The sequence below is a fragment of the Bacillus rossius genome, chromosome 3 (assembly GCF_032445375.1).
Source record: "Bacillus rossius redtenbacheri isolate Brsri chromosome 3, Brsri_v3, whole genome shotgun sequence".
Taxonomy (NCBI): Eukaryota; Metazoa; Arthropoda; class Insecta; order Phasmatodea; family Bacillidae; genus Bacillus; species Bacillus rossius.
The window spans coordinates 12,075,622-12,136,569 of record NC_086332.1 but is presented as its reverse complement, the minus strand read 5'-3'; the positions used below and the strand labels follow the sequence as shown (position 1 = coordinate 12,136,569).

At 39.2% G+C, this 60,948-nt stretch overlaps 2 protein-coding genes across 2 annotated transcripts; one reads left to right on the top strand and one right to left on the bottom strand.

Moving 5' to 3' along the window:
* Positions 1–1,414: 1,414 nt before the first annotated feature.
* Positions 1,415–28,439, top strand: LOC134530227 (tubulin beta chain-like). The gene is made up of 9 exons (XM_063364904.1): positions 1,415–1,588; positions 9,692–9,800; positions 13,055–13,180; positions 15,655–15,884; positions 18,994–19,161; positions 20,746–20,931; positions 24,208–24,347; positions 26,699–26,960; positions 28,307–28,439. Exons 1-9 carry the CDS (start codon positions 1,532–1,534, stop codon positions 28,373–28,375), a joined length of 1,347 nt encoding a protein of 448 aa, XP_063220974.1. The 5' UTR covers positions 1,415–1,531; the 3' UTR covers positions 28,376–28,439.
* A 5,152-nt stretch (positions 28,440–33,591) lies between these two features.
* Positions 33,592–41,590, bottom strand: LOC134530014 (UDP-glycosyltransferase UGT5-like). Its single transcript, XM_063364541.1, has 4 exons — positions 40,787–41,590; positions 39,767–39,989; positions 37,702–37,921; positions 33,592–34,265 (listed from the first exon to the last, which is right to left on the bottom strand). The coding sequence occupies exons 1-4, from the start codon at positions 41,588–41,590 to the stop codon at positions 34,013–34,015; spliced, it is 1,500 nt and encodes a 499-aa protein (XP_063220611.1). The 3' UTR covers positions 33,592–34,012.
* Positions 41,591–60,948: the final 19,358 nt, after the last annotated feature.

Here is a 60,948-nt window from a genome sequence, read left to right as displayed (position 1 = left end):
ATACCAGCTAGGTAACTGCTACCCTGAAGATGTATACTGCATTGTCGACCGAAAACGTCAGTGTAAAGTTCGCATTCGACGCGGCTGGAATCCAGAAGACAAGCAACTTCAGACAATGGCCACGAAAACCTGCTTCTCTTGGAGTGCGCAATGCAGGTCTCTCAAGAGTGAATGAAAATCGACATGTATTTTACCGCCTGAGGCAGGGTCTGCATGGATGGAATGGGACTGATACTCACAGGAGTCGGCTGCACCTACCGTCGGGGACTGACATGTTCCAGCCATCATCCTCGAGAGTGCGTGAAGTGAGATGATATGGCGTGAGGAGCAGCGACGGAATGATTTGATGGCGGAGACGGGAGCACCCCGAGAAAACCCACAGTCTACGGCAACGTCCGCAACGTTTCCTGCCGAGAATCGAACTCCGGTCGCCTGGGGAGTAGGCAAGTGTTCTAACCTCACGACCACCGCGCCTCTTCTCTCAAGAGTGCACTAAGTAAATGTATCATAATCTGACGTGTAAAAAAATTGATTTAGAAGAAATCACCGAGTAGAATCTGACAACCGCTCCGCTTCGACCACGCAAGTGTGACGCCAGCATGCGTTTGTGGGGAAGCCGGTTTCCACTAAGCCATCCAATAAAACCACTTATGTAAGTAGGTGGTAGCAAGAATTGACATGATAGTCACCTTTTTATATTTCTAGCAGTCCCTATTTTAAAACTTGATCAGCACATGATTGCAAGTTGAAAGTCTGACAACAATTTAAATTCGGCATTCAGCGGTAAGATACATAAATTCGAAGAAAAAATTTTTGAGTATGGTTTTCAAAACGGTTGGTAAGGGGGAGGGGGAATAAAGTGAATAATGCAGTAGTTAGTTAAATAAAACACAATATAATTTTTTTTTAGATCAAAGTATTTATTTTGTGATTCAGTGTAGATTATGTCATGCCGTAAACAAATATAAAAAAATAGCTGAAATATAAATTATATAAGCTATGTTTTGAGGAAATTTAAATTTGTTATGGAAAGTCTACTCTTTTTCATATACGTACATAAAGAGCTGGTTCAGGAGAGAGAGAAAACAATTGTATGCATTGATGTTTAAACTGAATCAGCATAATTTTTCTAGAAAAAAAAACAAGCATCAATCTACTATACGTTTTCTAAAACTTTTTCATGAAAATATATCGGATGAAATTTCAGAATGATCTTACCTAAGATTAATTATTTGAAGAATATAAATTAATTAAGATTATATTATTTTACAAATAACAATAAAATAGTCGAAAGTATTTTTTTTTTGTTGGTTAAATTTCAAATTTCAAGCACGACATTCGAACAGGTAATCTTGAAGAGTTGGCAACCCTGCATGAGTCACGCTGCGGCACATTACAATGCCACGCACACCCTCGACCGAAGGGGGGAAAAAAACTGTTGACTTGTCGATTACTCTGTTCAAGATAAAGTCGTTATCAGCAGGGCGGCCGTGCGCTGCGCGCCCGAACAGCTCAGGTCACAAGACGCAACATGAGGGAGATCGTGCATCTGCAGGCCGGGCAATGCGGCAACCAAATCGGCTCCAAGGTGAGTGGAAAGGATTTTCCGAACTCCCAAAGAATCGCCCACAGACCATTTTTCATATGTTAAAATGGGGGACGCGCCACAACGCCGAAATACCACAACGCCGAACGTACAATAACGCCGGAAACCATAACGCCGAATGCCAAATTGACAACGCCGACAGCTAGAAAACTGCTGTGTACCACAACGCCGAATTACCACAACGCCGAAATACGTTAACGCCGAAAAATGTCATTGCAGGACTGCCACAAAGGTTAGGTTAGGTATGGTTAGGTTAGGTTAGGCTAGGTTAGGCTAGCCTAGGTTAGGTTAGGTTGTGGTAGTTCGGCGTTAAGATATATTTAAGAAACACACACAAATTCATTCATTTGTTTTTCATTTTGCTCCTGTGCCCCCCCCCCCCCTACCCCCAGCAACATTTTTCGGCGTTACTGTATTTCGGCGTTGTGGTACACAGCAGTTTTCTAGCTGTTGGCGTTGCGGTCAATTTGGCATTCGGCGTTATGGTATCCGGCGTTATTGTAAGTTCGGCGTTGTGGTATTTCGGCGTTGTGGTAACGACCCGTTAAAATGAAACATGATCCGTAGAGGTCTGAATATTTAATAAATCGCTATACATATAGTATTTATTTCTTAACTTACACCTTAAATGCTATTTTTTTGCTCGTTTCCGACATAAATACCTCTCTTTCTAGGTGTGACTTCCGGAATTTTTTTCTTTTATAGATTTTCGTTTAATGGTCCATAGGCACGAAAACCATCGTATCACATTTTTATGGTTACGATAACTGCCGTAAATGTTCACAAATCACTTCCAAACCGATACATAAAATTAAGCAATGTAAAATCTCAGACGAGTTCGATAATGGGCAAAATCCGTCTAAAGGGGTAGATTTGGGGAAGGAATTAAGAAACAGAAAAATCGTAATAACTCCCTTATTATGACAAATGTCGCTCAGTTTGAACGCATTAAAACTCGTAGTGTAATACCAACAAATTTTGTCTAAATATATTTTTAATTCAACCAAACTTAACTGAAAAGGGTGGAAAAAATAAGAACCGGAGATCAAAAAATTCATAAATACCTTATTAGAGACACAATCGAATTCATTTAAATTTGTTGTAAATCTCATAATTTGTATCCAAACGTTTGTGTGAAACAAATTTTGATAAGACGAACCATTGCTTAAATGGGTACAAAAAATAGGGGTAGAATTAAAAAAAATTCAAATCCGTACCATGTATACTATTAAATCCGTTCTTATTTATTGTAAAACCTTAAAATAACTTCTAAAACTTTCGTGTGGAAGAAATTTTTATACAGCCAACCATTACTGCAATGGGTGGAAAATAACAGGGTTTGAAAGTCAAAAAAAATTTAATGACTCCTTTAGTAAGTACACTATGTATCAAATCCGTTAAATATGATTGTAGACCTTATAAATATGATGTAAAACTTTTGTCTGAACCAATTTTTGATAAAACCAATCATTGCTGCTAAGGGTGAAATAAACAGGGGTTAAAGGTCAAAAAAAAAGTTTCTAGCTTCCTTAAATCGGTAACCGATTTAATATATAATAATTAATGATAAATCTTATAATAATTATATAAAATTTTGGTCTTAAACAATGTTTGATAAGACGAACTATTACTATAAGTGGTTGACAAAACAGCTGTGGGAATAAAAAAAAACGCCGTGTCATGTATACTATCAAATCCGTTTTTATTTATTTTAAACTTTCTAGATATTGGATAAAATGTTTGTCTTAAGTAAATTTTTTTGTAAGCAACCATTACTGCAAGAGGTATAAATAACAATGGTTAATAGACAAATAATCTTAATTAGTTTATTAGGTATACTATTAATCCGTTATAATTTATTATAAATTGCGAAACATTATCTAAAGCCTTTAGCTGAAACAATTTGTGATGAAACGAAGTATTATCGTAAAAAAAGGGGGGGGGGGAGGGGGAAATAAGAAAATAGTCTATCTGACAATACTATTAAATTCATTCGAATATATTTTAAATCATCTAAATATTATTTAAACATTGTTCCAAAGCAAATTTTTATACGACTACGTATTAGTGCAAAGGATGGAAAACAGTAATGAAAGGCCAAAAAAAAAATTATAACACCTTCGCAGGCATAATATGAAATCCGTTCTAAGCTAATTTATGGTCTGTTTTGGTCGATGCATTAAGTTAAAATATTCGAAACATTTTCGCTTTGTGGAATATGGCTGAGGGGGGAGAGAGTAGCGACGACCCTTGTAATCCGGCCAGGCACTAATAGCGTGCCTTACGTCAGCGGACGGCATGTGACACGAGGCCTGACGTCAGTGGCAGTGCAGGGCCGCCAGCCAGCACCGAACCTGGCGCGTGTCGCGGTCCTGCCTGCGTTCGTAACAATATGTTCTTTGCAAGAATTTACATTATTTTTCTTACGAGACAAAATCTCTGCGATTTTCCTGCTCAAAAACAATAGAAACAGATGAGCGGGAAGATTTATTTTATTTACTTATTTATTGCATTTTACATTATGTTAAATCTGTCACGTTGGTGACTACGATGGTCTAGTGTTTGCATCAATCGTCTGTGATCAAGGAGACACCATTCCCAGAGGACAAAAACATCTGTTTACGTACTGTAAAAAACGTGGCGGACGTTTCCGTAGCTATGCAAGGGTCTCTGTGTGTTCACGTTTATTTCCATCTCAGCAACCCGTCATGTTCTCTTATGGGGGAAGATAGCAACTTAAAGACGCCATCTTGGTCTCAATAGTTTACAAGCCATAACAATTTTCCATCGTTTAATTTTTTAAAAGTTTTTTTTGTTTAGAATATAATTTAACAGTGTACACAACGTTAATAGTGACTGGAAACCAAAAATAGTTCCCTCCCCTGAGAAGTTATTGGTATTTAGTGTTGAATTTATTTTTGGAAATGACCACAACAAAAAAAAGTAGGTACACTGTGAATGAACACTTTCTTTAAATGAATAATGCAAGGGGAAATTTTGATTAAATAAAAATTTTTGGACATACGCCATTGCAGTTTTGCATTGTTTGACATGGAACAAATTCAAGAATACAAAGTAAGTATTGAAAGTATTGAATAAAAAATTATATTGATACATACCTTTAATTAAAAAGGAAACCAATCTACCATACTGACCGCAAAACTCAGTTGTAAACCGACAACCCTTACAGCAATACACCAGCCAATAAAATCAGCCCTTAGCCGCGCGGCCAATCAGGGGAGCCCTCGCCTGCCATTGGCTGTGCTAGGAGAGGAGGTCGAAGATACGCTTTGCCTTCTTGATTTTTTCCATGAAAAACAGTGAAGAACTGCAATGGCGTATGTCCAAAATAAATTCTACTAAATGGACACTGTGTTATGGTCTTTGAAAATCTTTCATCTCAGCCTAGAAGAAGGAAAAATTTCAAAATCAAATGTTATAAAATTGTATGGAACAGAAACTGTCGACACCAAAATGAAGTCTTTAGTTTTCTATTTCTCCCACTGGTTGGAAAGGGGGGAATTTGAATCCTCCCCCTCAAAAGCCAGTAGCTCCATAAATGCTACATCTGCCCTAAGCTGGTACTCCCCTTGCGATAAACATAAATTGATGTATAATTTGCAGCTTTCTACCCCAGACGCACCCTGCAAAAAGATGGTGTTTTGATGTCAAGTTTATTTAGCATGTGGAAAAAGAATAATGGATAAAATATGCAAATAAACAAACTCTTCGGGGCAAAGATGTCACTATTTTGCATAAATTTCGTAAAAAAAAGTCTACAGGAAACGTCTATTTACTTTATATAGGACACAAATTCATAGCTATTTTGAATCATTATCAATATTTTGTGTTTTTTGGTTGGTTACACATCTTAGTGTCAACCGGTAAAGGGGGGTAAGTGAAGGTCCCCGCCTCCACCGGTAAGTAAACGTAATCCCACTAGGAGCATTATTCGAAGATATCACGATTTATTCACCTTCCCCCCCCCCCCTTTTTTTTTCTCTCGGTAAATCAGAATAGTCGGCATGTCTCTGAATTATAAATAATCAAAAAATTTCTAATTTTGAAATAAAAAATATTAAAAATTAACTACTGAAAGGATTTCGAGGATGTAGTTTTGTTAGTAAGCAGAAAAGAGATTGAATATGGTTTTATAAAATAAAAACAATTCGAAGCTAATCATATTCTACATTAAAAATAAAGAATCATCCGTTTAAACACTTTTTCATAATTCGCTCTTTAATGGAATAGATATGAGGTGTGATTTTATGCAGGGCAAACAACTGTCGCACATATTTATCAAAAATTAATATGCTTACCTAATACCCCTATCAATATTCCTATCCCTAATGGGATTTTTTTGTAAATCAAATCTTAAATACAACTGGCATTTTGTTTTATCAATTGTTTTACTTCCGGATGTTTGAAATTGTTTAGGTAAGAAACCACACAATATTGACACTATCCTGAAATTGGTGCAAGCAGAGACACGGGTGGTTAGCTAGTACAGATATTAACAAATTAAATACATTTAAAATTGGGTGGAATGTGAAAATGAATGAGTTAATTCAATTGTTTGTTCCCTCCCATAAACAGGTTATTGATTTTGGTGGTAAATTCTGCTGCATTTAATATTTTTAACAAAATTAATTGCTGAACATAGTACAATAAACACACATGAAATATCATTCAGTATACATAAAATATGTAATAAGAATTTTTGACGAGTAATTTATTTGATGGAACTGAATCTTGGGACTGTTTCGTGTAAACAAGGTGCTGCCATCTGTCTGCAGTATCAGAAATCTCGAAAAGATGGCGGACCTTCGTTAAAGCTTTCGTGAACATCTTAGAATTTACACCACAAATAGGTATTAAAAATAACTTTAAAAATACATTTTAATACTGGAATTACAATTAATTAACATTGAAATGTAGAGATACCGCATCGTTCATCATAATGTAGACACACAACAATTTTTTTTGCTTTTTAAAATATTTCAAGTTAACTTCTAACGTGTACCTAAGAACACACTACTTTCGTTCTTTATTTTAAATTTAGTAATTTACAAAGTGTAACCTCTTAGCTCTCGGTTTACGGCATATGGTATGAGTAATTTCTTGAATGCGACGCAAGTCAAGGAACGGAATTGCGTAACAACCATGGTGCTGCCATCTGTAACGTATGGCGCTAACCAATGTTCACAAATACAAAGTGAATCCAAAATCTTTTTCGCTTTAATTGGAGCTCTGCTAATCGAATGATTCGATAGTCAACAACGTAACTGCTCCGGCTACAAATCATAGCGGTGGGTGCGGAAACTAATTAGAAATGTAGGTAGTTGAAAAGGCATTTTGCGTACATCTATCACGCTGAGAATTATTTTTAATAATTCATCGTTAAATTTCGTGTCAAAGTTCCGTATTATAAGTGTATTTGCAACGTGATAACATATGAATTTGATCTTTACCGAAAGATTATTAATCTCGTGTTTTATTTAATATCCCAAATAGGCACATGATTCTTCCCAAATAAACTGCCAGATGTTAGCACGTTTTAATGATTAACAACACTGCAGCAAACTCGTGGAATAACATCTTATCAGTGTTAATAAGACTGCACATCGCCGCTCTACCACTCTGACTCAGGGGTAGAGCGCCTGCCTTGTGACTTGTAGGACCCGGGTTCGCGTCCCGGCTCCTCCAAGGCGGATTGCGTCAGGCAAATGGTGGCATTAGTCTGATGGAATACAATCCCTTGCAACAAGTCAGGCTACCAAAGAGACGGTGGGTGGAAACAAAAAGACCTTCCAGGGTGGCTTCCAAATGCGGAGCCCGTTTCTTTTCCAGGGCTCCCCATGCGGGGGTCATCGGTAGGTTTGTCCGGGGTCGAGGAGTTTTGCAAAAATATTTATTAGTTTTTTTGTATAAGATAATTATTGTCATGTCATAAATAAAGCTTAATCAAACGAGAAAAATAATGTAAAAAATACGTGAATTTATATATTATTAGATTCGTTTCACTTTTGTGGAATTTTAGAATGCAACGGTGTGCACCATTCCTCGACTCGGAAGTTGACAGGTTGAAGTATAATGCTTTTGTGAACATCGGGGAACGTACCAATCGTGTTGGTGAGCTAAATAAAAATTTTTGGCCAGTACAAGAATACTGGGCTCGATTGCCACAATCGGATCTTAAAAAGTACACATCATGATCTAAATCATATTAAGTATCTGGTGTTTAAGAATTTTTTTATTCCGACCTTCTGCGTACTTGACCTACAAAACGTGAGGAATGCCTCTGTCTACATTAGATTACGAGCCTCGTTCCCCACCCATTAAAACTGACTTTTAAAATAAGAGGAACATCTGACTACTGTCAATATGTGATTTCTAAAAAGCACCCAAGTATCATGTAAAAAAAAATATTCAAAATTACTGGTTTCTAAAACGAAATACTTTAATCCCCCATCCACCAGCTGACTATTATCTTCACTTGTAACTAACTGTGTAATATAAATTGAGCACTTTTTCTTCGTATTTAGAAAAACTACTTTTTCCTTGTATTTCGTAGAAGAGTTCTTGTGATAAACATTCTTTATCAATAAGACTAATACCTAGAAAATATCTTATCTTTACTAATAACACGTAAGATAAAATTTATTTAGTTCAGATAGTGGACTGCATTTCCAATAACTCTTGCGGGGTGTTCCAAATAACATAATTTCACAAGCAAGTGTTTTCCCAGAAATTTAAGCAATATAGCTTAAAGATTATTTTTACTTTCATCACCATTTTCTTCGAACGAATTAGGATGTAATAATCGAAACGCCAGCGCAAATGCGTTTCCAAAATACTTTCTATTTAACTTCGATTTTTTAATAGAACTACTTTACAGACCATTGCAAGTCTCGTTTATATATCTCAAATTCTACCTCTGCTAATGGTATGGAATATTCACCAGCTAAACTTGGATGCACAACGATATGGCTTCAAGCACCAGATTTACAGCTTATTCACGTAGAGAATATAGTTAGTATTTCGGGTGCTATTGCATTGAATTATGTCTCAGCCGCCATAATGCATGTGTGACTGCATGTTCACCATCTCGGACCTACATTATTGGATTTAATAAAAAATTTCATGTATGTAATTCAAATTATTTAAAATTAGGGTTACTGGTCGGAACCACTGGCTGAAATTATTAAAAATTCATAGAGTAACCTTCCTCCACCCAATATCCACGGCAGACTACTACCAAGATATGTTTATACTATTTCCACCAATATAAACTCATGGCAGCCATGCTGACCGCCATCTTCATCAGATCGTCACACCTTATCGTCGGCCATCTTGGCCGCCACGATATATTTACAAAATAATTCAGTAGTACATATACTATGTGTCTTAGGTTTTTTGATTTAATATTATCTGCTACTATTTTGAAAATTAACAGATTTTTATTTATTGGAAGAATGTGATTAATTTATCAATTTGGGTCAAGGTTCAATACCTCGTCAGTATAAATGTAACAAAAGTAAATTAAATTTTTATTTAATGCATTACTCCAATATCATTTTGACAAACGACTCTATATAGACCCTTACACGGCGTGGACCAAGCTTCTCCAAATCACGAGGTCTTACTCACAAATAGGAAGTATTCACACCACACATTTATAACGGTAAAGTGAAAAAAAAATATTGCTTTGCTAAGTCTTTTAACAATAATAAAATTTTCTTTACGAAACCAAAAAGGAAATTATTGAAATGAGAAAAAATACTAAAACTACTTCAAAAACACGTTAACTCAAGATAAATTTTACAAAATAAAGTTCTAATGTGTGGACAAATTGAACTATGGCTGTTATTTATTGCTTTCTAAACAAAACAAAACAAATTTTCTTAAATGAAAAATAACTACGCAAAACTTTCTTTTATATTTTGAAAAATTTAATGAGTTGTTTTATGTGTCCTGTGCATTACTGTGTACGTCAAAGCGTCTTGTTTACCAACAATGTAAATTTCTAAATATGTATGTGGTATATTGTCATTTTATTTTTTGCTGCTTTATATCTTGTTTCAGTTTTGGGAGATAATATCGGACGAACATGGAATCGACGCAAATGGCTTGTACATTGGCGACAGTGATCTCCAGTTAGAGAGGATAGAAGTATACTACAATGAGGCAGCAAGTAAGATATTTAACAGTTATTTATATAATAGTTCATAAACTGACTTTTTTATTGTATTATGTTAATAATATGTATACAAGAAAGCTCACAGTAATTAGAATGTATACAGACATGAAGGAATTGTTTATGGGATAAAGTCAAATTTATGTTTTAACTTTATATTGTTTTCTTAAGCAAACAAAGTTTTCTTCCTGGTACAGGATGTCCATAAAATAATGTCACAGTTTCAATGGTACATCAAATCATACATCAAATTGAAGATTAACTAACCTAGTTTTTCTCACAAATATTCAATGTGTTCACCTTTAGTTATGCATCCAACCTAAAGTACAATTCTTCATACACTTTGGTTAACACGTCTGGAATAATGGAAACAATAGCTTCATCAATTCTGTGTCTCAACTCTGGCAAATCATTAGGTAATGGCGAAACGTAGGCACAGACCCAAAGGAAAAAAAATCGCATGGCGTTATATCAGGTGAACGTGGAGGTCAGCGAAAAATAGGTCTGTCGTCTCGACCATTACGACCAATTCAACGGTCAACCACTCTCGTACAAATAGATCCCATTGAGGAACGCACGTTGAACTGCACGTTGAACAGATTCTCTCTTAGCAAATTGCTGAACACAAAACTCTTTACGCTCAGGAGTCACCAGGTACTCACGCATGCTCTTATCAGAAACTGTCTGAATTACTATTTAATTGTGACTTTGAACCAAAACTTTACAACACTTACAGTTAATAGTATAAAAATTTATAACTGAGACATTATTTTATGTACAACCTGTATTTACTAAGGAATAAATGACTTGAGGCAATGGCATATAAACCAAAAAAAAACTGTTCCATATATTTTTGTGACATTAATCGATCAGGACACTTCGTTTGAGGCTGAACTAGGTGGCATGACTAATTTTGTTGAAAATTTTGTAGATCTGGCTGGCTAAAATTAAAGAATATTTATTTTTAAAAAATGAGTGGCCACAAGCAGGAACGTTTGAGTGTGTCTCTTTAGATGGTAAATCCTTTGTGATCACATCTGTATTCGTAAAATATAAACACGAAACTTGCGTGTACTCCATCTAAGACAGCATTAGTATGGGTGTACCTTAATCTCGGAAGTGGCCAAGAAAGTGCATACTGCATGCAACATCTAGCAAAGTTCTGCTATGTAGTTAGCTCTACCAGCAGTACCGAAGGTTTTTCATTTTAATTTAACCTGGCTTCCTGCTAATTGTACTGATATCTTTGAGAATAACTTTCTTTCTTGCTGTATAGTCGGGTGATACTGTGTGCAACTCGGAAAAAGTTTTTATCAACTTGTGTCTAAGTAACTGCTGAGAATTTGGGTTAGCAAATAAATCATTGTAAAACCACTTATAGGACCTCATAAAGTTCTGTTATTCCTCAAGTTACTATGGAATTTTATTAAACATAGATATGCAGTCAGAAAAGTGCCACTACAGTATGTCGGATCGTACCAGATTTGAACACTAATCTGTCCATTAAACCATTGCAGCTTCTTAGAGAACCCAGTATTTCCTATTTCTAGGATTTCAACAAGACAAACACAGTGAATACTTGTAAATGAATTATTTTCCAAAAAAAACTACACGGGCTGTGGATATTTTTTCTGATTTTTATAACCAAGTTAAAACATGTGAATTCCTATCATAATTCTTCCCAATGGTGGTTCTTGGTGCCCCACAAGAACTTACAAATTTTCATTAATGCTTGCCGAACAAGACAAACTATTAAACTTATCAGAAAAATTGTCTGAGATTACAGTGGACTTTCTTATCCTAGAATCACACATGTGCGTCGGGCGCGATGCGACAGACGCGTCGAGAATAAAAATATTATTTCTGCGACGTCATAGCGACCAAATTAGTGGACGGGACAAACTTATTTCAATCCCGTCGCAAGTGCCATGTAAATAAAAAAACTGGGTTTTAGAATTATGGTTTACAATTAGCTATATTTATTGTTTTATTTACAGAACTAGTTTGAATGATCTTTTTGAACATATATTTTTCTTAATAAATAATAAATTTGTATTAACCTGAATTTTATCAAACAGGTCAATTTTAAAAAAAAAAAAACTTGTAAACGTTGATGGCTATCGTAAATGTAATGTTAAGACAATGGTGAAAAAATATTCATGTAATAACATTTTATTGTTTAGGTTTGTTGCGCTTTTTAAAACCGCGTGTTCTCAATAGCGCGATATAATGCATGTCGCGTCGCGTCTGTCACGCGGTTGTTGAGTCCAGCATTGCGATAACCTACCGCACGTTGCGGACAAGGGATCAACCTAAATCATAACTTGCTTTCTGCAGATTCATCACACGCCAGATAATAACGTCCCTTGCGGGACCGCCATGTACCGCCCGTGTGGCGATAGAGCGTCTTTGGTGCGGCCCGACCGTGGTGAGGGATCAGTTGCTTATGCTGACGACACAGTCTGCGGCACGTGCGTCGGGAACTGACGCCTGGTCCGCTTGTCATGGCCTTGTCGTGCCCTTGTCGTGCCCTTGTCGTGCCGTGGCAAGCGAACCAGGTGCCCGCGTGGAGTCCCAGGCTGCGGATCGCCGCCCAGCACTCCTAGTTGTCGTCGAGGTGTTTGCGGTTTTGAGTGCGGTGGGGAAAATGAGGTCCGTTTGGGCATCTTTTGAGGCCGGGTCGCCGGGGTACCACGACGAGGGGAGGGTATACGCCACTTGAACGCGGTCCAACAAGGAAGTCTTCTTTTCACAGACGAGAGAGCCAAACGCCCGATCGTGCATCTTCGGTTTTTTTTTTTTGTTCATTGTAACTCATGAAAACTAATGGTCAATTAGGTTAGGTTAGCTACATGATAAATACTTTAAAACATCGTGGACGGTTGATTTGGTTAGGATAGCTACATTAAAGATACTGTGAAATCATGTGAAAGGTTTCCTAGCCCTGGATAGCTACATATTAAAAAGTTATTTGCTAAGCAACCATAAAATAATTTTACAGTATTTTTTTAATGTAGCTGTACTAACCTAATATAACCAACCATCCACTATGTTTTAAAGTATTTATAATGTAGCTGACCTATCCTAATCGACCGCAAAATTTAATGCCACACCGGTTTATACAATGAGATAGAACGGATCAAAAAAGCGAGCATGAACTTCGGGGAACTTCGGGTGTGGCTCTCTCGTCCGTGAAATGAAGGCTTCCCGGTCCAACGAGGGTTGAACAAGGGTTCGACTGGCCATTCCAGAGAAGAAGTACGTTCCGAGGGCCATCCTAGTGGACCTGGAGCCTGGCACGATGGACGCGGTGCGCTCGGGACCTTTCGGCTCGCTCTTCCGGCCCGACAACTTCGTCTTCGGACAAAATGGTGCCGGTGAGTAAAAGAAAACAGACTCGTTATGTTTCGCGCGTGTTATCAGTTATTGCATGCAACTGAACATTTCCACCATTTAAAAAGATTCCAATCGTTTATCTCACAAAGTTATAGCCTTTTTATTTTTAGGTGTCTTTCACCGTAATCGAGGTGGTTTTTATAACTTCTAATGACCCACAGGATTGTTTTTCTCGCCTATGTGATGTTTATAGTTACAACTTCGAAACTACTAGCCTAATCTGATTCAAATATAGTAGCATATTAAAAAACATAAGGTTAAAAAATGTTTTTAAAAATTAATTAGTAACAAACACTAATCACGTAAAAATTCAAATGTGTATAAATAAATACAAAGCGTATATCCGTTAATAAACAAGTGTTAATGTTGTTTAGGACAGTCAGGGTGTATATTTGACGAAACAACCAAACATCAAATTTATTCCTCCTCTAAAAGTAGCGCCAAATAACGAGCTTGTAATACAGAATAACGAAATGTGGAGCTGAGCACATTAATATGTTTTTGCTACGAAACGGACAACAACGGGTATTATTAGGTAACGTTAGTAATCAAGATTAGTCAGAATCTGACTGATAAACCTCAGTTGCAAGCTCACCACAAAAAGTACGTTGAAGACATATCCGAATTATGGTCTAAGAGTGGTTCTTGCATACGCTTTAGAGGTAGGAGACGAAGAAAATATTTTATTGCAAATAATAGTGAAAGAATTTAAAATAGAACACTAAGCGTCTGCAAAATGCTACATATACAGTAAATTATGTCGGTGCCACACAATTATTTGTTTAAGTAACTGGCGATAACAACACTTCAGAGAAAGTATGCAAATTAATGACGTCACCCCCAAGCACTTTAGCAATGTTATCAGTTTTTTTATTGCGTGTTGACCATGCAACCGAGGTTTGTCGATCGGATTCTGACTCACGCTGTATAAACACAAAGTTGCACTGCAGCAGTGTCGGGATATGTGGCAAAGGAGACGCGAGCACGCATAGAAGGGAGACTGCATGGTGTGTGTCCCTGAAGCTGGAATCACAATAATGACCCGTCGCGTCCGTCAGTTGGACATGCGACATCATGCCGATCAGAAAATTACGTCCGTCCATCCGTCAAAAGCTTCCCCATCTGTGTAACCTCCAAAGTATTGTCGAAAACCTTTAATATCTTGGGCCTGCCTAGTAATGGGTGTACTTTGTTAGTGAGGCGAGATGACAAGGTCGACTCTCGCTGGTGCTTCTAGCCCAGTATCGCCTCTAGGCCCGAGGCTGTGGACTGGCACGCAGTCTTCTCGTCGTGCGTAGGAGAAAAAAATTATATTTGATCGGTAACCACAACATCATATGGTGAAAAAAGGAAGATAAAGGTGTAACGCAAGTCCGTTGAGTGCCTTAAGAACATGTACTGGATGTTTCATGCCTAAAAATTGCCCTCAAAACACGCGTTTTAATCAATTACACTATTTCTATAAATACAATTTAAAAAGAAAATACAGAAATAGTGTTTTTCTTACATACTTTTCGTAAACAGACACTACTCTGTGGTTTTTTTTTCCTGAAGCTCTGTATATCACAAAGTGTGCCTAATTAGGCGGGCACTTAAAAGGTTTTAAAGTTGGTTTATTTGTTTAACTGCATCCCCTGAATATTTTTACCTAAGTTTGAAAACATTTTGAAGTGTAATGTTTGATTGAAAGATTTACTGAGACATAGTAGTGTAATTAATTACGTATGGTAAAACTTGAAATTACATTAACAAATATCAGAGAGATAGGATAATATAGTTTAAATATTTATAAGAGCTTAACTTTCGTGATCCTCAGCCTAATCTACTCAAACAAAAGAAATGTTCACCACTATTTAAGTCTTCTAGTCTGTGGTCGGCGTCTAGACGGGATAGTATTTGGACGAACTCTCGCCCGGCTACGTGCACGGACGGACAGACGGACGGACTGACGGACGGGTGCTTCCAGGCAACAACTGGGCCAAGGGCCACTACACGGAGGGCGCGGAGCTGGTGGACGCCGTGCTGGACGTGGTGCGCAAGGAGGCGGAGGGCTGCGACTGCCTGCAGGGCTTCCAGCTGACGGACACTGGCCCGGCTACGTGCACGGACGGACGTACGGGTGCTTGCAGGCAACAACTGGGCCAAGGGCCACTACACGGAGGGCGCGGAGCTGGTGGACGCCGTGCTGGACGTGGTGCGCAAGGAGGCGGAGGGCTGCGACTGCCTGCAGGGCTTCCAGCTGACGGACACTGGCCCGGCTACGTGCACGGACGGACGTACGGGTGCTTGCAGGCAACAACTGGGCCAAGGGCCACTACACGGAGGGCGCGGAGCTGGTGGACGCCGTGCTGGACGTGGTGCGCAAGGAGGCGGAGGGCTGCGACTGCCTGCAGGGCTTCCAGCTGACGGACACTGGCCCGGCTACGTGCACGGACGGACGTACGGGTGCTTGCAGGCAACAACTGGGCCAAGGGCCACTACACGGAGGGCGCGGAGCTGGTGGACGCCGTGCTGGACGTGGTGCGCAAGGAGGCGGAGGGCTGCGACTGCCTGCAGGGCTTCCAGCTGACGCACTCCCTGGGCGGCGGCACGGGCTCCGGCATGGGCACGCTGCTCATCTCCAAGATCCGCGAGGAGTACCCGGACCGCATCATGGGCACCTTCAGCGTCGTGCCTTCGCCCAAGGTACCGGCGAGGCCGTCTACCTGCAGGGCCCGTTCCTTTAACTTTGTGCAACACATGGCTATGGTTATCTTTCGCGCATAGCACCGGGTATTTCTTACGAAAATCTCCGCGTAATTTTATATCCAAATTGATTTTTCATTCAATGATTGGTAGAGACCTGCAAAATTCGCGGTTTCGATCGCCTTGACGATAGACTGCACATACCCCTGTACACTCGGGCAAATAACGCAAGTTCATTTGCTGCCGACTTGTAAGTCGTCTCAACTGGTTTTGTCTGTGATTCGATCCTTCTTTGGTTGAGGGTTTATAGCTGGTTGAGATTCGTCCAGATGAACAGTAAGCCAATAGCCAAATTATCTAAGAGGTATATGAGTTTGTGTTCTAGCCTATCACCGAATGAATCCGCGAATTTTGCAGGTCTCTAATGATTGGGCTTTATTTCATTTTATTATGCTCAATGTGCGCGCCTAATACTGGAAAGCTATTCAGGGAACGGTTCACAGATAAATTTTAAACGTTGGAGGTACTGGGGCAACACAAAGCATGAATTTTCGGGTTAAGAATCCGGACACAGTATTAATACGAACACTTGTTTGTAGTGATGGTAGTTGTTTTTCGTGTGAATGTACCAATTTACAAATGTCTGTTATTTTTACGTGAATATTTATGTTCCACTTAAAAAAATAAATTACAGTGTAGGCAAGGCTATAGCTCTGGTGATGAAGTGGACCTTTCCCAACAGCAACATGTCTACCCATGGATTTACTAAACGAAAAACAAAAACCATGTTCGCACCGTTTTCTTTTCCGTTGCGAATACTTGATAATAATTAGACAACGGCGTGTCGTAAGACGCGGGAGTTTCTGGCCAAGAAAATTCACAACTGCGCAGCCTCATCCCTACACTCTACTTCTGCACACTTAAAAATGTTCACCTTCATTTTGCGAACAATTCTGGTTATAAATTATTCGGGATCATTCGTAAATTTACCATACGCTTAGTAAATTTGTGGGGTACTAAGTGCTCAGAGCATGAATCCACAAGAATAATCTTGGTACATCAGCAAAACAACAAAAAAAAACTTGTCAAGACTTACTGCAAGTACACGTTTATTTCTTCCACGTGGTTACTAACCCTGTTTGTAAAAACAGAACTCTGAAGATTAAGTAAGGCGTGGTTTACACGAAGACAGGTTATCTGTAATTACGAAAAAAATTATTCGTTTATTTGAAGCGGATTCTTCGTTGAAAAGATATCAAACTTACTGTAATTTCTAACAGTGTCCTCACTCTGGGGGGGTTGTAAACCGCAGGAGAGCAGAATAGTGTCACCTGTGAGAGCCGTGCTTTCCAACCAAGAAAGCACCTGAAATAAACTTTAAAAAATAGATATTTTCATGAATCAAGTTACCTGGAGCTTAGTATGAACCACGCGGGGTTCTGACTTCTGAGTTCTATTGTGAACAAAGCAACGTAAACACGCATGGGAGAGGAAGAATATTGCTTTCTGCCGTTTTCTAAACAAGCTTTTGAAGGTTTTATGAATACTCCCAGATAAATCACGTGAGTTCAGTTAACACAGTGTCGGTAAATTTACAAAAAATAATAGTAAATTTTTTAACATCCCTGGATAATCTGTAACGATTCTTCTTCGTGTATTGAAGGTGGAAATTTTTAACAGTGATTCTCGGTAATCTGTCGCCTCCGGCTCCTCTATACGTAAATCTGTAACGTGAAAACTGCATTGAGGTTTGACCCTCGGCCGAAATTGTGGGATATTTTCTTTTTTACTTAAGAAGTCCTGCCATCTTGGACTTTTTCATGTTTTTGTTATGATTTTGATTTTGAACTATTCATCCCAATTTTTTGACATGTCAAGCCATTAATCATATCTCCCCGACCTTCTGTACCTTGTTGCGGCCGCATATTCACTAACAGGTTCTAGTCTGTAAGCGCCGTATGGAAATATACTTATTATTTAACGCCGGCGACTACAACTATCATTATAGTCACACCAGTTCACAAGTGTTGACTTCAACAAGTAGCCAAAGCTAAGTCCTATGCCATGTCGACTAAAACTATTTATCACGGAAGCTTTATTCCAAGCAGTATGAAAATATTTGTAATCGCAAGATGGCACTGGCCTAATACCCTTAGTGAGAAAATATTTAGAACCATTGACTGTAGAAGTTTGGTTGCACATTTGTTTCTCGACAGTGAAAACACAGAAAACTAATATGTAGTGAGTGACCATGAAGAACATAGTCAAAAGAAATGATTCATGTTTAAATATTTGTCAGAATGATTGCAAAGAGGCAGTCACTTGCAGCGTATGTTTGGTGTCCATGCTTTTAAAATGAGACACCGGTATGAACTACCCCTAGTACAAAAAATAATGCCATAGAAGTGTAATAACTGTCACGGTATGTAAGGCCTAACACCTCCAATATCATAATTGAAAGATTCGTGCAATGGGAGTGCATGACTTGATGTAAGCTTTTGGACATACGCCATTGCTAAACACATGTAGTAGATGTATGTCGCACCTGTGTTTTCGTACCATGTGCGTCTCTGCCTGAGGACGGGAGCAGATAGCAGTTCCCGAAACGTCGCGCTTGGTTCTGTTTTGGAAAACTATTGTGTTTGTTTCGTCTTTTCGTTTTGTTGTGTTTTTGTCTCGTTTCAACTGTTGTGCTGAATTTTTTTGGGGGTTCAATTCATCATTTGTGGGGGGGGGGGGGGGGGGTTCGTTTGTTTTTTTCGTTCTCTTAGTCCAATTTTCTTTGTTTTACTTTGTTTGTTGACCATATTCCTGTTATGGAATATTACGTGGTGTATATATCCTGTTGACAACAGCGATTATTTTTTTGCTTATTTTGTGTTTTTGTCGTTTGGTTATTTTGTAGTTTTCTTCTACAGACATACATGTGCTTAGCAATGGCGTGTGTCCAAAAGCTTACATCAGGTGGCCTCCAATGTCGCAAGCTAGCGTCGCCGAGGTCGCAGGGACACCTCGGCACACCCGCGCCAGTGCCGGCGCGCCGGGCGGGTGTAGCCTCACGCCGCGCCGCCGACGGCCAGGGTGAACAGCTCTGGCGGCCGTGCTGCAGGTGTCGGACGCCGTCGTGGAGCCGTACAACGCCACGCTGTCCGTGCACCAGCTGGTGGAGAACACGGACGAGACCTTCTGCATCGACAACGAGGCGCTCTACGACATCTGCTTCCGCACGCTGAAGCTCGCCTCGCCCCACTACAGCGACCTCAACCACCTGGTGTCGGTGAGCGAGCCGCCCCTCCCCCCTGGATCTGCGCGGGTGCCCGTGCCTTCCGCGACGGCGGACACGGGTTCGAATCCCAGGGGCCGTCCGTCCTCACACTCCGATTCCCCGGGCTTTTTTCTGGGAATCACACTAGCGGGCAAACGCAGGAGACGATGGCCGGAATCCTCCTCTCCGACGCACCTGCCCTGCGCGGTGTTGTGTGGTCGACGTGAGTTGGTTGACTTCTGGGTTCCGGCCGCGTCGCAGGCGAAGATTCGCCGACGTTTCTGTTGGCCTTGCAGCCACCATGTTCGTGGTTGGAAGATGGGCAAAGGGCGGCCATAACCCAGAAGCCGGGCGACTCCAGAGACAACGGCCGCGATAGCCTGCGATCCTAATTATCGTGCATTATCGTCCCTGATGTCCTTGCTGTCGACACAACTTTATGTTAAATTTTAAGAATAAAAATTAACTAATGCTCGGCAGGCGTTGCTATGCGTCTTTCAATTTTTTTGTCGTTTGTTTGAAGTAGGTATGCAATACAAAGCATCTCTCTCTATCTTTCTATAAAAGTCCATCTATAAATTTCAATATATTTCTTTATATGTATAAAAAATATCGTTATATATCCATATCACTTTATAAATATGTTTCTACCTACATCTATATCTCTCTACATCTCAACATATATATACCTCGCTCTATATCTATAACTGTATATCTCCCTCTCTATATACTTCTCTCTATATTTATCTCTCTATGTCTATATATTCTTATCTATAGTTTTCTCTTTACAAAACAGAAGTATTTCAGTACTCGCCAGCGATGTGTAACATCTAAACTCGCTGACGAGTAAATTCGTGTGTTCTCGTGTTGCAAATACACTTTATAATGTGAAACTTGGAGACGAAAATTAACTTCGGATTTTTTTTTTAAGATAATGCTGAGCGTAACAAATATATGCAAATTAGTGTTTTTTCAACTACACTTCTTCTTGACGCGATTCACGAATAGTTACGCACTCGCCGCTAGAATTCGCTGCCGGAGCAGCTGCGGTTTGAAAAAAAAAATTCTAAATCGTAAATAAGGCCCATAATGTTCAAAGTTCATGAAACGGTTGATGATATAAAGTTTCCCTTCGGCTTTAAGAAGTTTTGCTCACGCACGCGTGACCAAAAACCAACCAACCCCCCTCTCCCCCCCCCCCCCCCCGGGCAGAACGTCGCGCGGGAAGCCACGCTATCGCTCAGACGTGCCCCCCATCCCTTCCCAGCTTGTGGTATTGGCGCGGGAAGCCTTCTTTTCACAGACGAGAGAGCCAAAACCCGAAGTTCCCCGAAGTTTATGCTTTTTTTTTTTTGTATCTTAAATGTAGCTATCCTAACCAAATCAGCCGTCCACAATGTTTTAAAGTATATTAATAATGTAGCTAACCTAACCTAATTGACCATTAGTATCCTTCTTTCAACACCGCCATATTTATTTACAATGAAGTAAAAGAAAGCCCGAAGATGCACGATCGGGTGTCCATGGAAAGCAGGCTTGTGGTCTCGGCGCCGGCGGCAGAGAACGCGGCGAGTGGACTGGTGATGTTGCCGGCAGCTCACCATGTCCGGCGTGACGACGTGCCTGCGCTTCCCGGGCCAGCTGAACGCCGACCTGCGCAAGCTGGCCGTCAACATGGTGCCCTTCCCGCGGCTGCACTTCTTCATGCCGGGCTTCGCGCCGCTGACGGCGCGCCGCAGCCAGCAGTACATGGCGCTGTCCGTGCCCGAGCTCGCCCAGCAGGTGCGCGTGGGGCGACTGAATTGTTGCCCATTGGAAGGGCAGCCCTTCAGGATTTTTCTGACAGTGGTTTATTTGTACAGAGACTGGAAGGGCAGCCCATCCAATTTCTGAAAACACGCTCCTTTAAGAGTTTAAATAATCCTGAAAACTTGCCCCTTGGATGGGCAGCCCATTAGGATTTTTCTGACAGTGGTGATTTTGAAAGCTTGTCTGAATTGTTGCCCCTTGGATGGGCAGCCCTTCAGGATTTTTCTGACAGTGGTTAGTTTGTAAAGTGATCTAACCTAACCTAAACTAACCACTGTCAGAAAAATCCTGAAGGGCTGCCCATCCAAGGGGCAACAATTCATCTCCCCCGTGCGCGTTGCCACCTTCAGCTCGACGCGGGTCCTCACTGACTCACGCGGTTATCCTCGTAGGTTTGCGAGTTTATTTCTTCATCCACTTCGGACATGAATCAACAATAATAATATTATTATAGTAACAAAATATTCGAAAACTTTTGACGTGACAACGTCTAATAAATCGATGAACGCCGGCTGCACGCACATTGTCCCGTTACGCTGTGTCCCGTTACGCTCGTTGTACGCTTGAGCCGCATCTATCTCTCTTCCACTCGATTGGAACAACCATCGATTTGACTTTTTTCGAGGCACATTAAACTTGAAACACTCCCATTCGTTTCCTTCTTTTCCTATCATCGTCCTATCCTTAACAGAATAACACAGATTGGAAGAAGTTAAATAGCAAATATGTATAAAAGTTATAGTTAAAATAATCTCTTCGTTAAAGTAATAAACATATTTGAATTAATGAGTGCAAATTAAAGTACATTTATCAATTAAATTGTAGATTTCATTTCACTTCTTCTTTGTGTCTATACAAAATAGTGATAATTAAAAAAAATGATTCAATTTTATTCATAAAAGTATGCAATGATTTCATCAATGTTTTTTTATGACTTTGTCACGTTAAACTATCGTCCATAAACCGACTTTACAGACACCCATTTTTTTATTTACTTGAATATCATAGTTTAAAAAAAAAAAAAAAATATATAAGTTGGAGGCAGATATCATCAAATATTTAAATCTTTTATTTTTCACTTATTATCCAACTTGCAATGGATTAGTAATGAAATGACTACAAATAAATATATTTATTTACCATCTTAGTTAAATAAAAAAAATATTCCGAATAGTAGTGGTGATATGCGGTGTTGTCGGGAAAGTTTGGAATAAAAAAGGAGGGTTGTGTGCCAATTATGTGAGGTGTGTTTTCGTGAAATTATTTGAGACTAGTTGCATTTATACACTGTAAAATATTCTGTGTTTCTTGATTCGTTATATTATACATAGGCCTATCTGCAGTCAGCACACCAATAGCATTCTATCTGTGAGAAAACATACTCCTTCTGAATGATATGGCAACGGAAAAAAACATTAGTTTATTTTACTGACAATCACCAATTTATAATCGATATACCTGCCGGCACGTACACAACATAATGAAGTCTAGTGAGCGTAAAATTGTTTTTTTCGCCAGAGATACGTCAATTTTATATTCGTATATTCCCACATATGTCACCAATGGTCTGCCACCCGAAATTTTTACTGATTCATGATCACTTCCATTAGACCACACTTGGTTTTTAACATGCCCGAGGTTGTTCAAACCAATAACAAATCAACAGAAACCGAGCAATAGAATCACCTCCAGATAGTTTACAGCTAATTATGTCTTCTCTTAATTACGGCAGTCAATGGAAATAAAAAAAATGTCATAGGTCGGTGAACCCGAAAAACATCCCTGTCTCTGGCAAACAATATCTCATGCTGGGGCGTAGCCAGGGGGGGGGTTAGGGGGTCTAACCCCCCCCCCCCCTAGCAACCATTATTTTTCTTATCTGAAACAGGTTAGCTAAAAGCCTGGGTGTCTTACTGATATCACCGGCCACTGCACTGGAGGGGAAGAGTAAGCGAGCCCTACCGATTCCCGATTCTCATTCTCTTCCCCTACCCTTGTCGCGAGCAGAAGCTATAAGGTTGTGACGCCGTGACGGGTCCCAAGCTTTCAAATATCTTACACCTATTGTATTTAACCAGCGCGGTAATTATAAGCAGGTGGTAACTGGGCTTCCTAAAGTGTAATGATCGCTGTGTGTGTATATAATTGAGACGACATGGTGTCATGTAACTCTTCAAGCTAAAACTAATTGTTTCCAGGAATAGATCAGTTCTGCCGAAACCCAACCCTTTTATTCATTTTTTTTTTGTATTGTCGAGCTTCGAGCATGATTTATGATTTTGAGTGGACGTGGACAAGGCACTTGGATTGATTAAAATATCTTTGATTAATTTCTTACTTCATCACTCAGACAATTTTTTTATTAAAAAATTAATAATATTTTTACCATTACAATATTTAAAGTTAAGTGCCGAAAACTGCTCAAATAGCACTATTTTACACCTTAAAATCCAATTTTTTTTCGGACCCCCCGCTATAATAGAGGGGGGGGGGGGAAACCATGCTTCTAACCCCCCCCCCCTCCCATACACAAATCCTAGCTACGCTACTGATCCCATGTATGTAAATTTTCTTGGTTTAGCAATTTATCATCTTTAAAATATAATGTATCATAATTAACTAATGAAACATTGATGATGTAATTTACGTAGGCTTTTCTACACGAGCATCAAGGCTTGAAAGATGAAGGAGGGGTAGTGAAATTCCCCTGAAATCCTAGCTACGCTACTGATCCCATGTGTGTAAATTTTCTTGGTTTAGCAATTTATCATCTTAAAAATATAATGTATCATAATTAACTAATGAAACATTGATGATGTAATTTACGTAGGCTTTTCTACACGAGCATCAAGGCTTGAAAGATGAAGGAGGGGTAATGAAATTCCCCTGTGGTCCACCACCGATTTACACTCGCACCTCTTGCTTTCGTATTGCACCCAAGCATTGGTGAACCTCAGTGACAACATACACAAATTGTTCAGAACATCGAAATAAAACACATAGGGAAATACAGATAACTTTGGTGTTCATGCCGGGGTATTTTTTAATATGCACTCGAGGGCAATATCGCCAGAGTTGCGAAATTTCCAAATTTGTTTACTTATAATCCTCTTTTTATTTATTTCCAAAATCTCAGGAAGAGGCAATGGCCTAACCTTAAAACTAAGATTCTGCCATGAGCAAGTGTTGTCAAAGTGTTGTTAATGATATTACTTGCTTACAATGGTAATGCGATCACTGTTGCTGCAGATGTTCGACTCGAAGAACATGATGACCGCCTGCGACCCCAGGCACGGACGCTATCTCACGGCCTCGGCCATGTTCAGGGGCAAGATGTCCATGAAAGAGGTGGATGAGCAGATGCTGAATGTCCAGAACAAGAATTCCAGGTACGTCTTGCGTCGTCTTTGAGAAACCTTATAGATAGGCACACCTGTATTTCGCGATTTCATTTCATGTCAAGGTATTTCACAAAACACTGTAGCTTTTTCTAAGAGTCATGGCTAGAGACCCGTGAATTACGCGGATTCAATGACCTCCAGGATAGACTCCAATATCCTCTACACACTCGGGCAAATGCCAACTGTTCATTGGCTGTTGACTTGTGAGTCGTATCGACTGGGTGGCCTGTGATTCGACATTTCTATGAGTGAGGGTCTCTAATTGGCCCTCAGTCCTCCAGATCAACAGAGAACCAATGACAGAAGCAGCACTAAGGTATAATTATTTGACTTTTAGCATAACACGAAATGAATCCGCGAAATTCACGGGTCTCTAGTCATGGCAAATTGTGAGGGTGCAGCAGTACGGTGACCACATTCTCATTGGCCCCGTCAAGAGCGGGACGACACCTCTCCCCGACCTCAGCCAATAACCACAGGAGAAAAGCTACAGTATTTTGTGAAATACCTTGACAATATATTTATTCGCGAAATACAGGTGTCCCTACTTATAGACAATATCCCCTGGATTTAAAAGTGCATCTTTGTCAATTAAAGGAGTGGTTATATTCAATACTCATTAAGATAATTTGTTAATATCTAGATTTTTTACATGTGTATCAGTAACTGTATGTAGGGATGTGTTTCACGTACCTCCAGAATTTCATTCTGTAAATTATAATTCAGAAAGTGTTTACTTTCTCTTACTAGTGTGACTTTTTAAGTTTTATAAAATGGTTTGGCTTATATTCCTTCATGGGGCAGGTTATATTATTATTCTAATCGGTTTGACATAATTTAATTTAAAGTTAATTGGTTTGCTTTGAGGCTGTACCTTAAGGCAACTCGCAAAGAATTGGATTCAGCACGGGCACAGCGGCGCACAGAAAGTTGATACCCTTCTAACTTTTATCTGTGCTGTCCACCGATATCTGTTCGCGGCCAAACACCGTACACTAACATCAGCGGCGTAGATTTAACTACAGTTGTTTTGATATGTGAGTTCCAAAGTTAAAGAGTGAAACTTATTCGAACATGTATTTATTTGCGAGGAAATTCTTGGCAGATTATTATTTCTAAGCGTTAAATACTAAACGGTAATATCAACTGCTTGGATTTAGGTAAACAACCGCTTCTGTAAATCATTGCAGACAAAATTCAAACATTTGGAAGTGAAAATTTCGACCAAAGTGAATGAAGGAAAAATCAGATGCAATGATTTGAAGTACTGTGTTGTGTGCGAATGTAGCTTCGACTAGTGTGCTGTAAGTGTGTGCGCAGATCTGCTATTTATATGCTGTTTGCGTGCGCTATCGCGAGTGAAGGCTAGGCTTTAGTCTGTGGTGGGAGTAGCCATTTCGTGGGGAAGCCTAGAGTTCACATGTATGAGAGCCACATCCGAACAGTTCCTAAGTTTGGCGATCGCTCGTCAAAAAAGAAAACCGCCATATCGGAAGAATTTCTGTATTCTACGGTTATAGGGTATTTTTAAAAATAAAGTTTACTAACTAAAATAAACCTGTAATTTTAGTTACAATAACCTTACCTGACATACCTTCCCGGAAAATATAAAGAACTATTAATTTTTTAAATGGCCGAACATAACCTTTTACTTCGGTAAACTTCGGAACTGTCCGAGTTGTGGGTGAGGCTGTCATCCGTGTGAGGCTGGGAGTCGTGGCGTACTCCTGTCATCCAGCTTCTTGGAGGCCAGAGTTGGTGGATGATTAGAGGTTAGGAGTGCTGCAGATGTTCCCTTAAGGGGCCCGCCTCGTCAGGGTGTATGTGTGTTAGTGAGGAAGCGCGACGCTCGCTGGTATTTATAGCACGGTATAGCCTCTAAGCGCAAGGCTCTGAACTGCCGCGCAGTCTTCTCGTCGTCACAGGATAACTGTGGAATTTTAGCGGTGACCGTAACATTTTACAGCTGAGAAATGAAGATAAAGGTGTAATGCAAGTCCCTTAAGTGCTTTCAAGAATCTGTTCCGATTGTTTTACGCCTTAAAATTACTCTGAAAACATGCGTTTTAGCCATTTTAACCTTTCTAAAAATACATTTTAAAAACTTAATCCGAAATTGAAAGTACTTTTCGACCCTCAGCGAACTCTTGAATGCTTTTCGTAAGCAGACCCCACTCGGATGTCTTGAGTGGTTTTGAAATCGCGTTGTTTTTCCTGAAGCTCTGCGCACCGTGTGTGTGCCCGGGTAGGCGGAGCCCTTAAAGCACTCTCGTTCAAAACCAAGTCCTACGTTGATGAATCCAAAAATCGTCCCCGCGAGCTGTGTGCTGTGCCCGCAGCTACTTCGTGGAGTGGATCCCGAACAACGTGACGGTGGCGGTGTGCGACATCCCCCCGCGCGGGCTGCGCATGTCGGCCACCTTCGTGGGCAACACCACGGCCATCCAGGAGATCTTCAAGCGCATCTCGGAGCAGTTCACGGCCATGTTCCGGCGCAAGGCCTTCCTGCACTGGTACACCGGCGAGGGCATGGACGAGATGGAGTTCACCGAGGCCGAGTCCAACATGAACGACTTGGTGTCCGAGTACCAGCAGTATCAGGTAACCACTTGTCCGAGTACCAGTAGCACCAGGTAACTTGGTGCTCGAGTACCAGCAGTACCAGGTAACTTGGTGTCCGAGTACTAGCAGTACCAGATAACAACTTGGTGTCCAAGTACCAGCAGTATCAGGTAACCACTTGTCCGAGTACCAATAGTATGAGGAAACTTGGTGAACGAGTACCAGCACTACCAGGTAACTACTTGGTTGAACGAGTACCAGTTATATCAGGTAACGACTTGGTAACCGAGTACCAGCAGTACCAGGTGACGACTTGTCTGAGTACCAGTTGTATAACGACTTGGTGACCGAGTACCAGTAGTATCCGGAAACTTTGTGTCCGAGTACCAGTAGTACCAAGTCAGCTGCGACTCGGAAGTCCGTTCATTATAAGTCAAGGTAGGGACACAAATGGAATTTTAGTCTTGCAGTAACGATATAGTTCTATTGAAAATTATATTACAGTAAAATATATCAATTAATATTACATTCAAAACATATAACAGTCTCGCTTATGTAACGATTAAAGAGCTACCAATCCCTAGGTAGGTGTCTTAGTTTGTGGTTATAAAGTAGAAAACTTTTTAAATATAAATATATATATGTAATTACTAATCTGCCATATAGCAAAAATAAATATTTGAAATCCGAGTGTCATTTTTAACTAAAACTGTAAAAGAAATGAACTAAAACATTGTCTATGTGCGCCTGAGATAGGATAATCTTATTTTTATGTTTTTTTTAAATATGAAATCATTTAGTAAAAATACGAATGTTGTCGCATTAGTTGAAACGCATGTGTTAAAGATGTGTATATAGCCCCCAGAGTACCACAAAATTAATCTATATGTGTGCTCAAAGTTATTTTTAATAAATAGCTTACAAAGAGTTCAAACATTGTGTGATGTCCAGTGACGAAACCTTTCCATCAGTCTTAATGACAACAGAACACTGTATTAATAGCTGTAGTTAGTCCTTCTGATCCCCAATTTCTCATGAGACAACTATACAATGTCGTTTATAAATTTAAAGTATAACAGGAATGACATGCCATAAATTTATACAACCGCGCCTTGTTTATATGTTTCATAATTGAATATAGCATTGTATTTTATTTTGCTTATCAAAGAAGCTTTTGTTTTAATCAGCTGTAAACCTTGGTGTGTCTAGACATGCACTTACCGATTTAAATATATTTTTTTTATGTTCTTCAACTTGTCTTTTTTTTAGGTAAAATTAGCATTTGAAGTTTTTAATTTTGTATTTTAATTTGGATTATCCAACAATTAATCACAAAAATATTTACGTATGGAGAAATAACAAACAATTGTATGTTTATTTCATAGGAAGCCACTGCTGATGACGATGCTGACTTTGACAACGAAGAAGAATCCATGGTTGAAGAAACAGAGTAAATGTTAGAACATAACTTGTATTTGTATTTGTTTTTTTAGTAATTACATTTTTTTCACTCTTTGACCTGAGGAGTTTTTTTCATGCCTACTATAATAATCGTTTTATTGTAATGGACAATTAATATATTTCAATAAATTCACTGAAGGGTGCACGATGGCTATATTACTCCCACTTATGTAAAAAAAAAGTTATTGAGATGTTCTTTATGGTTGAGTTTCATTGAGTTAGCAAATATGTGTTTGTAAAATATTTTTATTGTTCACGTCCAAAACAGCAAAGATTAAATGTACACAAAATTCGAGAGCTTTTATTGTTCGTTTTATATAATTTATAAAGAAATTATGCAAATAAATTTACTAATTGCAGTAGGTTTTGTATAAAATGTTTGTAGGAAAATTCTGCAGATTGTTTCTGAACCACATCTAAAACGCTCGGTGGATAATTCAACGAAGTAAATTAAAGAAGATATTTTTACCACCTTTTCCAAAAATTGTTACTAAGCATGAAAAGTGGCCTAAAACTTGCTGCTAAGTCATAAATCACCGAATGATGTTCACAGTAATGTAATATTTAATTTGTAAACCTTCTTAACAAAAATATTCGTTGTCAAGAATTTGTAACACCCCTCGTGCCTCAAAATAGAATTATTGGGAATTAATTAAAAGAGCCTTGGAAACAAGCTGGAAAAAAAATACGTTAAAATGAAATGATTTACCAGAGGCGACACGAGGTGGGAACAAACACAATTTAGGAACTTCCAGTAACAAGCAAAGGGGAAGTTGTAGGATCGTTATAATCAATAAAATAAAAAGTACACGATTAACTTGATCTATAGTTTCCCTGTTTTATTTGCCCTGATTCATTATCATGTTTCCATTATTTTAACATACACACAAAAAGTTTTAACAATTTTCAAAGATTAACAAAAGGAAAACGAAAATAGGCCGGCCTATGCTTATTGAGAACAGTTTACATTCGTAGTTTGACATATAAACATTTGCATTATGACTTTCACACCCAAAGTTGGATGGATTCGATTATTACATTGATAATTAGTTCTATTAGTTTTACAATTTCTTGAGAAAAACACTGGTCGCTGGTGAGTTGGTCATCCGGCTGAGATAGTACGTCGCTAGGTAAAGGGGAAATGTTGAAATTACATTACCACCCGGGGTCTTCAAACAATCACGTCGGGTGGTAGAAAAGTTTCTTCTAATGTTTCTTCCCACGGAACAGGGAAGGGGGGGGGGGGAGGCCACGAGATGAGAGTATCAATCTCTCCCGGTCATCGAACCCTGTCTGCAACAGTCCAAATCAAAACTGATTAGAACTGGTATACAGGCAGTCTATGGGGCAGAAAATGCCCGGAAAACAAATTTAAAGGGAAAAAGGAGGGTTCGCGAATTATCACTCACCAAAACAGGGGAGTTGCCCAGCACGCTGCCATCGTGGAGTCAGCCCGGGGTCTGGAGCTCGCGAATTGCGCGGCAGGACGCGGATGATTTCTTCATAATAATAAATTTCAAAAAAAATTAAAAGCTAAAAAAAAATAACTATTACATTGCAGACGGACTAAACTACTTGAAAAGATTTTAGGGATAGCATCCCTCAATTAGGCGACTACATAGTCGGTTGCGGCCGGATGGAAGTTTTGCAAAGTCTCGTCGACTCGCCGATAATCAAACGATCCGTCTGCAGTCGCGGCGCGAAGTGTCCCGCGGAGAAACGCGTCTCGTAATTAAAAGTAAAACTTGAATCAAAAGTGGAGGGGAGGACTGGGAGTCCGGACCGAAAGGTCCCGAAGTTCCCCGAGTGAGGGCCATAAAAAAAACTCTGATTGAAGTCTCGAAGCTGGTAGCATTGCGTCGACCTTAGCGCTACCTGTTGGGGGCTGTCTGAAATAAAAAAGAATCGACTCGCCGACGGCGTCCATATAACTCAAGGCAAAGCAGGTGCTGCTCCCTGGCGCCCTAGCGGGCAGGCAAGCGGAGAAGTTCGCGAATTGGCCGCTAGGAAGCGCTTGTGATCAGTTTTGGCGCACTCGTTTTGCGAAGAGACCTTGGAAACGGTCACCGGTGTCCAGGGGGTTACGACCGGTCATTGGTCTTACTTGGAACAGAGAAGGGGGGGGGGGTGAAATGCAACGTTGGTGGGAAACTACGCCCCGTCGTGGCTACCGAGGGGCGAATATAACACTACGACGTGATGAAAAAGGCGGATCTCAGCTCGTCTCTGCGAACTGGTCGCCTGCAAGCTACAGCCTTGCCTATGCAGTTAGAGTCACGAAGGGAAATAATATAACTGGCTTGAGGCGTGACTGAAGGCGGGGGAAATGGTAAGCGGGCTGCCAGTCAGTGATTAGACCAGCAGAATATCCGATACGCCGATGGGAAAGGGGCTCCAGAGCACTGAGACAAAGTTTAACTCAGAGGAGTACACCGGACTAACAAATTAAAATTACACTATAGTAGGGCAAATAAAATTTCTACACAAAAATTTAAAATCATAATAAAAATTTAAAATATATCGTGTCGAATTTACTAATTAACGGCACAAATTTCTTATTGGAATTTCGTAAAAAAAAAAAAAAGCAGGTTTTTTTTCCCCCTAGGAATACTATTTATCAGTGCATCAAAGTTAATCAAATTATTTTTTGTCGGAACACTTGAGCAAACTGTTTTCGAGAAATGGGTACGTGTCAAACGCCAAATTGGATTTACCTAATAAGTGGGGAAAACGCACTGAGCCTCATATGCTAAGGTGGTTAAGCACAAAGAGGCGCCAGAGCATATAAGTAGGAGTACGAAAACGACAGTTGCATTAAGACTACCTCCATCACGTTTAATTCATTAAATTATATCTGCAGGTCTCTTTCATGCATAGAACGGAAATATGTAACCACGGTGCTGCCATCTGTGCAAGATGGCGCGGACCAAAGTTCGTAGAGACAAAGGGGAACATTAAAGTATTAACTTTTGACGTTACAACATCTAATAAATCGATGAACGCCGGCTGCACGTATGAAAAAGTGTCCCGTAACGCACATTGTCCAGTTACGCACATTGTACGCTTGCATCTATCACTCTTCCACTCGATTGGAACAACCATCGATTTGACTTTTTCGAGGCACATTAAACTTGAAACACTTTCATTTGTTTTCACTGTTCCTAACATCGTCCTATCCTTAACAGAATAACACAGATTGGAAGAAGTTCAATAGCAAACATGTATAAAAGTTATAGTTAAAATAATCTCTTCGTTAAAGTAATAAACATATTTGAATTAATGAGCGCAAATTAAAGTACATTTATCAATTAAATTGTAGATATAATTTCACTCCTTCTTTGTATCCATACAAAATAGTGATAATTCAATAAAAATGATTCAATTTTATTCATAAAAGTATGCAATCATTTCATCAATGTTTTGTTAAGACGTCACGTTAAACTATCGTCCGTAAACCGACTTTACAGACAACCAATTTTTTTTGTTTTCAATTAACTTTTTTCAAATTATTTTTTTAACTCTCCCCTCTAACCCCCCCCCCCCCCCCCCGAACCCTTTTTCCCGAAAAAAATTCCTGTATCTGCCACTGCTCAATCTTGTCAAGCGATAAAAAATTTTAGGGAAGCTTAAAATTGGCTAAATATAATTACGAGATGACATTAATCGCAGGGGCGCAAATCTGTAGGATTCGCAAGGACAGCTCGCGGAAATTGGCGATGCGACGGGGGGCGGCCTGAGAATTTTGAGCGCGGGTTTTTACCGGCACTAGTCATCCGTCGTTATGGTGATTGTCTGTTGTATACTCGTCCCAACCGCTGGTCGGCGCCGAAGCTCTAACACCCTCCCGATCAACAACAGGGAGGGATCCCTCACAGTTCTGTTTACTTATAGCTCTGGAATGTTAAAATCAAGAGAACTGGAATGCTACTCCCACCCTACCCTATTAGGGCACATATGTGGGAGGTGAACGCGAGAACGCCGGCCGTAAGGTCGGAATAATCTGTCTGTTGTATATAATGCCCATATTTTAGCCTAAATGCATAGGCCTACAATAAGCGGAAAACTTTAAAATCTCCAGAAATTTTTTTTCCATAAAATTTAGTTTTGTCGTTTACGTTTATCAACCCCGTTTCACAGTCACGATTTTGCAAGCACAAGTGAGGGGCTTCCTAATTCAAAATGGCGCCCGCCCCGCGAGATTCACGCCCATGACCGTCGATGTTGATGTATTCCTGCACAGTGCCGGTCCTATCACCATTTTTAGGTGGTGCGAGATCTAAAAGTGGCGCCCCTCTAAAAAAAAATTGGTTGTCTGTAAAGTCGGTTTACAGACGATAGTTTAACGTGAGAACGTCATAACAAAACATTGATGAAATTATTTCATAATTTTATGAATAAAATTGAATCATTTTTATTGAATTATCACTATTTTGTATGGATACAAAGAAGGAGTGAAATGAAACCTACAATTTAATTCATATATTTACTTTTATTTGCACTCATTAATTCAAATATGTTTATTACTTTAACGAAGAGATTATTTTAACTATAACTTTTATACATGTTTGCTATTTAACTTCTTCCAATCTGTGTTATTCTGTTAAGGATAGGACGATGATAGGAAAAGTAGGAAACGAATGGGAGTGTTTCAAGTTTAATGTGCCTCGAAAAAGTCAAATCGATGGTTGTTCCAATCGAGTGGAAGAGAGATAGATGCGGTGCAAGCGTACAATGAGCGTAACGGGACACAGCGTAACGGAACAATGTGCGTAATGTGACAATTTTTCGTGCGTGCAGCCGGCGTTCATCGATTTATTAGACGTTGTCTCGTCAAAAAAATTATTGTTAAAGCAGTTGCTTTATTTTCCACCAGAAAAAAGCAGCCGTCTCCGATTTTTAAGCCGAATTACTGTTGTCATAAATGTCAAATCGTAGAAAAGGTCGTTTGACCAGTTTGTGCGAGTTACCTATATGTGATGTGGTGGAGAAATGAAAAATAATAACAATAAACATACTGATTGTCAACTTTAAATTTATTCTGTGTTCCATGCAAACATTAATTAAATCAAACAAATATGAAGTAAAAATATTTTTTAAAAAAATACCTAGATAGTCACTTTTCTAGCTTTAGCGCTTGCAAATATTTGTAATTTTTTTTTGGACGACCCCTCCACCCACCCACCCCCCCCCCCCAGGGGGTCCGCCCCTGCCAAAAATTCACTGAAAATTTATTTCCAGTCAACAAGAGTACAATTACATGGAGGAGAACAACTGATACATATTTACAAGAAAAGCAATTAAATATTTACAATACAATACAATACAATACAAGGCACTGGGCCCCTCATAACAATTGAGTCATTGGGGGCTTGTTATTGTTGACGGTGATGTTTGTCCTGTGTGGCGGTGTTGATGGGTCGGTAGTGGTGGTGTGACCAGGCCCGTTTGGATCGGGCTTGGCCTGTCTAGTCGGTGTTGGTAATGTAGATTCGGTGCGGTGGTCGAGTGGAGTATCAAAAGTCTGAATAACTTCGGCGCCCCATCCCCCTTGATGGTCGCACCGCTCGCACCGGCCCTGTTCCTGCAACTTGAACGACTTGTAAACTCCGAGAGGAAAGGATGTCAGTCAGTCACTGTGGGCTCGGCCGGCAGCGGCGAGCCAGGAAGGCAACAGCCAGCGCTGCGGCGGCGGCGAGAGAAAGCAAGCAGGCGGCCACGTCGAGCAGCCACAGTTGGTACCACTGCAGGTCGGCCGCGGCGGAGCGCAGGTGGCGCGCTCCCTCGTGCCTGATGACGTACTCCGTCCAGTAGACGGCCGTGTCGAGCGGCGACATGGGCCTGTCGCGGAACAGCTGGGCCACGCGCCTGGCGCTCTCCGCGTAGCTGTGGACGTACAACCCAGTGCAACCACTCACCACCAGGGGCGCTTGCGTCCCTGGTCAAATATTCCAGATACAAATAAAATTCAAAGCGGACCACGAATCCAAGTGCCCAACCCCCGCATGGTAGACTCTTTTCTACTCTGTCCAACACTTCATCCAGACCATCCTCTGTCTCCTAAATTCCTACACGTAATGCATGCCAATTTTCATCCTGCATGAATGTGCCCAGGGTTTTCCCTGTGTATGCAGGTTTTACCTGGGCCCAAACTATCTCTAGTTATAGTCTAGATTTAAGAGTGAAGGGAGTTAGTCATGGCGCCAATCTTTGCCATGGCTGGCCAATCCCCTCCTAGCACATGAAGCATGCGACCCTCTCCCTGCATGGCTAATCCCAGCATGACTAGGCGTATAGGCTTCAGCCTGAGACGCACCTAGGTCCCTCCCTAACCCGGACCCCTCCAAAATACACTTAGTTTTAGTTAGGTTAGAAAAAAAACCAGTGATGTTGGATCGTCGCGGTTTTTTGACGTCCAACATCTTAGCTCTCGATATACGGAACGGAAATGTGTAATGACAAGGGTGCTGCCACCTGTAGAGAATGGCGCGAATCAAGTTCACAAATACAAAGTACTCTATAGTATTAACAACTGTTTCATCACATGTGTATAAGGGTTAAAAATTTCGCTGTGCAAATTGACGTAGCTGCTCACGGCAGCGAATTCTAGCGGCGGGCGCGGAAACTATGTGTGATTCACGTCTAGGATTGTATCACGCTCGCCATTATTTTTAAGAATTCTACATATAATTCCATGTCCGAGTTTTGTATTTTAAGTGTATTTACAACACGAGAACACGTGAGTTTTGCTGGTTACCGAGGTTAGATGTGACACGTCAATGGCGAGTAGCTACTGAAAGACTCTTGCTTAATACTATGTTACTGTCAAAACCGTGATATGTTTTCCGCCAGTAAGAAGCTCTGAACGGACTAATACATACGTCATTTGGGAACTTCATTTAATAAACAAGAAAATGCGTGTGTTGAATAGATTTTGCCGGATTTTTTCTTTTGTTTATTACCTTCGCACCATGGAGTTACACCATAAAATCATGGTCCGATTCCCGAAGAAAAACCGTATTTCTGCATTTAATATTGCAGTTCCTGTGCTATTATAAAATTTATTATGTTAATACTTATATTTTCCTGATAATTACTCACTACCAACTACAGCAACATTAGTTTTTCAAACGCTTCAACAAATAAAATAAACAAAGGAATTAGAAATAATTCTATATTCGCTGTAGCCAGGCCGCTGTGCTAGTTTTGTGTAGTGAAAGTGCTTATCGCTATACGTACCTATCAATGGTCGGGCCTTATCACACTAATGACTCATTTTAACCCAACATTTTCCACAAGCTGAGAACGTTGGCTGTTTCCGAATAGCCCAGTAGACCCTCAGTAAAGGGATCCACTCATTTCGTGACCGAATTCAAGAGCGCAGTAGTGTACTACGACCTTGCGTACTTCACCTGCCCTTGTGGCGTACTTGACGAGTCTGGACGGGTTTTAATGTTAGGCCTCTTCAAACTGTATTAGCCAGCCGAACAGCATGTTCACATTTTACTGGAAAAAATATTTTTAACTGAAATTATTACTTTCTAACGCTTCATTTGTGTCACACAAATTCACGACAGTTTACCTGCTTTATGATTCTACCTTTGTATCGTAATTACGAACGGTATTTATGTGCATGTATTCGTTGTAACTTCATTATAAACATGTTTAAATATTTTGACGTGACAACGTCTAATAAATCGATGAACGCCAGCTGCACGCACGAAAAAGGATGACTCTTTGTCCCGTTACGCTCATTGTACGCTTGCGCCGCATCTATCTCTCTTCCACTCGATTGGAACAACCATCGATTTGACTTTTTCGAGGCACATTAAACTTGAAACACTCCCATTCGTTTCCTACTTTTCCTATCATCGACCTATCCTTAACAGAATAACACAGATTGGAAGAAGTTAAATAGCAAACATGTATAAAAGTTACAGTTGAAATAATCTCTTCGTTAAAGTAATAAACATATTTGAATTAATGAGTGCAAATAAAAGTAAATTTATCAGTTAAATTGTAGATTTCATTTCACTCCTTTTTATCCATACAAAATAGTGATAATTCAATAAAAATGATTAAATTTTATTCATAAAATTATGCAATCATTTCATCAATGTTTTGTTTTGACGTTGTCACGTTAAACTATCGTCCGTAAACCGACTTTACAGACAAACTATTTTTTTATTCGATTTAATACCAGTCGGATATAAAGGTAAAAGATTTTACATGTCATTAAATCGCCTAAATTTTATATAAAATATATCCTACAAAACCTTATTTTTTTTAATGGCGATGCTTCTTTAACTAGAAGTACGTGAGAAGTATACAGATTCGTTTACTCGCATACTTGGATACTTGAATACTTGAATACTTCACTTATCACTTCCGATTCGAACTGTCCTTGTGATGTCAATTCCGGGGATAATTTGGACACGGCCTAAATGTTTATCGTATTGGATGCGGCCATATTTGCATTGCTTCCGAATTCTCACAAGGGATGCTTTAACAACCCTCCATGCGTCCAATTAAACTGAATATTTCTACGGAAGCGACAATCGCATCCTCTGCTGCCTGCCTCCCTTCAACTATTAGCTTTGAAATCGAGTTTTATTTTGTTTTTGCATAATATTAATTCAGAGTTTTAGCATAAGATTCTATGAAAACATAACTGGGAGATTATAACTCAAATAGAGACAAATAAACGTATTACAAATAGGTTGACTTAAAATTATAAGATTTAATACTCTTATAAGTTTTAAATATTTCGGCTATTCATAATTACACGCAAAGTCTACCTAAGAAATTTTCAAACGCTGTCTACATGGGTAGCATGTCTTACGTTCTTTGAATGGTTACTACAATGGGGAAGATTTATTTAGGATATTTTTTTGGACATACGCCATTGCTGATTGTACTGCATGTCATAAGAAACTTCAATAGCAGGCAAACAAGATAAATGTGCAAACAAACACAAAACAAGCTAAAATCAGGTGATGTCAAAAAAATTTTAAACATAGACCGCACCGAAAATTTCATTGAAGGAATTACAGAAACAAGGTGCGCTAACAACAATGATACGGTAGCAAAAATTACAGTAAATAAAGACCAAAAAGTGTTTGCACAATCTAACGATAGTACAAAACAGATACAATGGACAGCACAACAAAAACACAGAGACGCATAGGCAAACCCAGCGATGTGATAAACCATTCTGGACATCACAACAGCGACAACAAAGACGAACACAAAGGCAAGCTCTGTAATGCAAAAAAAAAAGTGATATTCGCTTACGTATAGTACTAACGAAACAGTTAAATACCTTTTGTTGTTCAGAACTGTTTTGAGAGCATTCGTGACAGTGTGTTTGTTGATTGTCGCATAGTCGAGCTTCACAGCGATGCCTTTATCGATGTAGTACTGTACGTTCAGTGGCTGGTCTCCAAACAAAGGTATAGCGACCATGGGAACACCGAAGTATGCTGCCTCCATTGTGCCCATGCTGCCGCCGTGTGTTATGAAGACTTTCACATTAGGGTGACCTGTAAGAGGGTAACACATTGTAAGATCTTTAAAAAATAACGGCACGGTTAAAGGTAGCTCAGTGACAAGGCACAGTGATTGAGTTTAAAAAAATTTACGATAGATCCAATCTGTGCCTCCATTCTCTTTATAGTATAAAAGCCACTTATATTTTAAACATTGGTGACTTTGGAGACACTTGTAATCAGTAACGTACGCAGAATTTCATTTTGGGTTGGGGGAAGAAAGAAAGTAAGTGTCTCTTTACCCCTTATAGCATTAACCCTCCGGGGATTTCGGTGTCCTTATTTTATCTAGGTTTACTTAGTTTTATGTATTAAATACACTCAAAGGTAGGGAACACATATTTGATAACCCGGCGCTCTTAAAAGCCCCGGGGCCCCTACGGGTGCGGGTAACAGATCACGCCACCACATGCAATCGGAAATTGGCTAACCAGACAGTTGGCTGTGTCCAGAGTACCTTGACCTTATCAACACTACTGGCGGCGCATACCGATCTCCCGCATCATTCTGGGACCCCTCAAAACACCCAGAATACCCGTGGTCCAGTTGAGGCCTAGCCAACCTCTCCCAGCTTACCAGGCTAGTAACCGGAGTGGTTTCGCCGCTCACTGCGTCTGCTTTCCACGGGGTTAGGGGAACCCCAACTCCAAGCTTGCCCCAAGCGATAAGGGAACCACTGTGAAGTACGAAGCCGACACCAATCGTGGTCCAGGGCCGTAGAGAATACCTTAACGGGGATCCTTTACCAATAAGAGGGACCACCCCGTACTACTACCAATTTCGGTGGTGCTGTCTTACCGTGGTAGTGAGCCACGAGAAGACCTCGGGGAGCGCATATCTCAGTCACTCTACCGATCTCTGGAGATTTACAGCTGTCAACCCAGATGCGACTGGCCATCTGCGACTAACCAGTGCAAGTTCAGGCTGCTGGGTAGCCTCAGGAAGAAAGCGAGCGACTGGCGCCACCTTGCATGGGTGTCTCCACCGATCCGCGCGCTCTTCCACGGATTTACAGCCACGTGGCCCGGTTGTGCCCCATACCTACAACGGCAGACAGACGCCATTCCATAGGCAATGTCTCTCAACAGAGACTGGCCGTTTTGGGCCACACCGCCAGGGCTCAGCAGTCGAACCCCCCAGAAAGGTTTCAAACGCATCTGTCGTTTGCCCACAGATTCAGCCTATTCACCATTTCTGGTCTCAGCCAGGTTATTGAGGATACCTGAGGCGGAGTTACGCCCGACAGAGTCCTCTTTTTGCTGATCTTGCGACCACCCATCGGTGCCACGAAGAGGCAGAGGATTGTCATGAGTGAAGAGAGGCTATGCATTCGCATCTAAACACCCTTTCTGTGGGCTTGAGGGGGGGATAGGACCATTTTGCCGATTTCTTGCTTTCAAATTCTTTCCATTTTTTTTGGCCCCAAAAGGAGGCCACCTGCGTACGCCATTGGTTGTAATGGTTACATTTTTAAACCACAAACTTCTATTCACCGATAACTTAACATATATTTTAATGCATATACATTTGCAGTGGTGTGACTTTGTTCCAAAGATATCAGTTAATTTTTAATAAGTTTGTTACGTTCTTCATAGCTGCGTGTAACACCTAACTATTGAACCATGTTTCAGTTTTTTTTATTAAATAGACATTTGAGTGGTGTTCACCTCAAGCAATAGCAAATAAAGGCAATAATGTTATTGGAGATTTGCGAATTGCATATATGTCCCAATATTATCTAAGCAGATATTTATATTTATAAGAGAGTGTACACGATTTGCTTTTTACTATAAAATATAATCGTATTTTTATTTGCTCACCATTTAATTAATTACTTACTAAGTATTTCGAGCTGCGGCATCCACTTAGCAATCTTTACATTCTTGGGCTTTCCGGGCATGAAGTCGGACTCCCATTTCCACAGAACCTTTAGTGGGAGCTCTGAGAATGCTTCCATGAAACCTTGACGCTTTTCTTCGGAGAAGGAATCAGATCGTACTCGGGAACCCAAACAGAAATAAATAACTCCTTCGACCGACTCATCCAAGAAGGCAGAAAATTCCTGGATATTAGAAAAATAACAAGCACAATCACAATTAGTTACATAGAGAATAGTATACAAGATGATTGAGCGCATTCAGCAAAATAAAATACAATGTAGACTCAGCCTTAATTTACTTCGAAAATCAGTTATAATACTGCTGTCGTAAAAACATTGCTATGTTTTATGTGTTGAAAATCTCACCATTCTCATAGCTTAAGATATTAATTATTGCTTTAAAGGCATATAGAAATTAGTATCTTAAATTACAGGGGTACTAGAGACGATTTAAACAAATTTTAAAACATAAAAATGTAACTTTTTTCAAATTGAGTTACTTCGGTAAAGTAACACGCTTAAATTGGAAAGAACCCTAATTTGTTTTCTTATTAATTGTTTTTCCTTATTTGAAGACAGGCAGAAAGAGTTTTGTGGATTTTCTCTATACATTGGTTACTGGGAAACTTCCCAGCAAGAGACAGCACATCCAAAACCTATGCTATCCGGATCGTAACTCAAAGAAGGCAGCTAGTGTGAAGTCACAACTAACATCAATCACACAATTTAACGGGATTAAATCGTGCTTATACTTTTCGACACTTTCTTTTAAATTGCAAACAAAAAAAATTGCATTGCGTTGATGTTAGATACTAATATAAAAATAATTTTAATCTAGTTATTTCTTTCCTGTTTTCGCAAACGCATAATTAACAGCGTGTTACGTGGCTTCGCTTCTTGAAGTGCTCGGTATTCGGTATTCGTGGGGGATCCAAGTCCTGAACCTCGCAGTTGGTGAAGAGAGCGCGTGGCGGTGGTACCTCGGAGAGGTTGCGCGGCGCCTGCAGGTGGAGACCGCCCACCTCGACGACGGCGGGCACCAGGGGTCGCGGCTGGTGCAGCGAGAAGTGCGAGTTGACGAGCAGCAGGCTCATGCCGCGCGCGAGCTCCCGCGCGCCGGGCAAGGACTGCCCCAGGTGCCTCCGCGCGATGCTGTCGGCGTCGCGGCGCAGGAACACCCCGTGCCAGGCCCTGGCCAGCAGGAGGGTCGCGGAGTTGGCGAGGCGCTGCAGGAAGGACATGCGCGGCGGGAGGGGAAGGAAGTGCGCCGGGATGTACGAGGGGTTGTCGGGGTTGGCGAGCGGTCCCCCGGCCCACGGCATGAGCGTGCAGGTGGACACGCCCACCAGCGGCGCCCCCAGCTTGTGGGCGAGGGCGTAGAGGCAGTCGGCGTTGAACGCCTCGGCGACGACCAGGTGGAAGCGCGCCCCGGAGGCCAGCAGCTCGCGGACCGGCGGCGCGGAGAGCGTGTCCTCGCAGGCGTCGACCCCCCAGGCGCGCAGCTCCTGCAGCGAGGGCAGCGGGCTGCTCCGGGCGACCGCCTCCACCGGCACGGAGCCCGGCGCCGCCGGCAGGCTCACGTCCTGGTAGCGCGGCGGCGGCGGCGACTGCGGGAAGGGGCTGACCACCACCACGCGGTGACCCCTGGCCGCGAGGCCCCTCATCAGCGCGCCCGTCATCAGGAAGTGGCTCCTGGACCTGGCGGGGAACACGCCGAGGATCCGGTACGACTCGGCGCAACCTTGCTGGACGACTAGCAGGCAAAACACGCCCTTTAATATCATCCTCGGCAGCTGGAACATCAGAAAAACCAAACATATGTGCAGCAAAGTTTCTAATTTTATTGATCAAATACGTAATTAAAACTTTTATCATAGCAGTATAGGATGAATGAGCTTAAGAGACCTATACAGTTTGTCTTCAGAATGTGATTGTAGTTCCTTATGTTTAGGAAAATTTACAGCTTCTCATAAATGATAAAACCATCATGTTTTTTTTATCTGCTAGAGAAAGGATGAATAAACCTGTCACTAGATTTATAATTCTTTTTTTTAAATTATAAACTAAGGTAAACAATATTCCATAATGTATGGATTTACACAGCTGTTGTATGGCTTGTGTGTAATTCATAAGAAAAAAATTAAAATGTACGCAGCTAGAATATAAAATGTTGAATAAAATGGTATATATAAATACATAGGTCAACGCTGAAAAACTCCCAGGATTGTCTTACGACTAAACGCATTTCGGCACATTTATTCTGCTGGGAGGTGTCTCCCTCGCACGACTGGAGCTAGGAGTGGGGGGGGAAGCACCTGTGCAGGCAGCGGAGGGGAAGTTTGCTTGCCAGCAGCTCGGCCACACCGGCGCCTTGCGGTGTCGGATAGTGCGATGAACGCGTGGGCTCGCTGGCAGTGTAGCTGCAGCCGAGGCCGCCTGCTCTACAAGTAATACATTTTAGGATTCAGGCAAACAGTTATTCCTAGAAAAAAAATTGGTTGTCTGTAAAGTTGGTTTACGGACGATAGTTTAACGTGACAACGTCATAAAAAAACATTGATGAAATCATTGCATACTTTTATGAATAAAATTGAATCATTTTAAATGAATTATCACTATTTTGTATGGATACAAAGAAGGAGTGAAATGAAATCTACAATTTAATTGATAACTTTACTTTTATTTGCACTCATTAATTCAAATATGTTTATTACTTTAACGAAGAGATTATTTTAACTATAACTTTTATACATGTTTGCTATTTAACTTCTTCCAATCTGTGTTATTCTGTTAAGGATAGGACGATGATAGGAAAAGTAGGAAACGAATGGGAGTGTTTCAAGTTTAATGTGCCTCGAAAAAGTCAAATCGATGGTTGTTCCAATCGAGTGTAAGAGAGATAGATGCGGCGCAAGCGTACAATGAGCGTAACGGGTTACAGCGTAACGGCACAATGTGCGTAACGGGACACTTTTTCGTGCGTGCAGCCGGCGTTCATCGATTTATTAGACGTTGTCACGTCAAAAACTTCAACCGTTCTTACGGCCTACCAGCTTCGTGAGAAGGCTCAGTACGGAAAACTCGGAGTCCAGCGGAGGTTATCTGTAAACGAGAATAAATTGAGTGACTATAACCTTTACCGATTGTTAATTCGATAGTTTACCTACTATGAATCAAGACGTACTATAATAATTAAGATTTTCTTCAAGAATGAATGGGAAAAGTAACAATATAAAATAAAAGGGGAAACATATTTATGTTCCTGCAGCAAGAAAGCAAAATAAAGCTTCTCACCTCAAAGCATAATGGCGTCAAAAGTCAGTTTGTTCTGTAATATGTCATACAGCATACAGATGACGTTCATTAGCCTGCGTGGTCGTAAATAACCTTGTGACACCTTCTCTCCAACCCCTTCCCCGACATACTGTTGTGTTACCTTATATATATATATATATATATATATATATATATATATATATATATATATATATATGTATATATATAGGTATATATATATATTCATATAGAAAATTTTAATTTTTAATCTGTAGGGTGTAAATAAAATATACAGGTTAGAAAAAAATTATTTACAAACAGTACAGAATTCGTTAGGTTGTCAGTTTACATTAAGTCCAAGCATATGAAATTTGTATATGTATGGTATTTAATGCATATATTACTTATTATTTTTAATAGGCTGGATTACCTCGTGAAAATTAATGAGGGTTTGGAGGCGGTGCAAATAAACACTTTGTTTGGCCTCTTACAGAGGATGCATATAATGTGTGTTAGTAATTTATCCCTGCTCCCTCGAATGCTACGCTCATATCTAGCCATCAAAAGTATTGTTACGGACGCGAGAGATTAGAATAATTGATGTACGCACAGTAAGAAAACTAAACCTAATGTATTGGAATGATGAATTGGAATACCAGAGCATTAATCGAAAAAGAAATAACTACCGTAGAGAAGGAAGTACTGTTATCATGAAGAAGGCTGACAGGCAAAGCGAATTACTGTATACATTTTATAAAACAAATCTTAGTTATTATTTTATAGTTAATAAAGTTAGCAATACAAAATGTTTCACGAGTATAATATCATGGACAAATATCATGTTTAGGCCAAAACATACAATAAGATTTTTTTTTCTCTTTAACGTTGTTCCATTTACAGCACAAAAATAAAGAAGTCTATGTATTTAAAAAAAAAAACTTAAAATTGATGCCACACTGTCATATAGTAAGGTCTGTCCTCCCTGGCGAAACCCATCCGCTTTATGAAGATCGCGGCTGCTAGCGAACTAACTGCTCTAATAACAGTTTAGTTTAGAACTTCTTCAATAGTTGGCGTTCCTTGAATTTGTAACGCACTATCGTTTGGTGAGTCCGTCGTGTCTTGCCTAGGGGTTAACTGCCTACCCAAAAAAAATGTATATATATTGAAAATATTTGTGGCACAACAAAAAAATTAAGGGATGTATTGACTTAAAACTTTATAAATAACCTTTGAATAAAAGTAATTATGAAATATCTTAACAAAATCAACATGGCGTGTTATAACGAGCCCCAAGCAACACACATTTCAACTTAAATGTGCGATTTCCTTCCGGTAAGGCAATTTGTTTTTTGTTAATTTTTTGTACACATTGATACTCCATGTTAAAAATAGATTACAGGTAGGAGTTTGAAAAATGTCGTTGACAAGAGGAAAATCACCTACGATTTATGTAGTGAAAGGCGGGTATTATTTTTAATCAAAGCCCTTTAATATTTGCCCTATTTATATTGATATTGTTTGAAAACCTCAAATATGTTAAGATTTTTTTTTTTTGGATGAATATCAATTTGATTTTCAGGTTTCCTTATTCATTACAAATAATCGTGAGGTATTACATAAAATATGAACTCATTAATTGTATGAGAGATTTTTAAGCCTAAATTTTCACCAAAAATAAGTCGCATGAGTACTGCAGTACCTAAAAAATCAAAGATTTTTTTCAATATTGCGAATTGAGGGCTTTTAACATAGTGAATTCAATCATGTTTGCAATGTTCACGTCAATGCAGTACCGGGAATTCACGTAATAACTTAGTTTCTATTCAACGATGTTTTTGTGTAGTTACCGTAAATAAACCAATCAATAAATAAACCAATAATGATAAACAGGTGCTACCACGTAGTGTTTCAACTCTCCAAGATGAGTAATTCACACAAAACATGAAATCATTGGTTTAATGCTTTAAAACACAATAACTTATTCAAATACAGTGTTATTCAAAAAATACCGTATGTATTTCAATGTTAGAAAAATTAAAAATTTAACTTCATTTAAAAAATATTACAGTCATTCGAGAACCTCCTGCAAATAAGAACAATAGAGCAAAATTTCAGATTTTCTAGTGCTCGCACTGAAACAAAAATTGAAACTAAAAAATGCATATTATTGGCAAAAATTGATTGGTGTCGATTGTAAAAATTGTTTCCAGTCGAATACAAAAATTATTTGTCAATAATATTTTTAACCAAAGTTTTGTATTCAGGATTAAAATTATCTCACCATTCTTAAAAACATTTTGTAAGGTCCCTATTGATAAAATGGATGCTTATCACTGCTAAATCTTTTTTTGGTCACTGTATAAAAAACGGTTTCCACCATGAATTTAACAATTCAGATGATTGTAATTTGTTCAATTTGTTTGTAATCTTTGGAATGTTAACATTTGAAGTCAAAATTGTAACCAACCCTCACCCCATTTCCCATCTGGTTAGCAAAACACTTTTTTCTTATTATGAATTTTAACGCTAATTCCTAGTTGATGTGTTATTTAAATCTTTGTTCAACGATACTTATTTCAAAATAGCGATTTGAAGGTTCTTCCTAGCTTGTTTCTTTCAAGCTATTAAACAGACTTCTATCACTAGCATTTATGCAGCTTCAGTATTTTTTGCTTAACTGAGTGACCTCAACTATAACAGACACAAAATCCACAGACTAATAACTCCCTGGTCGCAACAGTAAAGTAAAACCAGCTGAGCTGAGGAAATAGTTCACATTGAATACACTTTGATCGGAAGAATGCGGACTTACACGTTCAGTGGTCAGAATGTCGGTGTGTACTCCCATTCCTTGCCGTGAACTGAAAAACACTGTGATGCGAAAACAGGTGCTTCCGAGTAAGTCAGGGTAAACAGGTTGCCGATAACAAACGAGTGAGCCCCGAGTCTTGCAAAACTGGTAAAATATGTTTAATATTGTGTTAACAAACAAACAATCAACTATCCTTTCCGGCTTGGTTCCGCCCCTTTCTTTTAGTATAGGCCTATATCGGTACTATCACAAATTAGTTTTTTTCTCTCATTAAACATGAACATTTTTTTTCGGGTATTTAATAATAGAGATTATTCAACGTAACTAGTTTTCCAGGACAAATTACTTTTAACTCTGGAGAAATTTCTGATCCAAATTTTGTTTCGTTAAATTATTATTGTGAGGATACTAGTGGTGAGGCAACGAGGCAGGCCGGTCGGCGCATGACGCCGACCAGTGAAGGTACCAGGGGAGGCCCCACCTCCCGGATTGGTGGCCCACGTCAGCCCGCTACATGGTAACCCAATCAGAGCGGTAGTCTGTCTGTCCCATTCGAAGGTTCAGCACGTTTCCAGAGCCCCGTCCGAGTGAAGTGGAGCTTCGGGGAATCTGATGATGCGACACTTAGGGGAGAGGGGGGGCTGCGAGATCTTTCGAGGGAAGGACTTTGCAGGCATGTATGTAAGACGATGCCAATCTCCGGAGAGTGACAGTGACAGAGGCTGGTGGCAGCACCGGCGAGCGAATGCGAGCGTGGTGAGTGAATCCTTGGTGAGCGATAGTGGACGACGAGCGACGGGCATCGGGGACCGAAGCATCCGGGGTGGAGCTATGCATGCGGCGGACGAATGAGAAGTGCGCCGCAGTAAAGAGCCACTGTCGAGACAAGTTACAGTGGAGAGAGTAAATTGTAGACTTAATGAAAGAGTGATTTATTTGTAGGTGGAAAATTAAATTAATAAGTAGTGAAAATATTAATTAATAAATCAATATCTAATTTAAAAAACTGGGCTATTGTTACCAGACCTGTTTTGCCACTCGTAACATTATATGAAAACATTAATTCTACATTCTTCGAATGATTTTTTTACAAAATGAAAGATTGATTTGAGATAATTTCATGGATATACGCAACTGCTAGTTTACACTTGTTGTAAATAGTTCTCGAGGTTTTTTCTACGACAACCAGTGTAAACTAGCAACGTCGTTGTCCATGCATACACTTCAAAACAATATAAATAGTTTTAAGAACATTTAAATGTGTCGATATTTACATACTAATAGGAGCCAGGCGTTCAAGGCGCGATTTCAGTAAATAATAATGCATGATAACATAAATGGTGCTTGAATGAGGCTATCTGGCCAGCTACGTGTTACTTCAAGCTCTAGTTGCGCAACGGGCAGTCACCTTGTAATCACCAATAATTAAGATACGAGTTATATTATCAAAACTATAACACAGGTGCTAATCTTAATTGATAAGTGGTCATTAAAGGAGTAAGTACTTTCAATATGTTTCAAGATACGAGTTTGCGTATATGAACATGATAATTATACATACAGTACTTACAAATTTATGCAGATGTATACCTTAGTGTACACATCTTGCTAGGCATAACACACGTAATGTTTCCTTTAACTTGTCCTAATGTCCATATTTTCCTTTCAAAGGGCAAATCAGCACGAACTCCCAAGAGCCTTAGGGAAATGGAGACGCCATTTCAGCACGATATGGAGGAAGTTTGAGACCTAGCTATGCCGAGAGACTGAGTAACCCCTCCCAGCATGGACACCACCGATATCCTCATCCCAGTCATCTGATCAGCAGGTGTCTTAATATGGAACCACACACACACACACACGCGGGAAGCCTTCTTTTCACAGACGAGAGAGCCAAACGCCCGATCGTGCATCTTCGGGTTTTTTTTTTTTTGTTCATTGTAGCTCATGATAACTAATGGTCAATTAGGTTAGGTTACCTACATTATAAATACTTTAAAACATTGTGGACGGTTGATTTGGTTAGGATAGCTACATTAAAGATACTGTGAAATAAATATAAAAAAAAAAGCGAGCATGAACTTCGGGGAACTTCGGGTGTGTCTCTCTCGTCTGTGAAATGAAGGCTTCCCCGCGCTCACACACACACACAGGCTCTGACTGGTGCCTAGCAACCTGGGACCCCTCGATCACCCAGACTACCTGTGATCCGGTCCGGGGAATAGTAGGTACCTATCCAACCACCCGAGTGTGCACAATAATAATACTAAACACCGCCAAGTATTCCTGCATTGCTCTGGCCGTCCTCGTGAGGCAATAGCAACTGCATAATTACCCTGGTGCGCCGTCACTTCCTCACCACTGCGTTGTCTGGGATCTCCGTGTTTAGAATTGAGCAATATAGACTCATCGTTGTGATCATACCTACAGTACAACATTTTTTTTTTCCAAATGTGTGTGATGTGTGCGATTGCCACATAATCAACCGATATAGATGCATGTTGTTTGTAGTGTATGATGAGTCAACAGATTGAGTTAGATGAAAAGTTGGAAGAAATACACTGTGACGTAACGCAGAGAAAATATTTCGTTTAATTCTAAGGCTAACTACTTATACGGAGAACATAAACGGAAATCCCATGGCTCACCGAATGCGATGAGAATAAAAGGTATTTCGTTAATGATTGTTAGCCAATTTAAACATTGTAAATGTCTCTTTTATTTAGCTGTAAAGAAAACACAACTCGAGTGCGGGCGTTCTAAAGTTTTGAGATTTTATTAATATTTGGAAAATCTAGTCACTGCTTAAAAAAAAAATTGTCACTCTAATTTGACGTTGATTGAAAATGAAGTACTGGGTATCTTTAAACAAAACTTCAAGTAAAAGAAAGGCAAACGACATTATTCTAGGAACTTAGTCGTAGATTGCATGTTGGGGTCGAGAGAAACAAAAATTTCTGTCTGTCTGCAATTTGTCTTATTTACACCTAAAAATCTGCATTACATGTTTCATCATTATATTAATGCCTACTGTAAATTCATTATAAGTTACATAGTTACACATGATTGGCTCAATCATTAAGGTCACCGAAACATGCCATTAAATGTTTATACATTGCTCTTAGCGTTAGGTTGTAAACATTTGCGAATCGTAATTTTATCTAAACGTTACATTCACCAATACTGACAAGAATAACTTAAAACTTACCCAAAGCTAACCGTTATTAAACAGGCCAGCGCAGGGAAACCAGAGACAGTTTCGAAGCTCAAGATGGTAAGTTTTATTTTTATAAGGAACCGCTTATTTCCAGCTAAAACCTTCACAATAACGGCGCATAAGGTTCCTCACCTGTCCCGTTCAAGATTCACATAGAAAACAGATTAAAATATTTAATAGAACGTAAACTTTTCAGGCATGTTTTTTTTGTCATTTATGGGGTCATTTTTTGCGGGAAAATAAATGTCACCAAACGCATTTCTTTTATGTTTTTATTCCAATTATATTTTAATGTATACATTTTAATTCACATTGTCCTCCTTACTTAAACAAATTCTAAATTACGTCAAAATTTCTTAATATGTTTATGTATTAAATACAAACACACAACGTATAAGTATCATTATAAGTTTATAATTAAATATGTACACATATGACTACAATCTTAACTGAAAATAGTATTTTACCAGAGTTTTAACACTGCAAAATCATATTGCATTTTTTTAAATCATACTTAATTATACTTTCTGGAAAAAATATTAATACAAAGTCTCAGTAGCTATTTGATAGGTTGCTAATATGCAAAAATAAATATTTTTTATAGGCCTACTATATTTTACGACAATTCATACAGCAGAAACATAAAAAAAAGTGCATTGAATTTAAATTTAAAGTCGAAAATCTACAAATAATATTAACAAAGTGAATCTTATCCTAGCTGTAAAATTACAGTCTGGCCCATCAGTTTTCTGGTTCGACTCCCGGCCGATTCGAAGATTTTTCTCTTGCGGAAGTTTTCTTCCCCCAGTTCAGACTAGTTGTTGTTGTATTTCATCACTCCTGCGAAAGGCAATTGCGAACCACTGCAGTAGCGCCATGTCCCTCGCCACACGCGGGTCACAACAGTCCGTGCCCGTGTGCGATCCGTGTCCTTGTCCTGTCGTCAGAGACGTCGCATGGTCGCACAGGAAACTGCCCAGTCTACGTCTACAACTGCCATGTCCGAATAGACTGATTTCTAAAAAGTAGGCACCAGAGCGCAGTAAATATACAGCACCAAAATAAGTGTTTTTTTTTTTGACATGGCAGAATTGGTAGGATAAGAAATGCAAGCAGACGATATGTTTGTTGTTTCTGGTCGTATTTTATAAGTTTTCGAGGAAAGAACTAAATGGTACTTTAAAGCGTTTTATATGGAAACAGTTTATTGAATATAAACACTTAAGACACGGGAGAACACAAGCAGCCTGCTGGTAAAATTTACCATACATAGTACATCAATATTTTGCATGTATTCAATTACACAAATTCTACAACATTTACAAATGTTTACGCGTAACAGCGAAGAAAAGGTTTGCTTAATTGGCTGCTTGATAAGGTAAATGTTTACTCTATTTTTTTAAGTGAATATATTCTTAAATATTAAACACATTTCACTTCCTTACATAAATTACTGCGTGTAAAACATGTGACCAAAGGCCCAGAAACGCTGTAGTTAATTACAAAGCAAATAATTATTTCGAAAATATAAATCAAGCTAGAGGCTGTTTTATATTTTAACTAATTATTCCGTCTTTTGTATTCAGATTTTTTTTTTTTCAAAATTACGTGATGCACTCAGGTGACAGTAGAAATTAATTTAGGCCAAAGGCCACAAGGTGAAATATGGTTGTTCATTGAGGGGCCAGCACATATGACGACGCACATTCCCTTTGTGGGGCAAGACGGGAGTTAGATTTTTTTTAATTACGTGAACACTGAATTACTTGGTCGACAGGTTATACGGGATGGTCACAAAATAACACACAGTTATGCTATTAGCATATTTGCACGAGGGTTTACTCTTGACTTGCGTGGGCCTGGAGAGTGGGTAGGGCACCGGTCTTTGCTGCCACAGGAGGTACAACACGACGTCAGAGAAAAACAAAGAGCATTGAAACTTCAGAGTACAGTATCTGGCTCTAACCGTAGTTAGTTGAGCTTCGCGGTTTTGTTTTCTCACCTTGGGCGGAAATGATACCATCAAAAACAGTAACATTGAATAAAAAAAACATTCACTACATTCAGTGGTGGACACAAAAGGAGGGGGAGGGGGGAGCGCTTAGGTGGGATTACATCCTCCACCTCAAAGTTGGGGGGAAAAAATTTAATATCAATGAAGGCAGCATGTTATTTTAAATGACGCAATATGAGCTGTTACAACACCTCCAATTTCAACTGTGTGAGAGTGTGTTCGTTTCAATAGTAATATAAAACGTTTTTGGATGCGCGTGTTAAAAATTTAGTTTTTTTTTAATTCCCCCTTCACCCCACCCTCCCCAAAAAAAAAACATATCGTTTATCCGCCACTGCCAACATAACAAATAAACTTCGAAATTATGAAAACAAACTATTGCTTATAATAGAAATTTTAAATTTTTAGTTAGTCGCAACTCATATGCGATGCCCCGAACTAGCACATTTTTAAAGTCTCAGTTCTTAAACAAACCAAAATATAATTTTAGTTTTTTTAAATAATTTAAAACATTTTAAAGACTTCTGAAAAAAATACGTGTGTTTAAACAAACAAAATAAATAAAGCCAGATTAAACAAATTACATAATAATAAAATTCATGTATAACAAGATAACTAAAACTAATTAATTAAAATTATATATACAAAAAATTATTTTAAACTCATATAATTGTTTATAATTATATTTTGAAATAATTAACAGAAAAAATATATATTTGCATCAGAAATAGAGTGTCAGTGCGTACTGGCCACGACCTGACGTAAGTCAACATCACTGAGATATTATGGCTGATTTAAATGCTTCCTAACTTGTACACACGCTCCTTGCCCTTCAAGAGTTTAAATTACCCTTGTTGCAGTAAGCCATCTGACTATGAATCTAACATAACATTGAACTACCTGTCGTCAGGCAATTGTTGTGGCGACGTTTCACAGTCACGATGGCTTACAGACAGGGCTGGGCCCCGGGCTCTCAGTACTTTCCGAAAAAGGCAACTTCAACCCAGTGTTTATTGCATTGCCAGCGATTTACTCCTGTTCCCTACCCCAACCAAAAATACTAAAATGTTTGTTCCCATTGTTTCCAAACAATCCATACACGTAGGTGTCGTTTGAAAAGAAGAAAGTAATGTTTACGCTAATCTTTATCCCTCTGCGCTCCCCCCCCCAAAAAAAAAGCATCTCCTTTAATGAACACTGTGGAATAGCTGAAACCAAATAATATGGCACACTGGTAAAAAAAAATGGTATTGTATTCGGGAGGACAGTGTGTGATTTTCGGCCCAGGCATCCTGATTTCGGTTTTCCAAAATAATCATGAGAAATCATTCTAGGTAAATATGATGTCATTAGTTACGCTCACGGATAAAGGGATGGACAATGATACTTTTGTATGAAATCGTCCCAAAATTTTCATGGAGTGATTATAGGAAACCGCGGAAAACTGAAATCATGATTTTCGCATATGTCTGTCACCTTGTGTCCTCGAGAAATATTTGAAAACTTGCAACATTTAAATCCATAATTTATTTTTTAAATAATAAATTCAATTCATGAAACACTGATTTTAATAAGTATATGTTTAAAATGTTAAAAAAATCTTAAATAAAAGCATATTTCATCTATGTACATCTATGTAAGTGCAAAATTTCTCTGCCAAAGAAACTCCTACACACTATCTCCAAATCTTCATTGACAGTTTTTTTTAATAATTCTTATTATATTTATACATCTACACAACGAAGACATTGACATACCTTTTACTATTTTGAATTTAAATATTTATTTGAAAATTTTGTTTTAGCCTGATAACAGAAAACTGTGCATGACGAAACATAGTCTTTATTTTGTGAAGAGTTTGTTTGTTAATGTGATGTAGGACTTATTAGTTTCAAGCACACATTTAGTTGCCTTTAAATTCCTGTGAGTCCTTTATTACAAACAATTTACGAGTTCACGTAACAATTACCTAAACATAAATTTCAAAACATTCAGCCCAGACACGTGACTATGTGACATTTTGTTAAGATGTTCGTAATTATAACATGAGACGACTGTACTATTCTATTTCATTTCAATTGAGTTTCCTAACTGAAGAAGAAAGAGTAAGTATCACAACACGGAGTGCACTACAGAAATTAATAGACGCTTGTTGATGGTGAATAATCCTGCTGCTGTGAACGTCATGTCAGAGTTGCACAATTGTTGTGAAAATGCCTCAAGGAGCAACGCTGAGTGCTTTCCCGTTGATGGAAGCAACATTAAGCTCTGTGTGACATCTCTCACTTGCTTCGCCTCCGCTGTAGTGGCGCTGCACGCGCTCACAATCGCCACTGTCATGGAAGTGTACAACACTGCCCAAACGACGGAGGGGATGAAGGAACTCCCGTGAGACATCTGATGGCTGACGCCGATCGAATCAAACTTGTCCAAATATCCAAAGTATATGCTTCGCGTGATGTTTGTGACATTCGCTAAGAATATTAACGTAACTGGTATGCCATAGGCTCGGTTTATTAGAGTCGCCACGTGGTATAGATGGTTGTAAGCAATCATCATAGAATGTATGGTACTTGCGAGCTCATCATGTACGGTTCGTGCTGGGATACGTCTGCCTCGCATAATCGTATCGGGGCTGCGTATTCTGCGGGTAGTTGCCGGTAGTGTTTGGGGAAGATTTGGGAGATTGAGTGAAATGCTTCCTTCCAATGAGGAGGGGAGAATCACTCGCGAAACTCGCAAGTTAAATCTTTGTAACTTCGTGTTGATAATTCTCAGGCGATGGTAAACTAGAAGCACCGTACTGACATAGTTCACGGCCACGGCAAAGATCAAGAAGTTTGTGGAAACAGCCGCGCTCAGACCTATTACACTATCGTCTGCAGTCTTCAGCCAGAATAAGGAGAAAGCAGAAAGCCCAAGCAAACCGAATACGAAAATGAGAATAACTGTGCAAAATGTCATCCATTTATTGTAAGTGTAATACCAGTATTTAATAAGAGACTTATCCACTTCCACAAATCTCTGCAATATTCTCTCTCTAGACTTATGGTTTAGGTACATGCCAATGAGTCCCGTCAACGTTGCAACAAGTTGGACAGTGCAGCATGTGATTTTTATAATACGTAAAACTATAAAAATAGTTCCACTTTGACCTTTATGGTACACTTCTGACAAAATGAACAACATATAGCCTAGAATAACAACACAAATGATTGCTAGACAGTAAAAAGATGATTTCTTCGACCGCCGAAAAACCAGCCGACTGCAGTTTTTTTGTCTCGTGAAAATTATGTGTGATGTTTCTAATCCGAGAATCGTTGAAACAGTCCAGACTGGCTTCAGACAGGAGGCAAAATTGGATAGACGTACAGCTTCCATGTTACCTAAAGAAATAAAACAATGATTAAAGAATAAGTAGACTACTATTATTTTTTTTACTTTTCTCTAATGATGCCGCTAATAAAAAAATACATTTACTAGCTTAAACATCTTTTTTTTTACTATTTTATGGCGTTAACGTGAACTTGTTGCGGTTTACTTATAAAATTTTGAAAATAAAAATAAAAATTGATTAGACTTGATCTAGTTCCACCTCAGTAACAATTTATTTTGGCTTAATACAAATTAATGCAGAAATGTTCTTAATTTTTGGGCCGAGGTAAAATTAATCGCATAAAGAAAGTGTAAGTGAAAAGGCTACACACCATAAATCTAAGTAAATCAACTCTCAAGTTCTACGTCACCATAATTTTCCATCTTCAGAAAGACTTTTAACTGTATTTCTTGCAGTCAATAAAATACTCTGCCGGATTATTTAAAAAGCTGATACTAACAACCTAATGCTGTCAGATGATACAACAAAAGTGTAGTTAAGTTTTGTTGTAAGAAATACTCCTAGTCGAGCTGCGGTATGTGTGTGTGTTTTCATGTACCCCGCGGCCGTGATAACAAGGTAAGGGGAGGGTGTGAACAAAAGTGCTTCCTCCCATAAGTATTTTTCGCCCCTTCATTCGTTCACCACATTAACGTTTATATTAAATAAATTTATATTAAACATTAAAGAAAACATTGAACGAGACTATTTTCTTATTTTTTTTCAAAAATGCAATCCTCTGCTAGAGAAGTTTCCAAAACATATAATTCAAAAACTCACCCCGCATTAAACATTATTCAAATAGATACAAATTATTCTCTCAATACCCCTCCCACGCCTATTATCCACGAATCCAGAGAATTTGTGGCGCCTCCCTGGCTAAAATCAATAACTGTGAAAAATTAAATACTTTTAAATATTTAGTTTTCTATTTTAACTGTATATTTAATTAATATTTTTTTCAAATAATGGAAGGTGTAGACAGTTTAAACATCTTTTACATTAACACGAAAGAATCTAAAAAGTACTTTCCATTATCTGAATAATGCTAGAGTTTAATTTAATAAGAGTCCTTGCATAAACTTTAACTTTTATCACGCATCTATATTCAGAGTAAGTCACTATAGCGGTTTTATATTGTATTCATCAACAATAGATTATAGAAATATTAATTACCAATAGGATTTTTTTGCTAACCTTGACCATAAGTATCTACTGCGCAAAACACGCAATATGAGCTATCTCAGAGCGCGAAAAGGAACATTTGACCTACTTATCACAGTCAGCAGAGTAGAGGACCTTCACAAAGTGTTGTATTACAACGTTAACGTCACTTATACATATATTGAATGCACATAAATACCATTGTGTATATAGAAAACTACGGGACAAATAGCTCAATCATCGTATGGTTGGGCGCACACAGAATCAGACAAGACAAAACGCGACACGGAACGACACGGAGCGACACCACACGGTGCCACGCAACAACTCAACACCGTATTCTAGCGACAGCTTGATACCGTATTCTACCGACGACTCACCACCGTCTTCTACCAACAACTCACCACCATCTTCTACCGACAACCCACCACCGTCTTCTAGCGACAGTTTAACACCGTCTTCTACCGACAACTCACCACCGTCTTCTACCGACAACTCACCACCGTCTTCTAGCGACAGTTTAACACCGTCTTCTACCGACAACTCACCACCGTCTTCTACCGACAACTCACCACCGTCTTCTACCGACAACCCACCACCATCTTCTAGCGACAGCTTAACACCGTCTTCTACCAACAACTCACCACCGTCTTCTACCGACAACTCACCAACGTCTTCTAGCGACAACCCTCCACCATCTTCTAGTGACAACTCACCGCCGTCTTCTAACGACAACTCACCACCGTCTTCTACCGACAACCCACCACCGTCTTCTAGCGACACCTTACCACTGTCTTCTACCAACAACTCACCATCGGCTTCTACCAACAACTTACCACCGTCTTCTACCGACAACCCACCACCGTCTTCTAGCGACAGTTTAACACCGTCTTCTACCGACAACTCACCACCGTCTTCTACCAACAACTCACCACCGTCTTCTACCGACAATAACACCACCGTCTTCCAGCGACAACTCACCATCGTCTTCTACCGATAACCCACCACCGTCTTTTAGTGACAGCTTAACACCGTCTTCTACCGACAACTCACCACCGTATTTACGTTGTCTTTATTTCTTTCCGTATTCTTGAAATCAAATAGTTGTGATACTCCAAAGATGGACAATATAAAATAGGTCTTTCCTGCACGAAACCCATCAATCGATCTGCATCCAGCTTCATAATGTGAATAAAAAAAACAATAAAAATACTTTAAAGCTAATATTTACTCAAATAGTGACAATGAAAAAGATTATTTAACTATTCAGCTATAAACACGCTACCATAGAGTAAATAAGGATACGCACCCTACGACATTCCATTTTTAACAATTAATTATTTATACTCGCGCATGCGCAGAACACAGCAGCCATCAGACAGTCTGCTCTCGACGATACATTCGTTGTTGTGCCGCGTCTGATTCTGTGTGCTTTGCTGATGTGTAACTACATACATGGATGTCAACTACTGTCAGACAAAATGTCGCGTCGTGCCGTGTCGTGCCTCATTCTGTTATATGCCCGGCCTAATACGGCCAATCTTTTTTGGCGGACATTTTAGAAAAATAATAATAATGTTCTAGTATAGTGCCAATTTTTTAATAGCCCATACGTATGGATGCATTCGCTTAAAAAGTTTTTACCTATTTTTTTTTCTAATACATATACTCTCTCAAATTGAAATATCTTCTTCAAAGAAAAAAATCACGCTCTCTGTATTATAGTAATCTAAATTAAGCTACATGTCAATGATCTACATATTTATTTCCTAATCATCCCAGCCACGCCCGTTTGAACAGAACGTAACATTTTTGTTATTTAAGTAAATTTTTAATAAGGGGACATTTTTTTGTCTAAGAGTGAATATATGTTTTTACAATCAACCATTATTGCGATATTATTTTTCAATATGTCTGCTATAGTCACCTTGGCCTCCCTACGTACTGCAGCTCGACCGCCCTTCGGAACAAATGACTCTCGAAAGATGCGTGGGTTCAAGTCCGAGAGGGCGCGGGAAGAGAAATAGTTCGTCAATCTTCCCGTCAGGGCGTGTCGGTCGCCGTAGACAGCGAGTGACGTGAATTAGAACCTCATGCCCTGCGCGGTCATTGTCTGGGGGCGCTCTTCTTCTGGGTTTTCACCCGCACCGCGACATCATCGCCTCCGACGCTTGACGTGCTTTCAGAAGAGAGCCCGCGCCTCATTTCGCCCTCGAGCTTTTGTCGACCACCTTTTGTCCAACCTTTCTTCAGCCATTACCATTATAGAAGGTCTCCCCCCCCCCCCTTCTTTCCCCCAGAAATCTTTCTCAGTGTTTTCTAAGGGTGAAAAAAAAAATTGGTTGTCTGTAAAGTCGGTTTACGGACGATAGTTTAACGTGACAACGTCATAACAAAACATTGATGAAATGATTGCATACTTTTATGAATAAAATTGAATTATTTTTTATTGGATTATCACTATTTTGTATGGATACAAAGAAGGAGTGAAATGAAATCTACAATTTAATTGATACATTTACTTTTATTTGCAACCATTAAATCAAATCTGTTTATTACTTTAACGAACAGATTATTTTAACTATAACTTTTATACATGTTTGCTATTGAACTTCTTCCAATCTGTGTTATTCTGTTAAGGATAGGACGATTATAGGAAAAGTAGGAAATGAATGGGAGTATTTCAAGTTTAATGTGCCTCGAAAAAGTCAAATCGATGATTGTTCCAATCGAGTGGAAGAGAGATATATGCGGCGCAAGCGTACAATGAACGTAACGGGACACAGCGTAACGGGACAATGTGCGTTACGGGACACTTTTTTCGTGCGTGCAGCCCGGCGTTCATCGATTTATTAGACGTTGTCACGTCAAAAACAAACTATTTTCGAATCGACTGTGTCATCATAGATAAAACAAGCAAACAGGAATAAGAAATCTATAAGTCTGAAAAATAATAAATTTATCATCGCTGTATTGGAATTTCGAAACAATTTAGTAATAACTTCCATATAATAATTGTGTTTCATTTTAGATCGTTGAAGGCATTATCTTAAAGCTTGAATCTATCTTGAATTTTTAAAAAAAATAAATAAATAACATGATAAGGTAGAACTATAATGACATTGGTAGTCACCCGTGTACAATATCAACTTTTTTAACAGAGTAAGATAGCTTAGGAAACCACGTGAATTGTTTGTGATTTGTCAAATTTAGATTAAAAATTCAAAATATCTCAATATAATTGATAATTTATCAATAAGGGGTTAAAAGTATTTCTCCCAAGCAAAGTAAATATTTTCGCGTGCAACGATAAAATAAAGCATTATTATCTGATGACCACGAGCGCGATGAATTTTTCAAAGTAGGTTAATGGGTATCTTTTTTCAAATTCGTATGGTCATACGTGGCTTTATGTCACACGCGAAGTTTAGCAAGCATGAAACAAATCCATCATCCAAAGCTGTTGGCTGTCTTTAAGAGCGGTGAAGTGAGGTGAAGCCCATACCTCGACTTCCACGAACAGAGCGGTACATGACGACGACTTATTAGCATAAGCAATAAACAAAGCGAATGGCAGTAAAACCTTAACAGCAAACTATGATTTAATGAGCTATGTATCAACGCATTCAAAGTTTAATAATAAAAAAACACGTTTTTAAACAAAACTTAAACAACAAAAAAAATTGTGATTTTACCAAAATATACTGACCAATTGAATCAAACAAACCATTAAGTTTCCAGTTTATTAATGGTATTCTTATCAAACCACTTCTATAATGCCAAGATACTATTAGGCACATGTTCCAAACACTCAAATGCTTGCTGTATGTTAATTTTATCAGAGATAAAGATACTTGATTTTAATTAAAATATTATTTAAATACTGCACTATATTTTTTAATTAATATTATTTATTAAATGTAATAGTAGCTAGTATTAGTATTACTCTACTATTTACTATGGCGTGTTGTGTCCTACTTTTTTTGTAATAATACTACTCTTGTGGTAGTTGTAGTAGTGTAACACTGTTCACTTTGTGTACTCTTGTCCTCTATAATTTTATTCTCCTTGGGAATTATATTTTTATTGTGCGCCTTGGTTTTATAATTATTTATCAATACTGACTTGCTGGTGATGTAGTATTGCAAGACCCAGGAGATAAATTCTAGATGAGTGAGATAACTGACATAAATTTAACATAAACAAAATAAAACTGAGGATAAATGATTATAGGATGTAGTGTATAAATGTTGGGGAAACTGTATCAGGTAAATAGGTAGAACTGTAATGACAAAATATTATGTTTATGGGGCACAAAACACAAAACACATTTAATATCACAAGAACACTAAAATGACACATACATATACCCTTACACTATAATAAGATTAAATATACACACAAAACACACTAATAAATGCAGTTAGCTTGATAAGGAAAGAAGTTAAGATAATAAATAAAAAATAATATTTATTTAATTTAGGTGTTATTAAGGCAGACCTGGTGATGTTTATCTGGATCAAACGTCTGGATTTATGGTGGGATAGAATATTCAACAGTTCATTAAATGTATGTAAAGAAAAATAGTCCAAAAACGATTTCCTCAAATTTAAATGTCAAATGTTTTATTTTATGTCGTTGTATCTCAAGTGAACTTTAAATATTTACCGCGGCTAGTTGATTCATCGGGAGCATGATCCCTAGACACGCAGACCACTGGTATATTATTCCAGCTAAATTACGTAATCAACTCAAATATTAAATAGTCAGTGCTATTATAGACAAAATTATCATTATTCTGACACGTCGCACAGCTCGTGTTGCAAAGAAAATCTCCAACAAAGTTATTAAATATTATGTGGCCTTAGGAATCTGATCGTAGAGAAAATGTCGATGGCGTAAGCGTCATTCTAATTATGGTAATAACTAATTACCAACCATATATTTCCTGCCACAATTACTCACGGCACGCCCCGGCAACATGTAGAATTGGATGCACTAGTATTTATTACCACTAGTAATAAATTAATTAAAATATATATAAAAATTGCTACACGTCGGCATTGGGCTAAGCCTTACGTCGGATGCCTCAGACATATCTTTTTTTTTTTCTTATTTCTCTGCTTTCTCACTGTTGTACTCAAGTCTCATTGTTACCTTCAAAAATCAGATTAATGCTTGGCTGATGTAACAACATACCATTAGGCCTTCGTACACATGTACGCAGCAAGATACAGGTAATTTAGAAAATATAATGAATTAATAATAAATAACAATCAA

Coding starts and splice junctions, on each gene's coding strand:
- LOC134530227 (XM_063364904.1), top strand. CDS start 1,532: ATGAGGGAGATCGTGCATCTGCAGGCCGGGCAATGCGGCAACCAAATC. Junction 1,589..9,691: donor GCAACCAAATCGGCTCCAAG/GTGAGTGGAAAG, acceptor ATCTTGTTTCAG/TTTTGGGAGATAATATCGGA. Junction 9,801..13,054: donor ATACTACAATGAGGCAGCAA/GTAAGATATTTA, acceptor TGGCCATTCCAG/AGAAGAAGTACGTTCCGAGG.
- LOC134530014 (XM_063364541.1), bottom strand. CDS start 41,590: ATGATATTAAAGGGCGTGTTTTGCCTGCTAGTCGTCCAGCAAGGTTGC. Junction 37,922..39,766: donor GCCGCAGCTCGAAATACTTA/GTAAGTAATTAA, acceptor ACCCTCTTACAG/GTCACCCTAATGTGAAAGTC. Junction 34,266..37,701: donor ACAGTTCTGAACAACAAAAG/GTATTTAACTGT, acceptor GTACGTCCACAG/CTACGCGGAGAGCGCCAGGC.